This window comes from Chelon labrosus, assembly GCF_963514085.1.
Source record: "Chelon labrosus genome assembly, chromosome: 5".
NCBI classification, from domain to species: domain Eukaryota; kingdom Metazoa; phylum Chordata; class Actinopteri; order Mugiliformes; family Mugilidae; genus Chelon; species Chelon labrosus.
Window position 1 is genome coordinate 1,311,099 of NC_140341.1, and position 72,089 is coordinate 1,383,187.

Genomic DNA, 72,089 nt, shown 5'->3' on the forward strand with positions numbered 1-72,089 from the left:
CAGGTTGATGAGGACAGGACCTCAGATTAGTTCACTATCTGTGGAGACAGCAGGACAGTCCAGTGTATGGTTAGTTCACTGTCTGTGGAGACAGCAGGACAGTCCAGTGTGTGGTTAGTTCACTGTCTGTGGAGACAGCAGGACAGTCCAGAGTGTGGTTAGTTCAGTTGAATTTAAACCACAGACTCTGAACTGTCCTAATGTTTCACAGACAAAAACAGACTCAAACTAATCCCAGACTGTCCTGCTTTTATTACGTACAGTGAACTAACTATTGATGGTGGAACTTCTGCACATATTATAGATATTGAACTGACCTCTGACATTGGACTCTCCTACTCTTATCACTGAGAATGAACTAACCACAGACTGGTAACATCAAACAGCTGCTGATATTTCAAGCTCTCCAAGCAGACAGTTGGCCAGGATGTGTGTATTTGCTGGAAATATTTAGAGGTCCCTGAAGTATCCATTAAATAATAACTCCTGAACTTGTGGATCTATGATAGAGAGATGTTGATGAGGTCAGCTGCAGTTCCTCTAGAGGCCACCAGACGGTGCTGTTTATCATCCAATCTGGGAATCTCTTCATCTCCTCTTTCCACAAATAAAGTCAGTTTGAACAAGATGATCAGTTCCACTCTCCTAATATCAGCCTATCTGACATCTGCATGACTTTAATAGGATGTTAACATGAGAAGCTGTTAACTGAATACTTTAAAGAGACAACAATGAAAATGTGTCTCAGTAAAAACTAAAGTGAAACTAGGATGACAGGAATGTGAAGAGAAACTGGGTCATGCAGCAAGACAACGAGCCCAAGAACACAAGTGGTTCTACAAAAGAACGGTTAAAGAAGAACAAGATGAATGTTTAGGAACGGCCAAGTCAAAGTCCTGACCTTAATCCAATAGAAATGTTGTGGAAGGACCTGAAGCAAGCAGTTGATGTGAGGAAACCCACCAACATCTCAGAACTGAAGTGGTTCTGTTCTGAGGAATGGGCTAAAATTCCTCCAAGCTGCTGTAGACCACTGATCAGCAGTTACCAGAAACATTTAGTTACAAGGAGGTCACAGCAGATACTGGAAACAAGGAGGACATGATATGTAATATTGGCTCATTTTAACTGTGACTGGGTTCTCTTTGTCTACTTTCAGGACTTGTGTGAAGTTTTAAATCATTTTTATGCAGAATTGTAGAAAGTTCTGAGGGGTGCACATTAATCCTGTGACTTCAGTGAGGAACTCTTTTATGAAGTCACCATCTGAGAAAGATTTCCATGTGGGCCAATGAGTTAAGGACCTCAGAACTGACTGTTCCTGTTCATTTCCCTGTGTTTTGTTAGCATGGATAAAAGCAGTTGTAGAGCTTCAGACCAGCTGCCGTTTGCTGAACTTCCTCCTCTGGTTGGGCTCCAGTGTAGCTCTGACGTTTGGTTTCATGGTGTCGTCGTATATTCTACTCTTTCATCACATCAATCAGACACACTTCCCCTCGTTCTCTGGGAACAAACGCGTCTGAAATCTAGTTGTACTATTTTTAAAAGTCTTCTTTGATCAATCTTGTTTTGTGGAGAAGAAGCTGCAGCGTTCAAGACTCTAGCGCCACCTACTTTTAAACTAATTAGTGCAATACAGTCAAGTGCAGGTTCCATGTGTGGGCCATGTTCCATTCTATGTTTAGAATTAGCTGGGGGCTGATTAAAAATGTTTGGACCCCCCTGGTTTAAATAATCCTCTTCTTCAGATGGCCAGAGAAAGGCTCCACATTAAAAAGCTGATATCAAACATGTTTTAGATCCTCAGTTTTTTGTTCTGTTCAAAGATTAAATCCTCATCAATATTCTGCGTGGTGACTGTACAGTCAATGAATTCTTCTTGTAAAAATCAGGTTAGATCAAGTTGACCTTCATCAACCTCTGCTCCAGTTGTTTGTGGCCACGTGGGAAAGTCCACAGAGCAAAATGTGAGAAGATCCGACTGTGGGACAAACTTGTGAATAAACCTGAACAGTGGCTCAGATCTTTAACCGTGTGTGGACGGTCGTGGATCAGTCAAGTAAAATCCTTATTCTGCACAAAGAGAGATGGGCTGTTCATGTCTGCTGTAAACCTAAATGAAAAGAATAAAGTGTGATGAAAGCAGCTGCAGAGTGAGGTCTGTTTGAACAGGAAGATTCAGGTACATCAGGCTGTTTCCATGAAAGCAAAGTTTATTAGGATTCATGGAAGACATGAGGTGAAAAAGGAGGGAAGCTGGTAGATGAACTCAGAAAGAGAACGACTGCATATCCAGATATATACACAGAGAATGAACTGGGAAACACAGGTGGAACTAATGAGGGTGGAGAAAAGAGTCACAAGGCAGGAAAAGAAAGGGAGCAACACTTTGAAAGGTTAACAGGAAGTAGAGCCAAAGGAAAGCCAAAGTGGAGTCTTAAAGCCAGCGTCATGCCTGGCCTTTCTGGATCTTTGTTCTTTTTAAATTCTCTGTCATCAACACTGAATGAGCTGGACTGATTGTCATGGTTCTGGATTGAGTTTCCTCTTTTATTTTGTTAACTTCTTCCTTGGTTTCCTGGTTAGTGTTCCTCCCTGTGTTTTCCCCTTTTTTGGTTCTTTCATTGGTTTCTCCTTGTGGCTCCGCCCTGATTAGTCTCACCTGTGTCTGGTCACCCCTCTGCCCACTTGTGTGTATATATAGCCCTGCCTTTCCCTTTGTTCTCTGTCCACCCTCCTGTCTTCATGTCTCCTAGTGGTTTTGTCTGGTCACGTTTGGATTACCTGCCATCTCTGCAGCGCCTTCTGTTTTCTCTTGTTTTCATTAAATCCATTTTGTGCCAACTCCTGCCTCAGCCCGCTCTGTCCTGCACTTGGGTCCTACCCCACTACCTGCAAACCTTTGACACTGATAAATGCTCAACAATCATCAGAGCACTCTGCTCAGTAAGAGGCACGTTTACTTCAGATATCTCCACCGTGTTTGTTCTTCTGTATTTTAGATCATTTCTAGGAATCAATCTGACATCTTAGAGGAGAACATGCAAATATCAGCTTTATTTCTGCCTTAGATGTTGATGCTTTATGGAGCGCTGTTTCCACATTTGTGTGTAGATGACACTAAAAGGTCAAAGGTGTGTTAACAGGTCCAGTTTGGTGCTGGTTTTACTTTTTCTTCATGTGGCCAATGAGGCGCTACACTATATTAGGCAGGTGGTCATAATGTTATGGCAGATCGATGGGTGTATGTACATTTCTATGCATTGAAAAGATGAGGTAAGGTAAAATGTGTAAAGATGATGTAGAGTATCTAAGTATAGATGTAGACTAGTATCAAAGCTAGAATGGTGATGAGATATATTGTGTGTACGTGTAGATCTATGGTTTGGATGTTGTCTTATTATCAGGTCATTATGATAACTGGCTAAACAGTTTGTGGACTGGTTGATTGAAGCAGCTTCTTCTGTTGACCTACTGTAATATGAATGAGCAGAGAGGAGGGAATCTTCTGGTCAGTCTCTGGCCTGAACGTAGAACATGAAGCTACATGCACGTGTGCCTGCACATCAGCGAGCGCTGCAGTGTCCAGACCTGTCCATCAGGAGGAGCTCTGGCTCCAGCGCTCCACACCGGACCTCTCTGAGCCCTAACACAGTAAGGGCTGCTTCTGGTGCTTAGTGGGAGGATTTCATCCAGCTCACATTCCTTCTTTTGGGAGACACACATGGGCAGAATGTCCCTGAATATGAGACATTTGTCCTCCTGACTGATTCCATTCATGCACATTAAAACTCCTCCTCCTCCTCCTCTCTCATGCATCCCTTCAGCCTCCTCCTGCCTCCTTCTCTGCCACCTCCTTTTTGTGCAGGATTGTACTGTGTGTCCCATCAGCTGGTCTCCCTGGTCCCTTCCCCTCAGAGTCTCCTCCTCTTTCCTCTCTCCTGCTGCAGCTCAGTTAAAGTGACTGAGGGAGCAGAGGGGCTGTTGGTGGTGCTGGTAGAATTGTAGCAGTAGTCTGAGGTTAATGTCACACAGTGCAGGGAGCTTGATGACAGCGGCTGGACTAATTAACAGCAGGACATGTTCCCAGAGTGGATGAGGAAACAGCAGCATCTGGTGGCCTTTAGAGGAACTGCAGCTGACCTCATCAACATCTCTATCAGAGTCCATTCAGAGAATCAGTGGGAAGCTTCCAGGAAATAGACGGATCCACTGAGTAGCAGGACACTCCAGTCTCTGTGGTTAGTTCACTGTCTCTATAAACAGTGGGACGTTCCATTGTTGGTGGTTAGTTCACTGTCTCTTGTCAGTGAAGGACATAATCTGCTCTGTTCGAGAGATTTTTAAATTGAGTTTATTCATGTATTGTTTATTAGAATAAGAATAATCAGAAAAAGAAAAACCTTTATTTGTCCCACAGTGGGGGAATTGCAGTTTCCAACAGCATACAGAAAGGAATCAAAAATAACAAGAGTTAAAAGAGTAGCATATAAAAGACAAATAGTGAAACAGAATAGGATAAAACAAATTGCACAGATTAAACTGTAAATATTACACAGACTGGTTTAAGTGGGTTTGAAGTTTTTACACCTTGTGGTATAATACTAATATTTCACATATATTAGGAGTGCTCGTTGTGGAGCCTAACAGCAGCAGGAAGGAAAGTGAAGCAGTCTGTCACTGAAGCTGCTCCTCAGTCCTGTCAGGTCTCCATCAGGGGGTGGGACTCATTGTCCAGCATGGAGGACAGTTTAGCCAGGACTCTCCTGTCTCCCACCTCAGGTAGAGCCTGCTCTGTCCCTTCCTGTGGAGTGGCTCAGTGTGGTGAGTCCAGTCCAGTTTGGTGTTGAGGTGAACACCCAGGTACTTATAAGAGTCCACTTGCTCAGTGTCCATTCCCTGGATGTTCACTGGTGAGGGGAGGGCAGAACGACGTCTGTGAATATCCACCACCATCTCCTTGGTTTTCCCCGCGTTGATCAGGGTTCAAGGTTCTTTATTTGGCCATTTGTGCATAAACCAACAGTCCAGGCACATTGGAAGTCTTGTGCAGGGCTCTCACAGAGTCAACAGTTTAGTTAAAAAAGGAAGTATAAATATAGAAATCACTATACAACAAAAAATAGAAATACAAAATATGCAACTGTAATATTACAATATAAGAAGTATGAAAGTGAGAGGGCAATGTTGGTGACAGAGTAATAAATAATAATAGATAGATAAACTGGTTAGACTGGTTCTAGGAATGTGAGGTGGAGATGAGGGGGAGAGCAAGAGAGAGGGAGAGAGAGAGAGTATTGGGAATATTGCACCAATGGACTATTGCACATTTATCAGGGAACTACAGAACAGATTTCACATTGTACAGAGATAATAATATGAAGTCAGCTATTGCACATGTAATTAAAGTGAGGTAGTGTTCAGTAGTTATTGTTTTGCCATCAGTCTGACTGTGGCAGGGAAGAAGCTGTTGGAGAAGTGAGTTCTATGTGTGATGATACTGTAGCTCTGCTGTGTCTCAGGTTGTACGTTCAGTGTTTGTGTCTGAGCAGAGAGTGAGCTGGGTGGAGTGAGTCTCTGATGATTCCCTCTGCTCGTTTCCTGCAGCGCTGCACGTACATAGGAAACGAGCAGAGGGAATCATCAGAGACTCACTCCACCCAGCTCACTCTCTGCTCTGCACGTACAGTGTAGTGGTTTCACTGACACCAGTCCACAAAGTTCCCTGTCAGTCCTCTGTACTCTGCGTCGTCATCGTCTCTGATGAGGCCAACAATCACAGAGTCATCAGAGAACTTCAGCAGTACACAGCTGTCTGTGTTGTGTCTGAAGTCTGCTGTGTAGAGGGTGAAAAGAAAGGGGGCCAGGACAGTCCCCTGGGGGACACCCATGCTGCTGGTGAGCAGGTCAGACACACAGTTCCTGTTCCTCACAAACTGTGGTCGGTCTGTGAGGTAGTCCAGGATCCATGTGGACAGCTGGTGGTCCACACCCACCCTCTCCAGTTTGTCCCTCAGAATCAGCGGCTGGATGGTGTTGAACGCACTGGAGAAATCAAAAAAGGTGATTCTCTCAGTGCTGCCGGGCTCTTCCAGGTGAGAGAGAGCTCGGTGCAGCAGGAAGATAACGGCGTCCTCCACTCCAACGTTAGGACGGTAGGCAAACTGTAGTGGGTCCATGGAGGGGCCCACCTCAGAGCTGAAGAAATAAAATGACTGACATGATTTTAATGTGAAGATAAAATGACAACACATGAACCAGTGTTAACATTCTTCTTCTTCTTCTTCATGTGGACTGTAGAGGGAAGAAGAGTCAGAACTCAACACTTTGATTCAACCATTCACACAAACTTGTGATTGATCACTTGGACTTCTGCTGCTTTTATTAAACTGCGTAGTGTGTGTTTCACTTCCTGTTCTCAGTCAGAGTCTCTGAACAGACTGGTCCAGTGTTTCCTTCCAGGTTTCATGAGGCCCTGGTGTTGTTTGTTCTCATAAGGGGTTTTTATGATTTCTGTATGACAGGACCTTTAAAGGGGTGGACGACAGGGGGATCTGTTGGTTATTCAGGGGTTATATGAGGTCCTGAACCTGTTATGTGACACTGTGAAAAACAGGAAGAAACACACTTTTTCTATCTGATCATAAATGGGGTAGTTTAACGTTTTGCTGCAGCTGCTTACAAGATAGGATGCACCACACTCTAATGTTTCACCTTGTAGAAACCAGTTAGAGTCTGTCTGGCTACACATGGAAAACTACTGACACACTAAAGACCGAGCTCCTCCTATTGTCCTCGGGTGGAGCCGAGTTAGAATAAAACTTCTGTGTGTGCTCTGTTCCAGGTTTCCTCTACCAGACCGGCCCTAAGGAGGTTGGTGAGATCTGTACCAGTTCTCTGTGTGAGGACTAAGGATCAAACCATTATGTGAAAGCAGAGAGGGGGACAGACGCTGTGTCTGACAGAGTGAGACAGAAGACAGAAGTAGTTATGAGTGTTATTGTTTTCAGTAACGAATAATCTAACTACTTACTATTTCCTCCGTTACAACACCGTTACCGTTACCGGCAGTTAAATGTGCTGCGTTAGTTGCGCTGTCAGCCACAAGAGCTGGAAAGGTGTTTTTTTTGTTTTTGTTTTTTCTGGGTGGGGGCGGTAGCTGCATAAGTGATGATGATTGGCTAAGGTAGGGCAGTGTTCAGTTGGGCAGGTGTTGTTTACACAGAGACGCACATAGCAGCATCACACAGTGATCAGAGACAGACTGCAGTGATGGAGAGGTCAGAGCATTCAGAGGTAAAGATGAAGTATAGGCAGTACTTTAACCTCACTGAGGGAAAAGACAAGAACGTACACGTGAAGTACATTAGCTCAGAAAAAAATCTAATTCTTAGACGTATTTAAAACAACGTTTTTTTTTTTTTTTTAAAGTAAGGCAGTAGTTACTTTCTCTTAGCCTGGGTGTTCCCATACTGCTTTGCGTGCGATTTCATTAGGCGCGTTCGACTTCATGCAGATCTGTGCAGATCTGACTTGACGTGATGCATGCTGGGTAGAACAAGTTCATTTTAACCAATCATATTCGAGGTCTATGAGCATGACAACCCAGCATGCATCACGTCAAGTCAGATCTGCACCTATACAGTCAATGATCTGCACAGATCTGCATGAAGTCGAACGCGCCTATTCTCGCTGCAAAAGCAGTCTGGAAACCATCGCCCATATTTTCTCCTGAGATAGGGAACCAATCACAGAAAGGGGGGGGGGGGGGCAGCAAGATGATGACGACGTCTATGCGCGACACCGAAGCTTATAGTGTGTTAATCCAACATGGCAGCGGACCTAACGTTACCGTTCGATGCAGCCTTAGACAGTGTTTTAAGTAGCTTAGAACGCAAGTTTATTTTAAAAAAGAGCAACGTTTGGCGTTGAAAGACTTCATTGCCAAGAAGGATGTGTTTGCTCTGCTACCAACAGGCTTTGGCAAAAGCCTTATTTACCAGCTAGCCCCGTTGGTGGCTAAGGCTATGGGGCTTAGCGAGATAGACTGTGTTTTTTTGGATACAATAGGTCTGCAGGGTGACCGTATATGCCTTCTACCCTCATATTGACTTTGCACAAACGGCAATAATCATTAAACGCCATCGTCTTCTCATGGACAGTAAAGCTTCTTTTTTATTTTTTTTATTTTTTTATTTTAACCTTTTATTTAGTCTTTTCTTATTATTACAATACGTCTGAAAAAATAAAGAATGACATCCTCAAATTGTACAATATAAATCTTGTAGTACTATACCTCAGAGTCACACCTCCAGCAGACCAACTATAAAGGTGAAAAGACATACCATTCACATGACAAGGGAGAACAAACTAGAAAGACATAGCACACAAAAAAAAAAAAAAACAGAAATAAACTAAAACAAAATAAATAACATAAAACAAACCAAATAACAGGGACTCAGCTCAACTGAAGTATTAATATCAGTTTATGCAGTTTTTTAGCCTGGGCATTCTCTACCTTTATAAGACAGCTTTGGAGCAGCAAGAGTTCATTTTTAAGTGCAGACCATGTGGGGGAGGACTTAGCAAATCGACATTTATGTATATAATATTTTGTTGCTATAATTAGATTATTAACCAAATATTCATCCTTTTTATTTTTGAGGATTACACCCATCTGGATGTTTAGATATGAAAAGAAATCTATGTTTATAGATCTGGAGGACAACAGGTCGTGAAGAGATTTCCATAAATTCTGAACCAATTGACATTCATAAAACAGGTGTTCTGTTGTTTCAGCATTAAAATTACAGAAATGGCAATTGTCTACCTCAAAATTGAATCTTTTCTTTACAAATTCGTTAGAGGGATATATATTATTTATTGTTTTAAAATGTACTTCCTTAAGTTTAGGGGGAATTGGATATTTTAAGAATTTTGTTCTAATTGAAAATATTTCAGATTTGTTATAACCAAGAAAGAAGGGAGTGCTTCTTCTTCTACCCGGGCACAAAATATTAACAAGAGTTTGCTTAAGGAATCTATTATTACATTTTGTATCTACCAGGTCCACATAATCAATTTTAATTTTGTGTAATCTTGGTGATGCGATGTTCAAAAAATTATTCTGTATTGCTTGAATAAGGGCCTTTGGAATGTTCTGTGTTACTTTGTTGTAATCTACAATTGAGCAGTTAATATTATATTTAGAGTTAAATTCCTCCAATTCAAGAATATTACCATTTTCATCCAATATATGAACAACTGACCATATTTGTTTTTCCCACCAGTCTTTCAGAAACATAGATGTCCTTCTACACAATATAACTCTGTTGTTCCATAATGGAACATTGTGGGGACTGAAGTTATGTTTGAATATCAGTTTCCACTGTAACAGAACCTGCTGATGAAAGGATGAGAGTTTTATAGGCAATTTAGATATTTCAAAGTCGCATGCTAATAAGAATTCAATACCTCCCACTTTATCAAAGATATATGTTGGTAAGGAGAACCATAACTCTTCGCCGTTCCTCAAAAACGATTGGAGCCATTTAATTTTCAATATCCCATTCATAATTTCAAAGTCGATTGCCTTTATGCCACCTTCCTCATAATTTTTCAACAGATCTCCTTTTCTAATGTAGTGATGTTTATTTTTCCAAATAAAATTAAAATTGATTCTATTAATTTCTTTGATTAGCTTTGGAGAAATAGCAAGAGAGTAGGATGGATAGATTAGTCTAGAAATAGATTCAATCTTGGTTAACATCGTTCTTCCAAATAATGTTAAATCTCTTTGTAGCCAAATGTTTAATGTTTTTCCGCATTTATCAATATTGTCTTGGATATTCTTTTTTTCACTAATATCTGATGATTTGGTAATCCAAATACCTAGATATCTAACATCATTTCTGATTGGTATATTATATAGTGAGGATTCAGAGCAGTTATGAATGCTCATCAGTTCACATTTACTCAGATTCAGATATAGGCCTGATGCTTGTGAAAACCGCTCTATTACTTTTATAGCCACTGGTATTTGGTCCTTATTTTGTAAAAAGAGTGTTGTATCGTCAGCAAGCTGACTTATGAGTAACTTGTGGTTGTTTATATCTAAACCTTTAATATTCGAATTTTTTACCGCAATTGCTAGTAATTCAGTCACTGCAATGAATAAAAGAGGAGAAATGCTACAGCCCTGTCTTATTCCTCGTTCAACCTTAAATCTAGGACATGTACCTTCTGAGAGGGAAACACAGCTATTAATATCTGTATGTAACATAGTGATCATATCAAGAAACCTATTCCCAAAGCCAAAGTGTCTCAGAGTGTTAACAATAAATAAGTGTTCCACTGAATCAAATGCTTTATGGAAATCCAAAAATAAAATAAAACCATCTTCCTTAATTAAATAATTATAGTCAATAAGATCCAGAACCAGGCGGATGTTATTATGGATGGATCTTCCTTTAAGAAAACCAGATTGTGTTGAGCTGATTAATTTAGATATACCCGTCTTAAGTCTTGCTGCCAAAACTGTTGTTAGAATCTTGTAGTCTGTATTCAACAGTGTAATAGGTCTTAAGTTGCTTAATATTTTCTTATCTTTTCCAGGTTTTGGAATCAATTTTATTATTCCTTGTTTCATAGTTTCCATTAGTTCTTTTTGATTAATACATTCAATTATAGCCTGAAACAATAGGAGTTTTAAATCTTCCCAAAAGTATTTATAGAAGTTAGTTGTTATACCGTCTGGTCCTGGCGAACGATCGGATGCCATTTTTTTTATAGCACAGTCAAATTCTCCAATTCTTAGCTCCTCATCACAAACTTCTTTAAAGTTTTCATCAATAACAGGAATCAAGTTATTAATTTTATCAAAAAAAGATGAGGCATCTTGTTCTGAGTAGGAAGATCTATAAAGGTTCCTATAAAAATTGAAAACTTCTTTTTCAATGCGTTTGGGTTCCGTACATTCCTCTCCATCAACTGTTAGACTACAAATCGAATTATATTCTTGTCTGCGTTTTTCTAATTTGCAGAAGTATGCAGTATTCTTTTCTCCTTCTTCAATCCACCGGGCTCTGGATCTAATAAATGCACCTTTAGCTTTATCTATATACATTCCATCCAATTTGGATTGCAAATGATTTATTTTTTCTTTGTCCTCTTCACTCCAATCTGATTTACTATAAAGTGTCATGAGTTCTTTAACCACTGTTGCTTCTTGAGCTCTCTTTTCTTTATTCACTTTTTTACCAAATGTTATTGAATACTTTCTAATACTAAATTTTAGAAATTCCCATTTTAGTATAGACGTGTCTAGTGTATTGTCATTTTTAATATCAAAAATAACTTTTTTAATGGAATGACAAAACTCTGAGTTTTTTAGCAACTGGGAGTTGAATTTCCAATAATCTTTTGGTTTGTTATTTCTATTACTGTTTCTAAGTTTCAGGTTAATAATGCAATGATCACTTAAAGGACAGTTAGCAATTTCTGTTTCTGTGACATTATCTGAAATTGAGTTTGATATCAGCCAATAATCAATTCGCGATTTGTTTTGACCGTTAGGTTTATGCCAGGTAAACCGTTTCACCCCACTATGTAAAATTCTCCAGATGTCTATCAATTTGTTATTATTAGCAAAAGCTTCTAAAATTGGGTTTCTATGTTCACTCAATAACCTGGAAGGCCATCTATCCATCCACTCATCAGGAGTTAAATTGAAATCACCTCCAACAATAATATGATCTGTAGGGAAGTTTGCATTTAGTTCTATGATAACTTCGGATATCTGATGTAACAGATTTCTATTTTTGTGATTGTTGTTATAACCATATACGTTAATCAGAATAATAAGAATAGTGTCAATTTCCAAAACACAGGCTACCCAGTGTCCCTCCTTATCTGCTTTTTCACTCAGAATCTTACCAGGGCATCTGTTGAAACATATGGCAACTCCAGCCGACCGATTTGTCCCATGACTGAAGAGAATTTTATCTCCCCATTGTTGTGACCAAAACTTAACATCAGATATATCAGAGTGAGTCTCTTGAAGAAAGGTGCAGTGTGCTTGTTGCCCTTTGCAAAACAAAAAGACAGCTTTTCGCTTAACTGAGTCTTTAAGTCCCCTTGTATTAAAGGAAATAAAAGAAGTGTCAGTCTTTAACTGAAATACAGAACACATGAACAAATAAACTTTTTCTGAAAAAAGTTTAGGGAGGTGGAATAAAAACCTTGAGGTAGAAGTCCCATCACCCGAACTGATCCACTATATATTCATTTCGAGCTCTAGTTTCAGCCCATAACTTAAGTCTCCTCCATAATACGCTTGCCTTCGATGAATCCAAACGGGCCCCTGAAGCCTGCAGCCTTGCCTTCCTTTCTAGCCTGGTCGATTTTTGGCCAGAGAGCCTGTCTGGAACGCCAGTCCTCTTGAGTCAGATCTTCAGCAAAGCGAATCCCCTCTTCTTTGCAGATTGGAGAAGTTTTGGTTCGCTTCCAGATGTCATCTCTCACTACTCGTCTCACAAATAAGATGATTATTTGCCGTGGCCGGTTATCCATCATTCTCCCCACTCTGTGGACAACGTCGACATCTTCATTCATCTTTACCGCCAGGTCCGGTGCAGTCCTGCTGAGAAGCTCCACCACCTCCGCTCTTATGTTTTCATTGGCTATTTCTTTTTTCCCTTTGATGCGCAGGCACCACCGTCTTTTGTATCTGTCATTGTTCAATACACGACCCCTCATGTCTTCATTTTCCTTGGTCAGTGTCTCCACTTTCTTTTCCAGGTGTTTTATTTTCGTTTTACACTCTTTTAGCTCTTCTGCGTTGAACTGCACCGATTTAGCAATAGAAGCTAGCATGGAGCTATGCTGTTGCAACTGCGTGCTAAATTCTTCCATACGGTCGTCTACACGTTGACCGAGAGCGTTAATAGCATTCAGTATGGTCTCGGTGTTTGTTTCTTCTTGAGACATACCTTTCGTTTTCTTCTCCAGGTGTGTTTTTTCGGGAGTTTCCGTTGGGGTTGTCAGCCCTCGTTTGTTCTTGCTAACGTTAGCCATAGCTGCATAGTCGTGTTCACTCGTCTTCCCACAGCTTTCAAATGGGAGACTTTTCTGCGCCGGGGGCTTCCCGCTGTTGTATTTCTTCATTTTCGTACTGAGTACTGGACAAAAGGCACTTAATAGTGGTTTGGTTTTCTTTTAATTGACTATAACATCGGGACTTCTCGAGGAGCTCAGTGAGATGCGACTGCACGGACCGCCATCTTGTCCGGAAGTCCACAGTAAAGCTTCTTCTTCTTCCTCGTCGAATTTCTGTCGCTCTACATACGTCATCTGGTATAAATGATACGATTGGCTATGAATCGCGCGCAAGGCAGCATGGGAATTACCAGGCGCATTTGATAGACATTCGTAGCGCCCAATAAACGGCTCTAGGCATTTGTAAAACCACGCCTCAAATACGAGAAAATAAACACGTAGTTTCCAGACCAGCATCTCATTGAGATGTGCAGTCGCGTCAGCCAGGCTAGCTTTCTCTGGTAATTATTTCCTTTTATAGTGGAGTAATTCAGTTACTAACTCAGTTACTTTTGGGGAGATGTAACTAATAACTATAACTAATTACTTTTTTTAAAAGTAACGTGCTGAAATTTAAAGACTCTGTTAATAATATATATCCACTACTTCTGACAGAGGAGAATGTCTTCACTGCAGAATGAAAATATATTAAGAGCAGGTTCCTCCACAAACCTGCACAAGGACATTTATACCGTTTGTTTACTGAGCTTGGTTCCGTTTTTGCTTGTGAGGATTTGATTGCAGTGTTTTGTTCATTCCTTTGCACAATTAAAGTTTTATTGAAATATTAAACAAAAGTAAGAATGCTTTTGTAACAGAATAACTGCATAAAATGAGACAATTATTAGGATTCTAATGAAAACAGTTAATGAAAAAAGGGCTTATCAACACATAAACTATATGTATTAACTGTGTTGGGCTCAAATATCAGACTATAAACGATACTTAGGAAAGAGCTGAACTACCCATCACTACTGGAACCTGGAACTATTTTTAAAATGACATCATTGTGTTCATTGCCAGTGTTATGTCAATGCAGCTGTGTGTCTGTTTATCAGAGGATCCAATAATTCTGGATGTTTTGTTGAGCTAGGTTGAGATAGCATCCCCAGAAGAGGAGAGTGTTAGTGAGAGAGAGCAGAGAGGAGGACATAGATTACTTTGGCCGTCCTGATCCTTCTATGTTACAGATCTTTTTAGATCAACACCCACAACAAAATGCTAAAAATCCAGTAGAACAAAGTATTGACCAGTAAACAGATGAATGCTGCTTTAAGATTCAGTACTGTGATGGAGTGGTGAAGTATACAGTTATGTAGTGTTAATAAATGACAGGAAGAATTGAATGTGTCCACTCTCACTGATTAACGTTAACTCATTACATGGTTTAAGGTACGTGGTTTTAAAGAGTTACACAGTTGGTTTACACATTCAAGAGACCAACAAGACTGAAAAGGTGTGTGTTATCAAATGTGGTGGGACGGTCTGGTCCAAAATACCAGGGATGATATTTTGTCCCAGTCCACTCCTGAATAAAAGTCAAATATTTCAACATTATTCATGTATTGTTTATTAGTCTGAAAAAATAAAATGATTGACATGATTTTAATGTGAAGATAAAGTGACAACACATGAACCAAAGAGAAACTGGTCCTGTTCAAGTCAACAGAGATAAAGACATCAGGCTGTGAGCAACACACACATGATTTCCTGTAAATTGAGAGGGGAGGAGCAGTGAAAGTGAAAGTGTTCAGTCAGTTTGTTCAGACTCCATTTGAGACGACAGAGCAGAGGGAGGAAAACTGAAGCTGAAGCAGAGTGAGTGTTAACATTCTTCTTCTTCTTCTTCTTCTTCTTCATGTGGACTGTAGAGGGAAGAAGAGTCAGAACTCAACACTTTGATTCAACCATTTACACAAACTTGTGATTGATCACTTAGAGTTCTGCTGCTTTTATTAAACTGCGTAGTGTGTGTTTCACTTCCTGTTCTCAGTCAGAGTCTCTGAACAGACTGGTCCAGTGTTTCCTACTGTCTAAATAAAAGCCTCTAATTAAGATGCTGTCCCAACTATTAAAACTATTTCTACAGTAGATGAAATGTCTGCACATAAAATCAGACGTGTTGCGTCTTTAAATGATGGTAATAACGTGGATATTGGCTTTAGTGACAAACAGCAGCAGCCTGTGCAGCACGTTACATCTGGAGTCGTTTCCTCCAGGTTTTGACCAACTCTCTTTAAATAATTGTAAATCTCCATGGTCTAAAAAATCAAGAGCACAAACATCAGCTTTTAAAAAGTGGAGGTAACTTTTATTTTTATTAGTGAACAACACAAATAGCTTCACATGCTATGTGAATGTTTCTGAGCCGTTTTCTCCGTCAGCTTAGATTCAATTGGTTATGAGACCATGGTGGAGTAAATTAGACCCTGACGGGCCACCATAGTATTAACATTGTATGGGAAACCCTGTGTCTGTTCTAGGCCCATCATCCACTTCCATTGTTGTAATATTTAGATGCATTAGGTCAGAGGTCACAGGTGAATACCTTCCATCAAAGGAATACATTAGACTCAGATTTAATTTAGATTGATTTGAATTATCTTCATGCTTTTAGACATTTCTTAAATGTGAGGTCTTACATTTCATCAGGGTGGTTTATAAAAGGTTTTAAAAGTCAGCAGGTGAAATCAGGTTTCTCTGAGTCCTCCTTGTATTCTGGTAACCAGGTTTCTGGTTGAATGAAGAAATCAGCTGACTGGAGAAGACTGACTGTAACTGAAGTTGATGTAAACTCACTGAGTGTTACTGGTTTACCTCTCAGACTGACTGAAGTCCAGAAGATGGAGGAAGAGGAGGACAGAGCAGAGTCTCCAGTATCCAGCTGTCTGTCTCTGAAGAGTGACTACTCCAAAGATAAACCGCCATTCTTCAGTGAAGAACCTGGACCCTCAGACACAAGGTAAGAGACTGTTTCTACTGTAAACTGACCTGATGGAAGATGATGATTTTAGGATGAAGCAGAAATGTTCTGCTGAAAGATTTATAGTCATGATGCAGATGTTTTAGTGCAGGTAGGTAAGATCCTAGTCTGGGTTTTAGAACCAAGAAGTACTGATGGTATTTCTGTAGTAAAACACCTGAGAACCTCCATTTCAGAATGTCCACTCATCAATATTCAGATATATTTGTCCTCATGTTGAAGTCTGTGAAGATTTTCAATCTGCAAATGATTTTAGTGATGAAGAAATGTGTTGACAGAGAGAGGAAGAGGACTCCTGTTTCTGTGGAGGAGCAGCTGTCCTGCTGCGCTTTGTGTCAGGACGTCCTGAAGGATCCAGTCTCTAGCAGCTGTGGACACTGGTTCTGCAGACAGTGCATCACCTCATACTGGGACCAGTCTGCTTCATCAGGAGACTCCTCCTGTCCCCAGTGTGGACCAAGATCCAGAAGAAGACCTGGACTGCAGACAGCCAGTCAGAGCAGCACTGTACAAAGTAAGACTGTACATCTGTCTGCTGATGGACTCTTTTCTGGAAACCTGTTGATTTAATCCAGACACATTGTCGTGTTCTACAGCATGGGGATTTAAGATCATTCTAAATATCATTGTAAATGAACTCCCAGTGAAATGTCACTGCATTGTTTCTGCTCCAGAGTAATAACAGCAGGACAGAGAGGAGTGAATGCTGTGTATTACAGACAGTCACACTGACTAACAGCCAGACAGCAGCCTGAGACACAACAAGAGACACAGACTCTGAACAACAGCCCACATTAGCTTTCCTGCTAACGTCTCCTTCTTCTCTAACCTACACACATCTTGTCCTGCAGATCCACTTGTTGAACAAGAACCAAACAAACATCCACTGAGGAAAACTGCTCTGCTAACATCAGTTTGTAGCAGTAGATAGTGAAGCAGCTGATGAGTAGCAGCACTTTGAACAGCTTCAAAACTTCACATATATTGATAGAATATTTAATTAGTTTAGATTCCTCTAGTTTCATTTATTCTCTTGTTTTCCTGCACTTCACATATCAGCTTTATTTTACTCTTCACTGATTTCTTTCCTCATAACTGAGCTTTGTTAATTACTGCTGAAGCAAATGAAACTCCTGCTGAGACCAGCCAGTGGGAGGCTTTTATTGTGAAAGAGCCAGAGGAAATGCAGTGTATTTGTCATCTGCTTATCAGTGTTTGGTTGGTGGTGCTATTAAAACCAAGAGATGAACATATTGTTCATCATTTTATTGGTAGCTCAGTCTTAAATATTACAACAAGGAAGGAACAACAACAGTGAGCTGTTAGATGAAGAGCTGCAGACAAGCTGCTGAAGCTCAACCTGCTGCCTCTCCTGTCAATCAAACACTAGCACAAGAATAAAGAGCATATCTAATGTTTCCTCCAAAAATGTTTCATTGTGAGAAGAAAAAACTCTTTACAACACATTTAAAAGTCAGTTTTCTGTTCTTTGTGACTTCAAACAGGGATGAGTGTTTTCTTTCTGTCTCACATTTGTTCTTCTTTCCAGCAGATGTTGGTCTGCAGGAGGTTTTAGATGAACATAAGATCAGTCTGAGGAGGAGATGTGAACGTGTGACTGAAGGAAGTGATGTAACAGGAAGTGGAACCCTCCTCAACAGGATCTACACTGAGCTCTACATCACAGAGGGACAGAGTGAAGAGGTTAATACCCAACATGAGGTGAAGCAGCTTGAGACAGCTTCCAAGATGAAGGTCCTCCATGACACTCCAATCAAGTGCCACCACATCTTTAAAGCCTTACCTGACCAACAGAGACACATCAGAGTGGTTCTGACCAGCGGCGTCGCTGGTGTTGGAAAAACCTTCTCAGTGCAGAAGTTCACTCTGGACTGGGCCGAGGGTTTGGAAAACCAAGATGTCAGTGTGGTGATTGTGCTTTCGTTCAGGGAGCTGAACTTGATCAAAGATGAGCAGTACAGTCTTCTCAGGCTGCTCCATGTTTTCCATCCAACATTACAGAAGGTCACAGCAGAGGAGCTGGCTGTCTGTAAACTTTTGTTCATCTTTGACGGCCTGGATGAAAGCAGACTTTCATTGGACTTCAACAACAGTGAGGTTATGTCTGATGTCACACAGAAGGCATCAGTCAACGTGCTGCTGACAAACCTCATCAAGGGGAAACTGCTTCCCTCGGCTCTGGTCTGGATCACTTCCCGACCTGCAGCAGCCAATCAGATCCCTCCTACATGTGTTGACAGGGTAACAGAATTACGAGGCTTCACTGATGCCCAGAAGGAGGAGTACTTCAGGAGGAGGTTCAGTGATGAAGAGCTGTTCAGCAGAATCATCTCCCACATCAAGACATCCAGGAGCCTCCACATCCTGTGTGGAGTCCCAGTCTTCTGCTGGATCACTGCTACAGTTCTGGAGCACATGTTGACTACAGAGCAGAGAGGAGAGCTGCCCAAGACCCTGACTGACATGTACTCACACTTTGTGATGGTTCAGACAAAGAGGATGTGGAACAAGTACCTTAAGGTATATGGGACGAGTCCACAGGAGCTGATGGCGGCCGACATGGAAGTTCTTCTGAAGCTGGGGAGGCTGGCGTTTGAACATCTGGAGAAAGGAAACATCATGTTCTACCAAGAAGACATGGAGCTCTGTGGTCTTGATGTGACAGAGGCCTCAGTATACTCAGGAGTTTGTACAGAGATCTTCAAAAGAGAGAGTGTGATCTTCCAGAAATCAGTCTACTGCTTTGTTCATCTGAGCGTTCAGGAGTTTCTGGCTGCAGTCTACATGTTCGACTGTTACACCAACAATAAGACAGAGGTGCTGAAGGACTTCCTGAGGCAAGACTGGTGGTTTACCAACTCTGTGGATGACTTCCTGTATGGAGCCATGAAGAAATCCCTGCTCAGCAAAAATGGTCACCTGGACCTGTTTGTTCGCTTCCTTCATGGCCTCTCTCTGGAGTCCAACCGGGAACTCTTAGCAGGTCTCCTGGATCTGACAGTGAACAGGCCAAAAATCATCCAGAGAACCATCAACAACCTGAAGAAGATGAACACTGATAAAATCTCTCCTGACAGAAACATCAACATCTTCCACTGTCTGATGGAGATGAACGACCTCTCAGTTCATCAGGAGATCCAAGAGTTCCTGAAGTCAAAGAACCGATCAGAGAAGAAACTCTCTGAGATCCACTGCTCAGCTCTGGCCTACATGCTGCAGATGTCAGAGGAGGTTCTGAATGAGTTGGACCTGGATCAGTACAACACATCAGAGGAGGGACGACGGAAACTGATCCCAGCTGTGAGGAACTGCAGAAAGGCTCGGTGAGTCCTGATGTGATCATTAACAGAATCAATCAGTGGAGATTAGTAGTTTAGTTCTTCACATATACACAGGATTACATTATTGTCATTATTCTTAGTTTTACCTCAAACATTATACATCAGTTGAGTTGATTTCTGAAGCTGTTTAAAATGCTGCGAGTATAAAAATGTAGATTCTTTTAGTTGGTTGTGATGTTTGTTATTATCTATTATGTATTTGTAATAATTGTTAGATTCTATATTCTTTTTAACCATTTCTTTATCTTCCTTTGTGTGATGGAGGCTTCATGTAACCCTGATAAAACTAATGAAGGAGGTTGTGCTGGAGGTTTTTGAGACACACAACATTTTACAGTTTGTTTTATTCAGAATCAATAATCGATAAAATCAATAAAAATTGATTATTAAAAGAGGCAACGAATTTCATTATTGATTCGTTGTGTCGCACGATTATTACGCCACGGAGATGTTTGAGTATTAAAAAAAAGAAAAGGTAGAGGAAAGACCATCGGAGAGACCCTAACGTTGTTCTGAAACATGGCGGAGGCGGAGAAATCAGTACAACCAAGTCATCCAAGGTGTGGGAGTATTTCACACTAAATAAACAGGGTCTCTGCAGAGTCATAAGAAGTCTTAAAAAGTCTTATATTTGATAATGCCAATTTAAGGCCTTAAAAAGTCTTAAATACGAGCGCATTGTAGGTTTTAAATTACATTTAAATCGTTACGTCCGTTTACCACTTTCGCATTTCATTCAATGCGTCGGTGGCATTAACAGTTAGTTCCGTGTGTTCTGTGTAGTTCTTTATTAAATATTAATATTATAACTATTAGCAATACGCCGAAATTAAACTACAAATGAGACCTGAAGTGGAGCCCAGTGTTCAGCCCGGTTTGTACCGGGTATGGTACGGTCATAGCCTGGTCGTTACCATCCTACGTTTCCGCCCGAAATTTGATTTCGGTCTCACACGTTAGTCTGGCCCAATGTAATAGGAATCTGTCTCCGTAATGGGCGGATGCTTATTTTGAGGTTTAAAATCATTGGAGTTCCCTTAACCAATCAGCAACGTTTGGTAATGACGTATATTGTGCGCCGGAGTTCAGGCTCTTACGCTTACCACTTCCGCTTCCAGTTAAATAAATCAAACTTTTCCCAAAGCCAGTTGGAAGGAGAGTTACGACGTCCGTGCCATTTATAAAATTGACAAGACAAGCCTCTTGTTCTGGTTTTAATTCCGTGATGCTCTCGAGAGTTGAGACAACTTCGCGGATGGCTTCTAGCGTCTCTTCCTCCGTCGCCATTGTTGCTATGCTGTTAAACTACAAGCTTCGCTGGACTACAAGCAACTCGGCAGGCGAGTTCCGCATCATCACTCAACTGTTCGCTGATTGGCGCGGTTACACGCGAACCGCGGAAGTGCAATTTGGCCAGACTCCGTGCCAGACCGAAACAAATTTTCGGGCGGAAACGTAGGATGGTAACGACCAGGCTAACACGGTCATACAACGCAGGCGAAACAGGGAGATTTTTGTTCGTCACGTAATTGACGAACAAAATTAACGTTTGTTAGCGTTATGTATTTTGGCCTCCTTTTGGATTCAATACTGCTTCTGTCACATGAACCTCGTTGTCAACTTGGGAAATGGACAAACCCATCGTGACGTCACCTATTGGATTCTGAATTCAAAAATGAAGCCAGTAGTGGGAGGAGCCTTCGGTTTTGCTTTACTCCGCCCACACCCGGATACTCCAAATATGGGCATGGGCATCGTGTTGGGGCGGACCTAAGGCAGTCTGGACGCTGAAACCAGAGCCATAGAGAGAGAGAGTTGCGACACTCTTTGATGTCGCCGCTATGGCTGTCACGTGGTTCATGTAAACCCAATTAGTTCCTATACATACGCTGGCTGTCATGTTCTTCTATGGGACAGACAGCAGCGATTGCATTATTGAACGGTAAATATAAAATAAAACACACACCCAAGTACTTTTTCAGCTGTTATTACATTATTGCATTTTTGTTAATGTCAGTTTTGCATTTGGAGAGGCAGGGTGACAACGAAAAACTTATATTACTTAGATAACTTTTAGGCTACATGGAGAGAAAAGATTAGTGTTCATGTTCGCATGGGTAGTAGCACTGGCTTCAGAGGCTCTAACTTAACTTTTCCATATCATTCATCTGATGGTAGACGTCTCACGATATTCATTTGAGCACAACTGGGCTGTATTAGGCTACTGATTCCTGTGATTTTGCTGATAAATTCCGATTCAGCTATTAGCCTACCTTCGTGATAACGCAAAGAGGTCTGCCATGGCGGTCCGTTCAGAATTCGCCTAGAAGCTAGCTCACTTCTTCTGATGAGTGGCCACCCCCAGGACCACAACGTGAAACATGATCATGTTAAGACTAAGAATGTATATTTTAAGATTAAGCCATGCACATATTATCAAAACTACAACAGAATAAAAATGAATTTATGCTTTTATGTTTGGGTCTATAGGTAAGTGCAGAGCGAAGATTTTTCTCTATGGCTCTTGGTTAGTGTACAGAGTAGGCTAAGGGTAAGGGTAGCTGTAAATCAATCCAAGTAACTTAAGCAATTAACTAACAAAACACTTGTAACTGTTACAGCTATTGAGACATCAATGTAAGGACGGCTGATACAAATGAAGGTAAAAAAAGTATTTTTTATTAAACAATAAAAGACAATAACAATGTGTGCTTGTGTGAGTGTATGTGAACAAGAAAAACAAAAACCAAGGGCAGGTGATCCATGAAACCACAACCATGAAGAACCAAATGGGGGGGAGAATGCACTAGTACAACAGAACAAAAAGGTGGGATAACATGGGGCAATGAACACAAAACAAGTGAAGTGCTGCCCTGAGGTACATGGTAGTGGAGGAGCACAGACCAGAGTCCTACCATACCACTTCATGGTTTTTGGATAAGGTGAACAGGACTGGTGATGGCCATAACAATCTTAGAGTTCCAGCATTGTTCTCACAGGCCGCTTCACTCAGGACTGCCTGGAAAACACATTTTGACAACACAAAGTAGAGCTGGGGAGAGTGTCAATGAATAAAACAAGTTAATCATGTGTGGAACAAGAACAAGTGTTAGAAACAGTGTTAAGAACAGTGGATGAACAATTGATAAGTGTGTGTAAACAAGAACAACAGGAAGAACAGAGTAAAAGGGATGACCAAATGTGACACAAAAGTGTACTATTTGTTTTAAGACTACTGAATAATACCTTGAATAATACTTTTGAAGAACAATCATTAAACTAGTGTGGATATTACAATACAAAGTTTCCTCACAGTAAATGAGTATCTGAGATGGGGAACCTCAGCGTTCACCACTCAAACTCACCAGTCCTAAAATTCCTGTCATTCCTAATTAAATAACCCTCACTCAAATCACGAGTCACGACAATGCCTTGACATACCCTGATCACGAGCTCATGGCATGGGATAGCAATCTATCAGCATCTCATCAAGCATCAGCAAGTAGCGCTGGGCAAATTGTACACTAGCCAAGTGAACATGGAACAGGAACAGTACAACAAATTAAGTACAGCCAACACATCACATAATGAAAAGTTAGTATATCCCAAAATTCAATTAAATAAAAGTTGCTATAAAGGTGGTAGCGATTCATTACCGAACTACCTTCACAGCAGGGGAAGTCGCGCTGGCTAATTAGCTAGCAGGCAATGATAGAAAATTAGTTCAATCCAATCCAATCCACTTTATTTGAATAGCACATTTTTAAAACAACGAGGTTACCAAAGTGCTGCACAACAGATACACAACAGTAAAATAAAGAAAGTAAAAGTTAATACAATAAATTAAAACATATGAAAACAATAAGAAAACCATAAGATCTAAATAAAACACTGAAAAACACAAAATTACAATAAAAAGACAGACAGAGGCCACACAATTCTCATGCTATATTAAAAGCCAGGGAATAAAAATGAGTTTTTAGGTGAGATTTAAAAGTATCCAGGGTGGGGGCCATTTTGACATGGGTGGGTAGCTCATTCCATAACTTAGGAGCTACCACTGAAAAAGCACGGTCCCCCCTGGCCTTTTGTCTACTTTTTGGCACAACAAGACGCAGTTTATCAGCAGATCTCAATGCTCTCGGTGGGGTATAGACATGTATAAGGTCGGCGATATACTGAGGTGCCAAACCATTTAGTGACTTAAAAACAAGTAATAAAATTTTAAAATTTATTCTAAAATGGACAGGGAGCCAGTGGAGGGATGCAAGAATGGGGGTAATGTGGTCATGCTTACGAGTTCCTGTTAAGAGACGAGCAGCCGCGTTTTGGACTAACTGCAGGCGAGCGAGAGAGGCCTGGTTAATGCCAGTGTAAAGTGCATTACAGTAGTCCAAACGGGTCGAGATAAAAGCATGAATCAAGCACTCAAAATCATTAAAAGATACAACAGATTTAATTTTAGATAAAAGCCTCAGATGATAGAAGCTGGTTTTAACTATTGAGTTTATCTGTTTATCAAGTTTAAAATCACTGTCCATTTTTACACCAAGGTTAGTGACTATGGGTTTTACATATGGCTGCAGGGAGCCCAGGTCTATAGAGGAGACACCACAGGCGCGACTGGGACCAAACACCATAACCTCAGTTTTTTCTTCATTTAAGTTTAAAAAGTTACAAGCCATCCATGCCTTAACGTCTTTAAGGCATTCAAGTAAGGGTATCAGGGAGCTCTTATCATTTCTCTTAAGCGGCAGGTAGATTTGGGAGTCGTCCGCATAAAAATGGTAGGAGATGCCATGTTTTTTAAAAATTAAACCAAGGGGGAGCATGTATAAGGAGAAGAGGATGGGCCCAAGAATAGAGCCTTGGGGGACTCCGCAAGACAAGGGGGCAGACGACGATGCAGAGTCACCGAGCCTTACTGAAAAGCATCTCTCGGACAGATATGACCGGAACCATTCCAAGGCAGCATCCCTGATACCCACACAGTGCTCAAGACGGGAAATGAGAATAGTGTGGTCAACTGTGTCAAAAGCCGCAGTAAGGTCTAAAAGCATAAGAATGGCAGAGTCACCGGAGTCAGTAATTAATAAAAGATCATTAAAAACCTTTAAAAGTGCAGACTCAGTGCTGTGTAAAGCTTTAAAACCAGACTGAAAGATGTCAAGAATGCCATGTACTGCAGCTGTACAAGTACCGTTTTCTCTAAGATTTTAGATATGAATGGAAGCTTTGAGATGGGTCTATAATTAGAGAGAACTGACGTGTCTAGATTTGGTTTCTTTAGCAGGGGTTCCACAGCTGCTTCTTTAAAATATGCTGGGACAACACCTGAAGCAAGACTGCTATTTATGATTTTTTGGACATTAAGTCCAATAGTCTCCCAGACCTCTTTAAAGAGGCGAGGAGGAAGAATGTCTGTGGGACAGGAGGAGGGTTTAAGTTGAGTGACAATTTTTGTGAGGGTTGAAAGGGACACCGGCTCGAACTGGTTTAAAACAGTTGAGCAAGTGACGGGTGTGGAAGGATCAAAAGTGGGGGGTGAGATATGAGTTCTGATAGTTGCAACTTTATCAATAAAATAGCAGAGAAAATCTTCACAGGCTTGGGGAGAAGCTTCCAGACCGGTGGATTGGGGGGCATTTAAAATTGAATCAATAGTTTTAAAAAGAACACGTGGTTTATTAAGATTTTGGGATATTATGTCAGAGAAATAGAACGTTTTTTCTGCTTTGACAGTTTTCTGATATTTTCTCCAGCTTTCTTCAAGAATATCATAGGACACTTGAAGCTTATCTTTTTTCCACCTGCGCTCAGCTCTCCTGCACTCGCGCCTTGCGGCACGGGTGGCATCATTCAGCCATGGCTCAGATTTGGGTCTGGGGCGCATAATTTTTTGAGGAGCGACAATGTCAAGAGTGCTAGCACAGGTGGAAAGAAAGGTTGATGTAAGTTGCTCAGTGTCAAGGAGGGCAGAGGGTCTTGTGTCAAGCCAATTTTCAGCGAGAAACGCAGACGAAAACTGAGCAGCGGTGGAGGGTTTTAGCATGCGGCAGCGGCGCACAGGAGCACACGGTTTTAAACTATGACAAGATAAATTAAAATCAAATAAAACTGGCATGTGGTCCGAGAACACTGCGTCACATACCTGAACATTTGAGATAGGCAAATTATGTGATAAAACAAGGTCTAACGTGTGTCCATGTACTTGTGTGGGTCCAGAAACATATTGTACAAAGTTAAAAGCATCAGCCAAGTCTAAAAAGTCTTTAGCCAATGGCTTAGAAGGGCAGCATACATGCACGTTAAAATCACCAACACATAAAATCCTGTCATAGTTGGTCATCACACCAGCAAAAAATTCAGAGAGGTCCTTTATGAAGTCTCTGTTATATTTAGGTGGCCGGTAAAAAACCGCACATAGTAATGGGTCCGGCCGACCCAGTTCAAACAGGCTCAGTTCAAAGGAGGAAAACGACATAAGCGGTAAAGGCTTGTAATAAAGGCAATTTTTAAGAACAGTCGCTATTCCTCCTCCACGACCAGATGTCCTCGGTGAATTAATAAAAGTACAATCGGGAGGCAGAAGCTCCGTGAAGGCGGCTGACTCACCCACGTTTATCCAGGTCTCAGTCAGAAAAAGTACATCCAAAGAGTGTGAGGTTGAAACAACCAAGATAAAATATAAATAATTACGCTGTGCATATACAAATGAAGACCAGTATAAGCATCGCAAAGGGCCTCTGATACAATATAGACAGTTGATAATTCAAAAGAGGTCGATATTTCAGCAACTTACCTCTGGAACAACTCAATGCGCAGCAATGTAAGTGAATGAGGTCCAACGCCCAAATAACAGTGTTTGGAACTAATCCGATTTTCAAATCCCGGAAGTAGGCGGTTAAAAGCGCCGCCATTTTTTACAACGGAGGTCTATGGGAGTGTCGCAACTCTCTCTCTATGGCACTGGCTGAAACCCGCCCACTCAACTCTCCGCTACCGTGTTAGCTCAGGCTACCGAGCTAGGCTAACCGCTATCCGAGGTGCTAGCAGCCGGCTAACACAGTAAACTCCCCCTTTTTCCTCACCCGTCCTCCCAGCACCCCAGCTCACCTTGCTCGAGGTAAGTTCACCCGAAGCTATAAAACACTCGAAATAATGAGTTATGTCTTAATTTTAGTTATACTATACAAATAAATAAATAAAGGTAGTAACTTGGTTAAATTACAGCTGTAGATTGTGTCGAGTGTTGCAGAACTTTGTCAAGTTGTCATAAAACATTTACTCAACACACATCTACAGCTTCTACCAACGAACCTGAATCAAATGACTTCAGATTTAAACTTTTAAGTTATATTTTTATTATTTAATTCATATTTTACACAACTTTAGTGGATTGGATGTTCAATAGATATATTTACTATCGTTAATAAACAACGTTACGTGTGCTGGTTGCTATGGTAAGTGACATGATCTGAAAAAGACAGGCACATTTTTATTTATTACAAGATGATTCTCTTTCAGTAACTAGTTAATATACGTACTGGTATTGTTTTTTAACCCTTCAAATGTGACATAATAGTTTCGTTAACTTATACTTTTTTCCCTTCCACACAGTGTGGATAATTGGTGACGGCATGGGGTCTATAGAGCTGTGACCACCATGGAAACAACCTCAGTCTGCAGGATGTCCTCATCTGTTGGCTTGTCTGGGTGGACTGCAGTGGAAAGGCCTTCTTCCCTTTTTTTCTCTTTTTTTTTTCTAAAGCAAATATTTTTAAATATTACATTAAAATCCTGTTTGTATTTGCACTCCTTTTGTCTTTCATGCTTCCTGTAGATCTTTCACAAATGTCAAATGTTAATCTGAAAGTTAAAAAGTAACAGGCAATGGTATTCAACACATGAGACAGAATACAGAATAAAAAAACAACTGTGCTAAAATGACCACAACATTAACACTGAAAACTGATGAATGTCAGCAAGTCCAACATTTGCTGTTAGTTTAAATTATATTTAGTCTTTTCTAGTTGAATAACAAACATATTACTGTTATACAAATATGTACAGAATATAAGTTAGGTCCAAAAAAGAAGACATTAATACCTATGGAGGTCTTATTGGAAAGTGGTGAATCCTCTTTTGAATGTAGTCAAATATTAAAAAAGTGGGAAAAAGATTACAGTGAATTATACGCTTATAGTAGTTCCACTTTATTTGATGGTAATTTCTTAGAAGAAACCTGTAAAGTAAAATTTGAGATGGAAACTGGGATGAATACTACATACTATCAAAATGAGATATTGAATAGTGATATTACATTGGATGAGGTACTTCAAGTGCTAGATAAAGCCAAAGAAAATAAAGCTGTGGGCATTGAAGACCTCCCTAACGAGGTACTTAAGAAACCTAACTTGTGTAATGTCCTACATTGTTTGTGTCACATATGTTTTCAAAATGGTATTATCCCATCCGAGTGGAAAAAATCAATTATCAAACCCATCCCGAAATCTATAAAAGATGACCCTAGAGTCCCGTTGAATTATAGAGGGATTAGTCTGATCAGTACAGTATATAAAATTTACTCAGGAGTTCTTAACAACAGACTTAATACGTTTTTGGAGGTTTATGGAGGGTTGGTAGATGAACAGAATGGCTTTAGGAAAAACAGGGCCTGTATTGATCATATTTATGTGTTATCTTCTGTGGTAAGAGCTCGTCTGGAAAAGGGTAAAAGTACTTTTACCTGCTTTGTTGACTTCAAAAAGGCGTTTGATTGTGTCAACCGAGACCTTTTGCTGTTTAAATTACTATCATTTGGTATCAATGGAAAATTCTATAATGCTATAAAAGCCCTTTACAAAGACCCCATTGCTTGTGTGCAAATAAATAATTTAAGAACGGAGTGGTTCTCAACGCCTTTTGGGGTGAAGCAGGGAGACTTACTCTCCCCTTCCTTATTTGCTTTTTATATAAATGATTTAGCTCAAGAAATTAAGCAGGGTAATCTTGGGGTGCCAATTGAGGACATGAATCTAAGTATTCTGCTTTATGCAGATGATATTGTTTTGATAGCTGAAAATGAAGTGAATTTACAAAATATGTTGAATATTATGAGTTCATGGTGTAGTAAAAGGCGTCTTACTATTAACAGCGAAAAAACGCAAGTTGTTCATTTTAGGGAAAAAAGTGAATTACAGAGTATCTATACATTCCAGTTTGGCCCTGTGCCCCTAAAGTATACTCGTTGTTATAAATATCTTGGCTTTGTTTTTGATGAAAATATGAAATTTACAGAGGGAAGGAAAATACTAGCAGAGTCTGCTGGAAGAGCATTAGGTTCTGTGTTAAGTAAATTGAAACTATGTACAGATCTTGGGTTTTCTACATTTACACAACTGTATAAATCTTTGGTTGACTCCGTTTTGTTTTATTCTGCAGGAGTTTGGGGCTTTGATGAAGTTTTTGACTGTAACTCTGTTCAAAATCGTGCTTTAAGGTGTTTTTTTGGTGTGCATAAATACGCAGCAAAGGTAGCTGTTAATGGGGATGCAGGATGGGATCCATGTATTGTAAAACAAAGGTGTGAAATGGTGCGATTGTGGAACCGTCTTGTCAGTCTGCCAGAGGAAAGGGTAACTAGGAAAATTTTTAATTGGGACAGAGCAAGGCATTACCCCTGGTCTAGAGAAATAAAATTGAAATTGAATAGAGAGATTTCAATAATATTGTCTGCGTCTGACTTACATATAAAGTTTCAAAATAATTTACAATGTAATATAAATATTGTCAGACAAAGATTGGTAAGTAAATATGAAGAGCAATGGAAACAGGATATATGGAAGAAGCCAAAACTTAGAAATTATGTTCAGTTTAAGAATGATTATGTTACAGAACCTTATATTTCCTTTAATCTAAAGAGAAGGCAGAGGTCCCTCTGTGCTCAATTGAGAACTAGTACTTTACCTCTGGCAGTGGAAGTGGGTCGATTTAAAGGTACACCTGAACATTTACGTTTATGTGAATTCTGTGACCTCCAAGTGGTTGAAGATGAATTTCATTTTGTTTTTTACTGTCCCTTATACTGCGACCTAAGGATCTCACTTTTTGAATCAATTCAGTTAAAAAACCCTTATATATTTTGGCAATATGAAGGAGAGATTTTGTGCTGGCTGTTTGAAAATGATGTTTTTGCTTTGGCCAAATTTATAGAAAAGGCCTGGTATTTAAGACAAAGTATTCTGTATCCAGTTTAACAAGCTTTTTTATTTTTGTATTTATTTTTAGTGGTGTTATGTTGGGTATCTCTGTGTACGTGGCTATCTGGAGACTATTGTGTAAATTATTGCTTCAGTGTCTAATAAGCCCATGTGGGCTGGGCACCATGGTGTTTGACACTTAAATAAACTTAATCAATCAAAAAAAAAAATATATATATACAAGCAGTGGTTTAACAAGTTAGGATCAAATGCATTCAGTGAAACATCAATATTATAGACAACACATTTCCAAGTTGTTTAGTGTTCTTTAATACGTTAACAGATGTAACAGTAATTACAAATACTTATGGCTTGTAAAATAAGTAACGTTTTCAACCTCTTTATTATTATTGTTGTTAGTGTTGTCTCTTGCCCAGGTTTATCTCTCCCAAAGTGTCCTACAGAAGAAAAAGGTAACTGGTTAATAACAGTGGCAGAAAGAAATACCATGGTCTGTCTGGTGCAGGTCAGGAACACTAAACAAACATATAAGAAGCTAAAAAGCACGAGGACATGAGGATAAAAAATGCTAGGTGAATGTTTCTGAGCCGTTTCTCCGTCAGGTTAAATTCAGTTGGTTATGAGACCATGGTGGAGTAAATTAGACCCTGACGGGCCACCATAGTATTAACATTGTATGGGAAACCCTGTGTCTGTTCTAGGCCCATCATCCACTTCCACTGTTGTAATATTTAGATGCATTAGGTCAGAGGTCACAGGTAAATACCTTCCATCAAAGGAATACATTAGACTCAGATTTCATTTAGATTGATTTGAATTATCTTCATGCTTTTAGACATTTCTTAAATGTGAGGTCTTACATTTCATCACGATGGTTTATAAAAGGTTTTAAAAGTCAGCAGGTGAAATCAGGTTTCTCTGAGTCCTCCTTGTATTCTGGTAACCAGGTTTCTGGTTGAATGAAGAAATCAGCTGACTGGAGAAGACTGACTGTAACTGAAGTTGATGTAAACTCACTGAGTGTTACTGGTTTACCTCTCAGACTGACTGAAGTCCAGAAGATGAAGAAAAGAGAGTCTACAGTATCCAGCTGTCTATCTGTGAAGAGTGACTCGTCCAAACAGCAACCTCTAAACTTCAGAGGAGAACCTGGACCCTCAGACACAAAGTAAGAGACTGTTTCTACTGTAAACTGACCTGATGGAAGATGATGATTTTAGGATGAAGCAGAAATGTTCTGCTGAAAGATTTATAGTCATGATGCAGATGTTTTAGTGCAGGTAGGTAAGATCCTAGTCTGGGTTTTAGAACCAGGAAGTACTGATGGTATTTCTGTAGTAAAACACCTGAGAACCTCCATTTCAGAATGTCCACTCATCAATATTCAGATATATTTGTCCTAATGTTGAAGTCTGTGAAGATTTTCAATCTGCAAATGATTTTAATGATGAAGAAATGTGTTGACAGAGAGAGGAAGAGGAGTCCTGTTTCTGTGGAGGAGCAGCTGTCCTGCTGTGGTTTGTGTCAGGACGTCCTGAAGGATCCAGTCTCTAGCAGCTGTGGACACTGGTTCTGCAGACAGTGCATCACCTCATACTGGGACCAGTCTGCTTCATCAGGAGACTCCTCCTGTCCCCAGTGTGGACCAAGATCCAGAAGAAGACCTGGACTGCAGACAGCCAGTCAGAGCAGCACTGTACAAAGTAAGACTGTACATCTTTCTGCTGATGGACTCTTTTCTGGAAACCTGTTGATTTAATCCAGACACATTGTTGTGTTCTACAGCATGGGGATTTAAGATCATTCTAAATATCATTGTAAATTAACTCCCAGTGAAATGTCACTGCATTGTTTCTGCTCCAGAGTAATAACAGCAGGACAGAGAGGAGTGAATGCTGTGTATTACAGACAGTCACACTGACTAACAGCCAGACAGCAGCCTGAGACACAACAAGAGACACAGACTCTGAACAACAGCCCACATTAGCTTTCCTGCCAACGTCTCCTTCTTCTCTAACCTACACACATCTTGTCCTGCAGATCCACTTGTTGAACAAGAACCAAACAAACATCCACTGAGGAAAACTGCTCTGCTAACATCAGTTTGTAGCAGTAGATAGTGAAGCAGCTGATGAGTAGCAGCACTTTGAACAGCTTCAAAACTTCACATATATTGATAGAATATTTAATTAGTTTAGATTCCTCTAGTTTCATTAATTCTCTTTTGTTTTCCTGCACTTCACATATCAGCTTTATTTTACTCTTCACTGATTTCTTTCCTCATAACTGAGCTTTGTTAATTACTGCTGAAGCAAATGAAACTCCTGCTGAGACCAGCCAGTGGGAGGCTTTTATTGTGAAAGAGCCAGAGGAAATGCAGTGTATTTGTCATCTGCTTATCAGTGTTTGGTTGGTGGTGCTATTAAAACCAAGAGATGAACATATTGTTCATCATTTTATTGGTAGCTCAGTCTTAAATATTACAACAAGGAAGGAACAACAACAGTGAGCTGTTAGATGAAGAGCTGCAGACAAGCTGCTGAAGCTCAACCTGCTGCCTCTGCTGTCAATCAAACACTAGCACAAGAAAAAAGAGCATTTCTAATGTTTCCTCCAAAAATGTTTCATTGTGAGAAGAAAAAACTCTTTACAACACATTTAAAAGTCAGTTTTCTGTTCTTTGTGACTTCAAACAGGGATGAGTGTTTTCTTTCTGTCTCACGTTTGTTCTTCTTTCCAGCAGATGTTGGTCTGCAGGAGGTTTTAGATGAACATAAGATCAGTCTGAGGAGGAGATGTGAACGTGTGACTGAAGGAAGTGATGTAACAGGAAGTGGAACCCTCCTCAACAGGATCTACACTGAGCTCTACATCACAGAGGGACAGAGTGAAGAGGTTAATACCCAACATGAGGTGAAGCAGCTTGAGACAGCTTCCAAGATGAAGGCCCTCCATGACACTCCAATCAAGTGCCACGACATCTTTAAACCCTTACCTGACCAACAGAGACACATCAGAGTGGTTCTGACCAACGGCGTCGCTGGTGTTGGAAAAACCTTCTCAGTGCAGAAGTTCACTCTGGACTGGGCAGAGGGTTTGGAAAACCAAGATATCAGTTTGGTGATTGTGCTTTCGTTCAGGGAGCTGAACTTGATCAAAGATGAGCAGTACAGTCTTCTCAGGCTGCTCCATGTTTTCCATCCAACATTACAGAAGGTCACAGCAGAGGAGCTGGCTGTCTGTAAACTTTTGTTCATCTTTGACGGCCTGGATGAAAGCAGACTTTCATTGGACTTCAACAACAGTGAGGTTGTGTCTGATGTCACACAGAAGGCATCAGTCAACGTGCTGCTGACAAACCTCATCAAGGGGAAACTGCTTCCCTCGGCTCTGGTCTGGATCACTTCCCGACCTGCAGCAGCCAATCGGATCCCTCCTACATGTGTTGACAGGGTAACAGAAGTACGAGGCTTCACTGACGCCCAGAAGGAGGAGTACTTCAGGAGGCGGTTCAGTGATGAAGACCTGTCCAGCAGAATCATCTCCCACATCAAGACATCCAGGAGCCTCCACATCCTGTGTGGAGTCCCAGTCTTCTGCTGGATCACTGCTACAGTTCTGGAGCACATGTTGACTACAGAGCAGAGAGGAGAGCTGCCCAAGACCCTGACTGACATGTACTCACACTTTGTGATGGTTCAGACAAAGAGGAAGAAGAACAAGTACCATGAGGGACATGAGACGAGTCCACAGGAGCTGATGGAGGCTGACAGGGAAGTTCTTCTGAAGCTGGGGAGGCTGGCGTTCGAACATCTGGAGAAAGGAAACATAATGTTCTACCAAGAAGACCTGGAGCTCTGTGGTCTTGATGTGACAGAGGCATCAGTGTACTCAGGAGTTTGTACAGAGATCTTCAAAAGAGAGAGTGTGATCTTCCAGAAATCAGTCTACTGCTTTGTTCATCTGAGCGTTCAGGAGTTTCTGGCTGCAGTCTACATGATCCACTGTTACACCAACAATAAGACAGTGGTGCTGGAGGACTTTCTGAGGCAAGACTGGTGGTTTACCAACTCTGTGGATGACTTCCTGTATGGAGCCATGAAGAAATCCCTGCTCAGCAAAAATGGTCACCTGGACCTGTATGTTCGCTTCCTTCATGGCCTCTCTCTGGTGTCCAACCAGAGACTCTTAGGAGGTCTGCTGGGTCAGACGAAGAACAGTCCAAAAATCATCCAGAGAGCCATCAACAACCTGAAGAAGATGAACACTGATAAAATCTTTCCTGACAGAAGCATCAATATCTTCCACTGTCTGATAGAGATGAACGACCTCTCAGTTCATCAGGAGATCCAAGAGTTCCTGAAGTCAGAGAACAGATCAAAGTTTATCTCTGAGATCCACTGCTCAGCTCTGGCCTACATGCTGCAGATGTCAGAGGAGGTTCTGGATGAGTTGGACCTGAAAAAGTACAACACATCAGAGGAGGGACGACGGAGACTGATCCCTGCTGTGAGGAACTGCAGAAAGGCTCGGTGAGTCCTGATGTGATCATTAACAGAATCAATCAGTGGAGATTAGTAGTTTAGTTCTTCACATATACACAGGATTACATTATTGTCATTATTCTTAGTTTTACCTCAAACATTATACATCAGTTGAGTTGATTTCTGAAGCTGTTTAAAATGCTGTGAGTATAAAAATGTAGATTCTTTTAGTTAGTTGTGATGTTTGTTATTATCTATTATGTATTTGTAATAATTGTTAGATTCTATATTCATTTTAACCATTTCTTTATCTTCCTTTGTGTGATGGAGGCTTCATGTAACCCTGATAAAACTAATGAAGGAGGTTGTGCTGGAGGTTTTTGAGACACACAACATTTTATAGTTTGTTTTATTCAGTAAGTTTAGTGGTTTAAAACCAGATCTGTATCATTTTCTAAAGATTACTGAAGTCATTGTGACCATGGAGGATGCTGGGGGATGCCTCAGTGCTTTTATTGAAATGACATGGAACAAAATGACCACACTCAAATTACAAGTGTCACTTTATTAGAGGTATATTTTTACATTATTTGTCCCAAGATGTTTTCTACATGACATTCTATGTAGGATGAACCAGTTTAGGTCTGTTTGTAATCTGTCTTCATTTTCTTTTAGATCTCCTTCAGGCTGTAAGCTCATCATACAATAACACAAATATTAGCATTCAGCTGTAATGCATCACCTCTTAAAGAGAAACTTCATATTCACTCAAGCATCAATCAGATATCCTGGGTTCAGTTAACACACTGTGTTTGTATAAAAAGTGGATTGTCAAGTGTTTAGTTTCATTTCTGCAGCATTTGGCAGCAGTCATCAGAGTTTTCCTGCGTCAGGACGTGAACAATCGTAGCTGACAGTAGTCTGCAGCTATGAGAGAGACTGAAGAGAGTCATTGTGTCATGTCAAACACAGTAAGATGAGATGAGCTGAACCACAGATGTTCATCAGATGATCACCTCACCCTCATACTCATTCAGTCTGGATCTAGAATGTAAATGATCTGATTTTCTAACAAATTTCATATGTTTTCTAATCACAGACTTATTGAATGCGGACTCTCAGAGACTCACTGTGAAGTTGTGGCCTCAGCTCTGAAGTCCAACCCTTCCTATCTGACAGACCTGGACCTGAGTTATAATGACCTGAAGGATTCAGGAGTGAAGCATCTGTCTGCTGGACTGGAGAGTCCAAACTGTAGACTGGAGACTCTGAGGTCAGTTCACTGACTGGAGCTGTCGTAGGTTTTCTTTATTTATTCAATTCATTGACTGATGCGTCAAATGTTCTTTAGTTGCTAAATGTTCAGTATTTCCATGAGCACAAATCTGAAGAAGTTCCTTCTTTTTCTCAAATGTTGTGTTTTTCCAAATGGCTGAACAATAGTTTTTCCTTGTGGCTCCAAATAGAAGTGAAAGACATGAGCACTGTTCATTTAAAGCTGACAGAAGTGGAGTCATGATGGGGAGATGATGTGAGCCTCCACAGGTTCATGTTGTGCTCCATCAGTCAGTGAAGATGAAGTCAATACTGATGAGGCTGTGGAGTGTGTGAGGATGTGAATGAGGCTGTTGAAGATCTGATGATAGCAGATAAAAACAGGCTGCAGAGAGTCTGAGTGAGAGACAGGTCAGAGAAAGAAGAGAAAGACATGAATGGAAAACTTAGGAACTGTGATGATGTTGATGGAATCAGAAGCTGACATGGTTGCTACAGAGACAAGCCACACAGCTGCTGTGGTGAGGTGTGTGTTAAAGCAGAGTCCTAAACAGCAGCCTAACACAGGCCCAAACATCCCAACAAAGCAGGATTCAGGCTCAGTGTGAGGATTTCAAACAGAAGTTGGAGAAGAGACAAGACTCTGTTGGAATGACTGCAGAAAGAAGGCAGGTTAGACCAGTCATAGTGTTTGATTTAGAGCCACAACAGAGTTTGTGTTCCTGAACAAATCACACTCTGTTTCAGAATCATCAACTATTTTATCTCTCAGAGGTTAAACGTGGAGTGTATGAAGAGATCTCTGATCAGTAAAGTTTGAAGTGCAGCACAAACTCCCAGATCTTCTGCTTCTGCTGCTCATTTGAACCTGACAAAAGGTTGAGCTCATTTCCAGAGTCGAGGGTCTCTGACTACAAAGGCTCAGTCTCCTCTGGTTTTTAGCCTCCACCCAGGAATTAGTACCAGAGCTCTACTGGAGGAGGGTTAACATGTCAGAGGTACAATCAGGGACCAACATCATACCAGACTGAAAGTCATCATTGAAACTTTAACATCTGTTCTAAAATACACAGAGAAGCGGTGAAGGGATGCTACAACTGGTGTTACATGTTAGTGGATTTAGTCAGTAAGTGATGATGTCTGTAGAAGACATGATGAAGATCCACAATAACAGAAGGACAAAGTCAGTCAAACATGTCTTAGTAGATTTAATCTACATCTTTTATTCTTTATTCAGATTGTGTTGGTGCAGGTTGTCAGAGATCAGCTGTGATTCTCTGGTCTCAGCTCTGAAGTCCAACCCCTCCCATCTGAAACACCTTGAGCTGAGTTATAACAATCTGAAGGATTCAGGAGTGAAGCAGCTGTGTGGTTTTCTGGAGAGTCCAGACTGTAGATTGGAGACTCTGAGGTAAGTTCACTGTCTGCTACTGTTGTAGATCTGATATGTTTAATCGCCAACTGAATCTAATTCATGTTCATCCAGAAATTTCCTCCATAAATCTGTAAATGTCCTTTAGTTCAAAACGTGTTTGTATCAGAAACTGTAGAAAATGTCCACTGTTAGTTGTTAAAGTCAATGAAGCTTAAAGGCTGTTAGGAAACATGTTGAGCTGCACATTTAAAACCTGAACACATCTGATTGAATTATTCATGATTTAATCTACATCTTTTATTCTTTATTCAGATTGAAGACCTGCTGGTTGTCAGAGATCAGCTGTGATTCTCTGGTCTCAGCTCTGATGTCCAACCCCTCCCATCTGAAACATCTGGACCTGAGTATCAACCACCTGAAGGATTCAGGAGTGAAGCAGCTGTGTGGTTTTCTGGAGAGTCCAGACTGTAGACTGGAGACTCTGAGGTCAGTTCACTGTCTGTTACTGTTGCAGATCTGATATGTTTAATCGCCAACTGAATCTAATTTATTTTCTTATAAAACGTTATTGTTCTTCAAACTGAAGACAAACACAAACACATTTCAGTAACTGTATAATGTTGATAGCTGCATTCCTGGTCAACACACACAGATGAGATCATGTGTTCAGATGCAGGTGTTTGAGGTGTGTTTAGTGTCTGAGCTTCCTGCTGTTTCATCATCATTCAGTCACATTTCATTTGGAGTGAAACCTGCCGTGATCCATGTATCAGTCCATTCTCTCTGAACCACAGCTGCTGGAAGGAGATCACACACCTCACACTTTTACATATTACTGTCTATAGAAGATATGATGAAGATCCACAATAACAGAAGGACAAAGTCAGTCAAACATGTCTGAGTAGATTTAATCTACATCTTTTATTCTTTATTCAGATTGACCAAATGCAGTTTGTCAGAGATCAGCTGTGATTCTCTGGTCTCAGCTCTGAAGTCCAACCCCTCCCATCTGAAATATCTGGAACTGAGTGGAAATGGTCTGAAAGATTCAGGAGTGAAGCAGCTGTGTGGTTTTCTGGAGAGTCCAAAGTGTAGACTGGAGACTCTGAGGTCAGTTCACTGTCTGTTACTGTTGTAGATGTGATACGTTTAATCACCAACTGAATCTAATTCATGTTCATCCAGAACTTTCCTCCATAAATCTGTAAATGTCCTTTAGTTCAAGACGAGTGTTTGTATCAGAAACTGTAGAAAATGTCCACTGTTAGTTGTTAAAGTCAATGAAGCTTAAAGGCTGTTAGGACACAGTAATGTTGAGCTGCACATTTAAAACCTGAACACAACTGATTGAATTATTCATGGTTTAATCTACATATTTTATTCTTTGTTCAGATTATGGAGCTGCAGTTTGTCAGAGATCAGCTGTGATTCTCTGGCCTCAGCTCTGAAGTCCAACCCCTCCCATCTGAAACATCTGGACCTGAGAATAGACAGTCTGGAGTGTTCAGATGTGAAGCAGCTTCTTGATCTTGTGAATAGTCCAGACTATAAACTGGCGACTCTGGAGTGAGTAAAGGGTTCCAGTCAGTCCATGCTGCTTTCATCAGTATTGTCCTTAACACAGTTAGTATCAAAGATCCAGTGTTTCCTGTAAACCTGCAGCTTCTCAGTGAAGCTGTGAGAGGAGAATAGAGACAGGTTTCAGGAGTGGACAGAAAGACAGAGGGAGAGACAACAGTCAGCCAATCAGATGAGCCAGAAGCTTGTTGTGATCATGTGTTTGAGTTGATGTGAAGACGACAGTTGTTGTTGTGTTGATGTGTCCAGGAAATAAAGCTGGATTCCAGCTGACAGCCTTCCAAGATGTATAGAGACAGTGGTGGTCATTCATCAAATCTGATCAACAACTGATCACAGCTCTGAGATCAGTCTGACTGAAGCCTTCACATCACAGAACCAGCATTACATTTAGTAACCATGTGCTCTTTCTACAGAGCAGAACCTCTGCTGAGGTCCAGTCATCACATTTGTATATATTTGCTCCACTGCTGCTCTGAACAGGACTGAAGTCCCTGCTGCTCTTTATACTGGATGAGCTGCATCACTGACTGACAGCTGATGAAGGGAGACTCTGGAAACACTCATTTATCTCCTCTCTTCTTTCTTCTTATCTCTACAGATTGTGGCCACGATCTTTGTGAAGAGGACTGTGTGTGAGCTGAGAGAGGGTGAGCTGTGTCCTGATGATCCAGAGAGGTTGAAGCAGCAGCAGCAGCAGCAGCAGCAGCTTGTGTGTAGAGAGACTCTGACTGCAGATAAATGCTGCAGAATAAACCACATGTTCAGCAGAAACATGAGCTAAAACACACACATTCTACTCATAGTGATGCAGCCAGTCTTCAGTTTCACTCACTCAGCATATAGATGTGTTTCTGTTTCTGCTCTTTGCTTTATGGACTCCACTGAGTCAACATTGGAATCTAAAGCTTTTTGGACTTTTCTCTGATATTTCCTGACACTGTTGGAGCTTCTGTTCAGTTCCCAGTGGATTTGTGTATATGCTGGATGCTGGAATAGAATCATGAGAACATCTGAGCTAACTCTGGATCTCATCCTGTTTTAAAAAGTGAAGGCTGATAGTTTTTATGTGTGTATTCTTGTACATTTATATCAATAACAATTAACAATTGTCTCAAGACTCTGGCATAGATTCTCAACCGGTTGTCCGTGGACCCCTAGTGGTCCGTGGTGTAATTGCAAGGCGTCCGTGAAATTAAAATATCTTTTAAAAAAAGATCCCATGACATTTCTACAAAAAGTATTATTTTATTCAAATGTGACTGAGACCTTTATCTACCTAAACTACAGAGGGTAACATGACTTTTTCTTCTCTAATTCCATCTGTTTCACAAGTGTACCATGCAAACATTTCATCAACCTGGGGGTTGACGGTTAGCCTGGTCGTTACCATCATAGACATATATACATAGACGCCTCATTGAGCGGGTTGGCCCGCTGCTGCGATACGTCAGGGTCGCCGCCATATTGGTAGAGGCGGATCTGCCCCGCGAACCAATACGAGTCAATGGAGTGAACTTTATTAAGCGTCTGCTACTACGTGCTATAAGTTAATTCCTCTCATTTACACATTCACACACGGACGTATATATTCAGAAAACCGTTAGGAACCTAAAACAACGTCTGTAATGGTCTCTGATGATTATAAACGTGAACTATTCTTTATATGTTCAGTGTACAGATCGGCATCAAACAACTCGATGTATTTTATAATGTTTTCACGAGTGTTTAGCTGTTACTGTGATGATACATGACAGTCAAAATACTGAATCTGTGTCTTGTAGTGGACACTATGGACACAATTCACCTCGTTCCGTGTTTTAGGGACGCTGTCTCTTTAAGAACACGCTGCTGGTTTGTTGTTGTTATGGGCAACGCTTTGTTGGTTTGGAATTAATATAGTTAGGATGAATAAACGACACGCCGTTGCGTTGTCAACGTGAGACTCTTTCTCCACCTCATTTATCACATCCTACATTGGTGACCCCGACGTGATTCTACTGGACGCATTCCAGTGACATAAAGACCAACTATGTCAACGAACGCTGTTACGTTAAAACTTCCAGAGTTCTGGGAGTCGTCGGCTTCAGCCTGGTTCGCTCAGACCGAGGCGCAGTTTGCTCTGCGGGACATCACCGCGGACACAACTAAATACTACTACGTCGTGTCAGCCCTCAGCAGCTCAACAGCGACAAGAGTGGTTAGCCTCCTGAAAACCCCCCCCGCAGTGGATAAGTATACAGCACTCAAGGCTCACCTGTTAAAGACATTTGAACTCTCTGATGCTGAGAGAGCCAACCGGCTGTTTTCTCTGCGAGGCTTGGGTGACAGCAAACCCTCTGAGCTTATGGACAGGATGTTGGGTCTGCTTGGAGAACACACACCGGATTTCCTCTTCGTCCAGCTTTTTTTGCGACAACTCCCTTCTCAAGTCCGTGCTGCGTTGGCCAACACCACCATCACTGACTGCCGTGCGCTGGCTGAGGAGGCTGACAGGTTTTTCTTGGCTGGTCAAAACTATGACATGACTGCTGCTGCGCTCAATGCTGCCTACGCCGCCACGACTGCACCGGCACACGCTTCGCACGCCGCCGCCCCACTCCCTGGTGATGCAGCGCTCGCTGCAGTGACGGCGGTTTCTCACCGGGAGCGTTCTGACAGCGGCCTGTGTTTTTACCACGCTAAATTTGCCTCCAAAGCCGAACACCTATCCCACCTGCGGCTCCTCACCTGCTATCATCAATCCAGCTAAATGCCAGTTTGGATTGACCACCATAGACTTCCTGGGACATCGAGTCACCAAGGACGGGGCCATGCCACTCCCGTCTAAGGTTGAGGCTGTCTTGGATTTCCCACGGCCGGTCACAGTAAGGTCCCTGCAGGAGTTCCTGGGAATGGTGAACTTCTACCACCGATTCATTCCCACAGCTGCTGCTCTCATGCGCCCCCTGCACGGGGCCTTGAAGGGGAAAGCGGCTAAACACATAGTGGATTGGTCCTCGGAGAGAGAAGCGGCATTCACAGACGCTAAGTCTGCTTTGGCCAAAGCGACGATGCTGGCACACCCATCACCTGACTCGCCAATTGCCATCACCGCAGACGCTTCGGACTTTGCGGTTGGCGCTGTGCACGAGCAGTGGGTGGACGGTGCCTGGCAACCGCTTGCTTTCTTTAGCCGCCAGCTACGCCCCAGTGAATGTAAATACAGCACCTTTGACCGTGAGTTGCTGGCACTTTACCTTGCCATTCGACACTTCCGTTCGCTGCTGGAGGGCCGACAGTTCACAGCTTTCGTCGATCACAAGCCTCTAACGTTTGCCATGGCTAAGGTGTCTGAGCCATGGTCTGCCCGCCAACAGCGACATCTCTCTTACATCTCTGAGTTTACCACGGACATACAGCACGTCGCAGGGAAAGCCAACCTCGTCGCGGACTGCGGAGCTCTGGAACGCCGTTGCGAACAACTTGGGTGTAAAGCTCCACCGCACCACCGCATATCACCCCCAGGCTAATGGACTGTGTGAGCGCTTTCATCGTGCTATGAAGGCCTCCCTTCGGGCCAGCCTCAAGGACAGTGGCTGGGTGGACAGGCTCCCTTGGGTGATGCTGGGCCTTAGGACTGCCCCTAAGGAGGACCTCCAGTCCTCATCAGCAGAGCTGGTGTACGGCCAGCCACTGCGGGTTCCAGGGGATTTCATTGCCGACACCACAGTTCCCTGGTCCGCTGCCCATCAGCGAACTGTGCTCCATGATACGGCTAGACTTTTTGCGCCTGTACCCACTTCGCGCCACGGCCTCCCGCAATCCTACACTCCCTCCCGTCTGCAGTCAGCGGACTACGTTTTCATCCGTCAGGACGCACACCGGGGACCGCTGCAGCCTCCCTACGACGGGCCGTTCCGCGTTTTGGAGACGGGGGAAAAACATTTTGCGGTGGACATGGGTGGTAAGGCGGAGCACATTTCTGTGGACCGCCTCAAGCCGGCCCATCTGGATTTGGACAGGCCGGTGAGGCTCGCCCAGCCTCCACTACGGGGGCGCCCTCCGGCTCGGCCCAAGTCCCGACCCCACCTCCCTCCCTCCAATCACAAGGCCTCCGGAACACCACGCCTGGGTGCCTCAACCCACATTCCGGTGCGAAGGAGCCGTAGCGGGCGGATCATTCGCCCACCTACTCATTGACCTTTGTTGTTTCTCTGTTCTGGTGAATTCTGGGGGGACGTATGTAGTGGACACTATGGACACAATTCACCTCGTTCCGTGTTTTAGGGACGCTGTCTCTTTAAGAACACGCTGCTGGTTTGTTGTTGTTATGGGCAACGCTTTGTTGGTTTGGAATTAATATAGTTAGGATGAATAAACGACACGCCGTTGCGTTGTCAACGTGAGACTCTTTCTCCACCTCATTTATCACATCCTACAGTCTATAATAACCACCTGACATGGAAATTAGATATCTGTATTAATAAACATCACCAGCATTTACATGGTAGGCCTACTGATTTTGATTAATCGTTTTTATATTTTAACGACTAATATTGACAATCATTGGGACAAGAAAATTAACAAAATTAACAAAGTCTGCAAATCATAATAAAGTAAAATGAAATAATAATAATGGCATAAAATACTTTATTTATTTATTTTTTAGAAGGAAACAGATTAAAGAACATATATACATACTTATATTTATACAGCAGTATGTGCAAGAAAACAGATTAAAAACATATACACATACTTATATTTATACACCTGTGTGTGCAAGGAAACAGATTAAAAAACACATACTTATATCAATACAGCTTTATTCATTCATTTGTTCATCTTCTATACCCGATTATTCCTGCTAAGGGTCGCGGGGGTCTGCTGGAGCCTATCCCAACAGTCATCGGGCGAAAGGCAGGGGTACACCCTGGACAGGTCGCCAGTCCATCGCAGGGCTAACACAGAGACAGACAACCATTCAATTCTAGCACAGCATCCGAGTATTACACACAACATAAATAGAGTAAAAATTACAACAGTGCAAATATAAGTATAAGGACAATTATTGCACATTGTCCTTGGGTGGTGTGTGTGCATGTGCATATTATGATTCTGATTCTGATTCAGTGATTCCTTCACATTCATACAGGACTAAAACATTTTCAGTCAGTGTGGCATTGATTTATCTAATCCTTACAGCCTAGTGATACACCCACCCTTTGGAGATGAGCTGGGAAACAGAACACAGAAGGAACAGCTCCATCTCTGCTAGCTAAGCAACTTTTTTTTTTTTTTTTTTAAATATTTTTTTTGTGGGCTTTTCTTGCCTTTATGATAGACAGCTGAAGGTGGATAGGAAAGGGGGGCAGAGAGAGAGGGGATGACACGCAGCAAAGAGCCACAGGTCGGACTCGAACCCTGGGCTGCTGCATCGAGGACTCAGCCTCGGCACATGGGTCGCCAGCTCTACCCACTGAGCTATCCCAGCGACCCGGCTAAGCAACTTTGAACACTCCGAGTAGTTAATTCGGGGCAATTTAGTTAAATACGACTGACTTCTTGGTTGTTTGAAGGCTGGTTTTAACGCGGGACTTCATAGTATTATGCGCGGGACTTGTAGTATCAACAAAAGTATGCATATTCTGATCTCAAAATGATGTTGTAGTGATCAAATACAGTCAAAAGTAATTGTTCTGTCTTACTTGTGAAAAGTAATCCAGTGGAATCGGGTTTCGCTTGTCATTCGATTGAAACATTTCCAAGCAGCACACGAATGAGGCATCTTCCGACCGGTGATAGCTCCAGTTTGCCACTTCCAATATGGCGGCGACGTTGACGTACGGTACAGCGCTCTATGAGGCGTCTATGTATATATGTCTATGGTTACCATGCTACGTTTGATTTCGGTAGTCTGGCCCAATGTAATAGGAATCTGTCTCCGTAATGGGCGGATGCTTATTTTGAGGTTTAAAATCATTGGAGTTCCCTTAACCAATCAGCAACGTTTGGTAATGACGTATATTGTGCGCCGTAGTGATGGGAATTCCGGCTCTTTTTAGAGCCAGTTCTTTTGGCTCGGCTCACTAAAAAGAGCCGGCTCTTTCGGCTCCCAAGTGCCTCCTCAGATTTTCTGTTGCTTAAAGTATATTTATCACCAAAAATAATGCAAAACTATGTGTAAAATGAATTACTAATGTAAAAAACATACACTATATCAAATATTTATCATTTATATGGCTTTATTTAGCAACTGAACACACTCAAACTTGAATAGAGAATAAAATTTTTTAACAGAGAATAAAAAATATATATAAATAATAAAAAAATAAATAAACTATAAAGTATGCTATAAAAAACAAAGACCCATCCAGGGCTCAAGACTCCTTTTTTCACCAGTTTAAAAAACAAAACAAACAAAACAGAAAATTCACTGGTTCCACATGTGCAAGAAGATGGACTATTTACATTGAAGCAACCTGAACAAACTCACAGAATGACACAACAAAATCTTTAGCGAAGATTGGCATTGAGAAAAACCAAGTGCCTTAGCTTTGAGGGGCTGATCCTGTTTCTTCTCTCTGTTATTATCTGCCCTGTTTTGGAGAAGATTCTCTCTGAGGGTACAGATGTTGCTACAATACACAGTCTCCGTGCCATCACATGTGTAAGACGTGGGTAGACTAGACCCTTGGTCTCCCACCAGCTCAGTGGGTCTGCACTTCTCTGGAAAAGGGGCTCCTCGAGATATGATCTCACTTCCAGTATTGCATCTGCTGAGGGATTCCTTCTTGTAGTGTCTCCACTTGCTCGTTCTTCAAAGAACCTCCAAACAGCAGATGCTTGTGGCTCCTCTTCTTCACGCTCTGCGGCCTCTTCTCCCTCTTGGCCCCCTTGCAGTGGAGTTGACTGGCTGGATCTTGCTGCTGCTGCAGTTATTCTCTGAAGAGCTTCATCCACCGCTCTATTGTCATTAAAAGCCAGCTTTTTGAATCTTGGGTCAAGAATGGTGGTTTCTGACAGGACGGCGTTATATTCCATTCTGTGGAACTTTCTGTCCATGGATGCACAGAGAGTATCCACTAACTCTTTTACTTTCCCTGTGGTTACTCTGGTCTGGTGCTCAGCTGTCACTCTCTGCAGACCCTTGCACAGGATTAACATTTTAGAGGCTGTAACATAGCTGAAAAAGAATAAATAAGAAGTGTTAAAATTATCCTTTCATTTATTTATCAGTATATGTTATTATTTCCAGTCATGTCTAATCTGCTTTTCATTCTAATGTAACAACTAATAAAAATGATGATGATAATATAATAATGTGATAATATTTATACACTGTACCTGTCTGCACTGATCTCCACAGTGACCTGCTCAAATGGCTCCAGAACAGTGCATGCTTCCTGCAGTACGTCCCATTCCTCTTGGCTCAGATGATCGACAGGTGCATTAATGACAGCCAGGGTTGAGATCACTGCATCCTTGGATTCCAGAATCCGTTTTAGCATGTAAAAGGTGGAGTTCCATTGAGTAACACACTCTTGTTTGAGCTTCAGCTCAGGCATGTCCATCTGCCGTTGAGTAGACTTGAGTTTCTCTGTGGCTGTTGTACTCCTGTGAAAGAATTCCACTATTGCCTTCACTTTGTCCACAGTTGGCTTCATCACTTTCAGAGCATCTCTTATGAACAGGTTGATAGTGTGTGCAAGGCATGGGTGGTGGGTCCATTTCAGGATTTTAATTGCTTTGGTTATATTAGCTGCATTGTCACTAACACAGCAAACCACTTTGTTTTCCACGCCCCACTCTTTTGCCACTTTGAGCAGCTCCTCTGCTAAGTTCTCAGAAGTGTGTCTGGCGCTGAACTCAAAACAATCCAGCAGACATGACACCATTTTGTAATTTTCAACAAAGTGACATGTGACTGACATGTATGATGTGGTGGTTCGGGATGTCCAGCAGTCAGTTGTTAAACAAACAGCTGTGGATTTTTTGACCCTTTCTTGGAGTGAAGCACGTTCTCTATCATATAGGCCTGGGATGATTTTTTGGGAAAGTGTTTTTCTGCTTGGAACTGCATACATTGGATTGAGAGCATGGGTGTAGCTTCTGAATCCTTTGTCATCCACGATTGAGAATGGCTGAAAATCACGTGCAACCATTTTTGCGAGTTCTTCATCAATTATTTTCTGTCTGGCTGGGGTCACAGCTTTTTGCAAAAACTGGCTCATAGAGCTCTGGGTAGGTCTAGGTGGTTGTGGTGGTGTGCTCACTGTGCTGCATGATGCTGTAGACATTACAGCAGCAGCAACAGTTGCAGTAGACACACTGGCACCTTCATTTTCCCTTGCTTGTCTGGTTTCCTCAAATTGCACTGTTGGGTGAAGAGTTCTCATGTGCCTGTGCAGGTTATTTGTGGAGCCTGCTCTATATGATATTTTTACCTTGCACAAGTTACACTCTGCATTTGAGCTGCTTATAACATTGAAATGGGTCCAAATTTTACTACGTTTCCTGCTGCTGTCGCTCATTTTCTCACCGTTTCTTCGTCTTTCTCTCTCTCTCTCTCTCTCTCTCTCTCGCTCGCTCTTTCGTCCTCTCTCTCTCTCTCTCTCTCTCTCTCTCTCTCTCTCTCTCTCGTTCGCTCTTTCCTCCTCTCTCTCGCTCTCTTGTCTTCCTCCGTGTGTGTGCTCACCGCTGTGTGTGTCTGACCCTCCCTTTCCCCCGCCCCTACTGCTCTTTGTGTGGACACTGCAGTTGTCGCCACACATCTTGACCAATCACCGTGTGGCTTTCACCAAAACAAGCGGAGGAAAAAAAAAAAAAGAAAGAAAAAAACTAAATCGGCTCCCAATGAAGAGCCGGCTCCCGTCGTTCACTTCAAAGAGCCGGCTCTTAGAGCCGTCTCGTTCGCGACCGACACATCACTAGTGCGCCGGAGTTCAGGCTCTTACGCTTACCACTTCCGCTTCCAGTTAAATAAATCAAACTTTTCCCAAAGCCAGTTGGAAGGAGAGCTACAACGGGCTTGCCATTTATAAAATTGACAAGACAAGCCTCTTGTTCTGGTTTTAATTACGTGATGCTCTCGAGAGTTGAGACAACTTCGGGGATGGCTTAGCGTCTCTTCCTCTGTCTCCATTGATAGATAGATAGGTTTTATTTGTCACATGCACAGTTATACATAGTACAATGCACAGTGAAATGTACTGTTGTACCTGCAGCCAGTAGTAAGAAAATATATAAGTACTACAGTAAACAGTAGTTACTACAGTAAACAGTAGTTGCACACAAGGTAAGCAATATAAGTGTAATGTACACCGATAGAGAAATAGAATATTAAAAAAAAATAAAATAAAATAAAAAAAATGAGAATAAAAATAAAAATATCGACTGAATAAAAATATGGACTGGTAAACTTGGGAGGTGGGGGGGTAGTTGTATATGTACATAATTTACAGTATTAAATATTAAATATTAAGCAGCTACATGAATAAAGTGCAGTGGTATTTAAGTTCAGTTAAGGCTCAGAGTTGAGCAGGCGGATGGCATGGGGATAAAAACTCTTCTTCAGCCTCTCAGTCTTTGTCCTCAGGCAACGGAAACGCCGGCCTGATGGCAGTAGAGAGAAGAGAGAGTGTCCGGGGTGACTGGGCTGTTTCAGGATCTTTGTGGCCCTTAACCTGCAACGTCTGGTGTAAATGTCCTGCAGGTTGGGGAGGGGGGTTCTGATGGTCCGCTCCGCTGAACAGACAACCCTCTTGAGGGCCAGGAAGTCCTGCCTGGTACAATTTCCCATCCAGGTGGTGATGCTCCCACACAAGATGCTCTCGATGGTGCAGGTGTAAAAGTTTCTGAGCACCTTGAGAGGGAGCTTAAAGTCTCTGAGACGTCTGAGGAGGTAGAGACGCTGTCTGGCCTTCTTCACGATGGTGTTCAGATGGTGAGTCCATGACAGGTCCTGTGAGATGGTCACTCCCAGGTATCTGAAAGTGTCCACTCTTTCCACCTCAGAGCCACAGATAGTGAGTGGATGGAAGTCCCTCTGCTGTTTCCTGCTGAAGTCCACAATCAGTTCCTTTGTTTTGCTGACGTTCAGCAGGAGGTGGTTCTCCCGACACCAGTCCTCCAGGTGGGACACCTCCCTCCTGTAGGCTGTCTCGTCGTCGTGGGAGATTAGTCCTACAACAGCGGTGTCGTCAGCAAACTTGATGATGATGTTGGAGTCTGAAGTGGCCTCGCAGTCGTGTGTGTACAGCGAGTACAGCAGAGGGCTGAGCACACAGCCCTGGGGGGATCCAGTGTTGAGAGTCAGGGGGGCTGAAGTGTGGTGACCCACTCGGACCACCTGTGGTCTGCCGGTCAGGAAGCTGTAGATCCACCTGCACAAGGAGGAGTCCAGTCCCAGGTCATGCAGCTTAGCAGCCAGTCTGGAGGGGACTATGGTATTGAATGCTGAGCTGTAGTCAACAAACAGCACTCTCACATAGTTTCCCTTACCAGTGTCCACGTGGGAGAGGGTCTTGTGGAGGAGGAGGTTTATGGCGTCATCTGTAGATCTGTCCGGCCGGTATGCAAACTGTAGTGGATCCAGGGTGGTGGGCAGTGTGGAGGTGATGAATGTCTTGATCAGTTTCTCAAAACATTTCATCACCACAGATGTGAGGGCTATGGGCCTGAAGTCATTGGAGCTGCTGGGGTGTGGTTTCTTTGGGACAGGGACTATTATGGACTTCTTGAAGCAGGTTGGGATCACACACTGTCTGAGTGAGAGGTTGAACATCACTGTGAACAGAGGTGCCAGCTGATCAGCGCAGGTTTTGAGGACACGCCCACTAATCCCGTCTGGTCCAGCCGCTTTCCTGGTGTTCACACTTTTAAACACCCTCCTCACGTCGCGCTCCGTCACAGTGAATGTGTCCTCCCCTCCGGCTGGGAACGCAGCAGGCAGTCGGTTTCCCGACTCAAAGCGCGCAAAAAAGTTGTTCAGTTCGTCAGCCAGAGAGGCGTCGCCACTCACCGGGGGGGCGGGTGCTGCTTTGCAGTCCGTGATTGTACGTAGTCCCTGCCACAGTCCCCTGGAATCAGACTGTCCCATCAGTTTCTCCAGTCTTTGACCGTAGCGGTGTTTTGCCTCTTTCACCGCTCTGCGAGCACTGTAAGAGGCCGACTTGTATTCCTCCATGTTCCCAGAGGCGAGTCCGGAGTTGTAGGCAGCGGTGCGGGAACGCAGAGCGTCGCGGACAGATCGATCCATCCACGGCTTCTGGTTGGGAAAAGTCCTGATGGTTCTCCTCGGCGTGGTGTCATCCACAACTTTCCCGATAAATCCCACAACCGCTTCCGTAAACTCCTCGATGTCTCCACCCGCACTGCTGTGAAACATGTCCCAGTCGGCTGAATCCAGTGCACCCTGCAGAGCGGCCTCCGATTGATCTGTCCACCGCGTCACTTCTCTCACAGCAGGGGGTTCCTGCTTCAGCCTTTGTTTGTATTTGGGCATGAGAAAGACAGCGGCGTGATCCGATTTTCCAAAGGGGGAGAGAGGTTTCGCTTTGTAGCCTTCTTTGAATGGGGAGTAGCAGTGGTCTAGAGTCCGTACTCCTCTGGTGGGGCAGTCGATGTGTTGAATGAACTCCGGTATCACCTTTTTCAAGTTAGCACTGTTAAAGTCCCCGGTTACAATAAGGGCCGCTTCACGATGGTTAGTCTGAAGGGTGGAAATCGCCTCATGTAGCTCGGACAGTGCAGCGTCCGTGGCCGCCTGGGGTGGGATATAGACGGCGCTGATGATGACCGAAGTAAACTCACGGGGCAGGTAGTGGGGACGGCATTTAATGGTTAGGAGCTCCAGATTAGGCGAGCATGAGCGTTTGAGAGGGACAACGTTCCTACTGTCACACCAGTTGTTATTAACCATAAGGCATACTCCACCTCCCTTTGATTTCCCAGACTCACTCGTTCTGTCCATGCGGTGAACTGTAAGGAACTCCGCAGGTTGAATGGCGAAGTCCGGTACGAGAGGAGTCAGCCATGTCTCTGTGAGGCAGATGATGTTGCAGTCCCGTATGTCCCTCTGGAACTGTATCCTCGCCCTGAGTTTGTCCAGCTTGTTCTCCAGTGACTGGACATTGGCTAGTAAGATACTAGGCAGTGGCGTGTGGTGTGCTCTTCTCCTCAGCCTTTCTCTTACGCCAGCTCTTTTCCCCCGAGGCCGTCTGCGTGACCTGGGGCTCCCGCGTCCTCCTTTGTTTGTGTCGGCTCCCTGGCGCAGGATGTCCTGGGGCCACACCGGGTCGGAAGAAAATGGTTGTATAAAAAAGTTTGAGTAATGTAATCCAATATTTATGAGTGCCTGTTTGTCATAAGTGATATGACACAGGGTAGGTGAGCTAAATAAGTTAAAAATAAAAGCAAAAAGCACTATATACAAAGAAAGTGTCGGAGCAGGTACGACGGCCGCTGACCTCACCGGCGCCATCTTGGATGCAAAAAAAAAAAAAAAAATTGTTGCTATTCTGTTCAACTACAAGCAACTCGGCATGCGAGTTCCGCGTCATCACTCAACCCTGCAAACATTTCATCAACCTGGGGGTTGACGGTAGTAGTGTTGCGTCGGTCGCGAATGATTCGTTCGTTTGAACGAATCTTTTGAGTGAACGTACTGAATGGAATCACTTCATGAACTGATTCGTTCCTTTCTCAGTTCAGTTGAGCTCTGCAGCGAGCGTGCCGGCCGGGAGTGGAACTGCCGGGGGGCAGTTCCACTCTAACAATCAGACATTTGGTCACAAACACAGGCTGGAAAAATGCACGCACATAATGTTCGGTCTTCGGTATGTATTATTGCACCAGACGGAGCACCATATTTGCATTAGACCTACAGGGGAATACATAATATAAAACAGTGTATATAATACCCTTACATTAATACACGTCTATAAGCTCTGACTGCCAGGCATCTGAAGTTTTTAAAAGTAACAGAATTTCTGCTGTAGCTGTGATGTGTGTGTGTGTGTGTGTTTTTAAATATATATAAACTCCTGCTGCTGTAGTGTTGTGTCACTCGCTACAAACAGAGACGTGAGTCTGTCAGGCGATTCACGTTCGTCCTGACATTCATGATTGGCGAACGTACTGCATGATTAGCGAATCAGTACGTTCGCGATTCTAGTGATCCTAGAATCTTACAGCGAATCACGAGGCCTGTGTCACTCACTCGCGTACTGCTGAACACACAGAACTGCCACTCAGGGCAGGGGACTTGGTTCACGTTTAGTAACTTTACTGCTGTAATTAGCGCTGGCTTGTTGACATCCGTGTAGCACCGTGTAGTATAAACTGTATAGAATAAAACGAGGCCAGAAGCTAACATGCTAATGTTAAACATGCTGTTATTTGACTGACACTTTCAGTGTGTATGTTAGCATGTGCGTTAACATACTGGTGTTTAGCCACAGTGGTGTTGTCATTTGTATTTTATTAAGTTTTCTGTTGGCTGTACTACGTGCCACCGTGGAACAATAGACTAACCGATTCAGTCCGTTGTTTGCTAATTAGTACAACGTTACTACGTCTTTGTGTCAGAATCTCCATTCATATATTTTAGTATTTAGTGCTCTAATGCTTGTGATTTGAACTTTTATTGGTCAACCGTATGGACTGATGTCGCAGATCGCCGGGCTGCCGACCACAGATACGCTGAGCGGTTGCCTTGGCAACCACCAGACGTGGATGCGTGTGACATCAATCAGGGCTCCTGCTAAGGAAGGAACGATTCGGTGAACGGATCTTTTGAACGAATAATTTTAATGAACTGATTCTAGTGATTCAGTACAGTTAAAAGAACTGCCGTGCCCATCACTAGACGGTTGGTCTAAGGGGCGACCTCTACCGTGAAACGAGTTTAAAATAGGTCTAGGTTGCACCTCGACCACAAACAAACTAGATGAAAAAAATAAATGTATACAACCAATCGGGTGAGAGCCCTTCTAGCCAATCAGAGGCGAAAAGGGCAGGACCTTCTACTTCAAACCTGGCAGCGGAACACGACTGCAGAGAAGCAAGCACGGCACGTACCGAACAGTGTTTTCGGTAAGTTCATTGACATAAAACATTAGAGACGGTTTATATGTGTTCATATCATAGACTGTAGGTTCATATGCAACTTTCTGTGTTTTAAAAAGTGGCATTGACCGACCGTGCGTTATGTGTTAACTGTCGAGTGGATTTCAAGCTAGCTGCTCACTCGGCTAACATGAAACAGGGCTCTGCAGTGTGCTTTCTGTCTAATATTCTGATATTTTTGGACTATTGGAGTTTAGAAATCCAGACATAAATCAGTGAAGCACTTATACAGACCAGCTGACATGGAGGTGTCCAGAAAATGCATTTTTTCCCCAAGATAATTTGAAAATGTTAATTTATCTTCATAAAAAACAAAACAAAACAAACAAAAAAAACAATGGTAGCCTAATCTATTGATTAGCTGTTAAATTGTTAACAGTCAGTGGATTGTGAACATAAAAATTTGACTCCCAATGCAATGCCTAATTGTCTGCTTTGTTAATCAACAATGCTTTTAATATTTAAAATCATGTAATGTTTTTATTTTATCATTATCTGGGACTTTTTGGCCTATGTAAATATAACCAAAAAGCAATTTATGTCTGTTTCATGACTTAACATTCATGTGATGTATGTAGTATATGTACGTAGGTGAATTAGATGGTAAAACGGTGTACAATTTCCCAAGATGTGTTTAAGAATTGTTAAGTAATATACTTCAAATGTTTTTCCAGCTTCACATGACAGAGTGAGGATCTCCACTCCAGGTGAAGGAGCCATTGATAGAGGTATATTAACCTTTACTGTATTGGCACATTACAATTATAGTCTGCACTGTCTCACTTACAATATCCAATGTTTGTAAATTTTTCCATTCATATGTACTCATGGATGATTTTTTTTCTCTGCTTTAAATAACAGAATTCTCGCAAGAATGTATTCTAAAATGAATATGAACCTGTTTTCTTTGCATTATACAACGTCTGAAAACACCAGAATTGTTTTGTCATTTTGACCTGTTGCCAATATTTTTATTTCCAATTTGGGAGAAATTGTGTCAGTAGGTTATAGAATGAAACAAAAGTGTTCATTTTACTCAAACACATAGCTATGAATAGTAAAACCAGAGGAACTCATCATTTTGAAGTGGTCTCTTAAAGTAGAACTCCGGCGCAAAATGAACCTGGGGTTAATAACACATGTGTACCGAGTTTGACCGTTCTCTGGTATTTGTTTTCATGCATTTGTTTTGTTAGTCAAATGTGACCAGTTTTCTTGCAAACCGCTAATTAGCGTATAACGCTACCCTGCAAACATTTCGACGTCTAATAAACGTTGAAACGACGTCTAAACGTACACGTCGCCAGGAGGTCTAAAAGTAATGCTGAAATGCAAATTGAAACGACGTCGCGTTGCAACCTCGATGTCTTTTTAACTGTCGTAAACAACGTCTCCACAACGTCACGTTGTAACACAGATGCAACGCGACGTCGTTTCAATTTGCATTTCAGCATTACTTTTAGACCTCCTGGCGACGTGTACGTTTAGACGTCGTTTCAACGTTTATTAGACCTCGAAATGTTTGCAGGGTAGCTAACTATGCCACTGTATGTTATATTAGGCCACTTCTTCATGTCATCCTCCCACCCCTCTATATTATTATTCAGCGGGACTGTAATGTCGTCTTGTTTGAGCTGGTGTTCCCACATGGTTTACGTGTCGAAGTAGTCGGAGAAAGTAGATTCGCGCGGACAGCTAGCATGTAAAAACACCGCTTCCGGTTCGTACCGGAAGTCTCGCCCATAATTCATGCAAGGGCTCATGGGAGCTAGGAATAAGGTGGAATCCACTTTAACTGCACTTTATAAGAGAATGTGTTCATTGTTAATAAAGCATTTCAAGCTTTAAGTATGACTAATGTCTTTCTTGATCATCCCTTTACTAAAAACACCAGCACTAAATATAACACACCACTACTCCTGTCCTACAGGAGTCAGGTCTGTGGTGGTCATGGCCCCGAGGAGCTGTGGTGGACGTCCCTTATTTTTATTTTTGAAAGGTGGCAACCCTAGTGATACTGTGTGTAACAATTTGAGAGAGGAATAAAAAACACACATGGACTATTGACAAGGACAGTTACTGATTTTTTTTTTTGTACAGGCTGGTTTTTTGTTTAGCTGATCTACAGACTGGATTGAGTTGCACAAGGAACCTTCTGGTTCCATCTCAACATTCTCCTTCATCATTCCTCCGTGGATCATCGTCATCATCTTCACCATCGTCAGTTTCATCTCTAACTCATACCACTGTTTCTTCATCTGTCGACCAGGATGGACAGTCGTTCTCATAAAGGGTGGTAGGAAACTTGAGTGCACTCAAACAGAAACTTTCACAAATCTGGGTTGAGGAACCAAAGACTGATTTATACTCACCTTGTTGAGTCTACACAGAGTGTATATTTTGTTTTTATTGAGATCTCATTTTTATTTTTAATGATGTTTTTATATTTTGTTGGGTCCCAATTTTCATTTGTGTAATTGAGTATACTATCCTTGTACATCATTTAATTAGTTACATTCATTCATTGTAAAAATGGTTGGAAAATTCAGTTAACCAATTCAAAATAAATAATACAGTGAATTCAAACTATTCCGCTGTTGGTGTGAATTATTACGGGAAGGATTTAAAGTGTTCATGTACTTTACTGCACTATTTTACACCAGTCTCCTCTTAGAGCCTAGATATTAGATATACCTGCAGGTTTGGTGAAACACACACCAGGCGAGTTCCATCTGCAAAGATGAGGTAAGGTAAAATGTGTAAAGATGATGTAGAGTATCTAAGTCTAGATGTAGACTAGTATCAAAGCTAGAATGGTGATGAGACATATTGTGTGTATGTGTAGATCTATGGTTTGGATGTTGTCTTATTATCAGGTCATTATGATAACTGGCTAAACAGTTTGTGGACTGGTTGATTGAAGCAGCTTCTTCTGTTGACCTACTGTAATATGAATGAGCAGAGAGGAGGGAATCTTCTGGTCAGTCTCTGGCCTGAACGTAGAACATGAAGCTACATGCACGTGTGCCTGCACATCAGCGAGCGCTGCAGTGTCCAGACCTGTCCATCAGGAGGAGCTCTGGCTCCAGCGCTCCACACCGGACCTCTCTGAGCCCTGACACAGTAAGGCCTGCTTCTGGTGCTTAGTGGGAGGATTTCATCCAGCTCACATTCCTTCTTTTGGGAGACACACATGGGCAGAATGTCCCTGAATATGAGACATTTGTCCTCCTGACTGATTCCATTCATGCACATTAAAACTCCTCCTCCTCCTCCTCTCTCATGCATCCCTTCAGCCTCCTCCTGCCTCCTTCTCTGCCACCTCCTTTTAGTGCAGGATTGTACTGTGTGTCCCATCAGCTGGTCTCCCTCGTCCCTTCCCCTCAGAGTCTCCTCCTCTTTCCTCTCTCCTGCTGCAGCTCAGTTAAAGTGACTGAGGGAGCAGAGGGGCTGTTGGTGGTGCTGGTAGAATTGTAGCAGTAGTCTGAGGTTAATGTCACACAGTGCAGGGAGCTTGATGACAGCGGCTGGACTAATTAACAGCAGGACATGTTCCCAGAGTGGATGAGGAAACAGCAGCATCTGGTGGCCTTTAGAGGGACTGCAGCTGACCTAATCAACATCTCTATCAGAGTCCATTCAGAGAATCAGTGGGAAGCTTCCAGGAAATAGACGGATCCACTGAGTAGCAGGACACTCCAGTCTCTGTGGTTAGTTCACTGTCTCTAAAAACAGTAGGACGTTCCATTGTTCACTGTCTCTTGTCAGTGAAGGACATAATCAGCTCTGTTTGAGAATTTTTTATGTTGAGAGTTTATTCATGTATTGTTTATTAGAATAAGAATAATCAGAAAAAGAAAAGCCTTTATTTGTCCCACAGTGGGGGAATTGCAGTTTCCAACAGCATACAGAAAGGACAGAATCAAAAATAACGAGTAAAAAGAGTAGCATATAAAAGATAAATAGTGAAATAGAATAGGATAAAACAAATTGCACAGATTGAACTGTAAATATTACACAGACTGGTTTAAGTGGGTTTGAAGTTTTTACACCTTGTGGTGTAATACTAATATTTCACATATATTAGGAGTGCTCGTTGTGGAGCCTAACAGAAGCAGGAAGGAAAGACCTTCTGTATCTTCACACATGGAGGGTGAAGCAGTCTGTCACTGAAGCTGCTCCTCAGTCCTGTCAGGTCTCCATGCAGGGGGTGGGACTCATTGTCCAGCATGGAGGACAGTTTAGCCAGGACTGTCCTGTCACCCACCTCAGGTAGAGCCTGCTCTGTCCCTTCCTGTGGAGTGGCTCAGTGTGGTGAGTCCAGTCCAGTTTGGTGTTGAGGTGAACACCCAGGTACTTATAAGAGTCCACTTGCTCAGTGGCCATTCCCTGGATGTTCACTGGTGAGGGGAGGGCAGAACGACATCTGTGAAAATCCACCACCATCTCCTTGGTCTTCCCCGCGTTGATCAAGGTTCAAGTTCTTTATTTGGCCATTTGTGCATAAACCAACAGTCCAGGCACATTGGAAATCTGGTGCAGGGCTCTCACAGAGTCAACAGTTTAGTTAAAAATAAGAAGTATAAATATAGAAATCACTATACAACAAAAGATATAAATACAAAATATGCAACTGTAATATTGCAATATAAGAAGTATGAAAGTGAGAGGGCAATGTTGGTGACAGAGTAATAAATAATAGTAGATAGATAAACTGGTTAGACTGGTTCTAGGAATGTGAGGTGGGGGTGAGGGGGAGAGCAAGAGAGAGGGAGAGAGAGAGAGTATTGGGAATATTGCACCAATGGACTATTGCACATTTATCAGGGAACTACAGAACAAATTGCACATTGCACATGTAATTAAAGTGAGGTAGTGTTCCGTGGTTATTGTTTTGCCATCAGTCTGACTGTGGCAGGGAAGAAGCTGTTGGAGAAGTGAGTTCTATGTGTGATGATACTGTCTGCTCTGCTGTGTCTCAGGTTGTACGTTCAGTGTTTGTGTCTGAGCAGAGAGTGAGCTGGGTGGAGTGAGTCTCTGATGATTCCCTCTGCTCGTTTCCTGCAGCGCTGCACGTACATAGGAAACGAGCAGAGGGAATCATCAGAGACTCACTCCACCCAGCTCACTCTCTGCTCTGCACGTACAGTGTAGTGGTTTCACTGACACCAGTCCACAAAGTTCCCCGTCAGTCCTCTGTACTCTGCGTCATCATCGTCATGCTACTGGTGAGCAGGTCAGACACACAGTTCCTGTTTCTCACAAACTGTGGTCGGTCTGTGAGGTAGTCCAGGATCCATGTGGACAGCTGGTGGTCCACACCCATCCTCTCCAGTTTGTCCCTCAGAATCAGCGGCTGGATGGTGTTGAACGCTCTGGAGAAATCAAAAAAGGTGATTCTCACAGTGCTGCCGGGCTCTTCCAGGTCAGAGAGAGCTCGGTGTAGCAGGAAGATAACGGCGTCCTCCACTCCAACATTAGGACGGTAGGCAAACTGTAGTGGGTCCATGGAGGGGCCCACCTCAGAGCTGGAGAAATAAAATGATTGACATGATTTTAATGTGAAGATAAAATGACAACACATGAACCAGTGTTAACATTCTTCTTCTTCTTCTTCTTCTTCTTCATGTGGACTGTAGAGGGAAGAAGAGTCAGAACTCAACACTTTGATTCAACCATTCACACAAACTTGTGATTGATCACTTGGAGTTCTGCTGCTTTTATTAAACTGCGTAGTGTGTGTTTCACTTCCTGTTCTCAGTCAGAGTCTCTGAACAGACTGGTCCAGTGTTTCCTTCCAGGTTTCCTGAGGCCCTGGTGTTGTTTGTTCTCATAAGGGGTTTTTATGATTTCTGTATGACAGGACCTTTAAAGGGGTGGACGACAGGGGGATCTGTTGGTTATTCAGGGGTTATATGAGGTCCTGAACCTGTTATGTGACACTGTGAAAAAAAAAAAACAGGAACAGGAAACAGAAAAAAAGCAGCTGCTTACAAGATAGGATGCACCACACTCTAATGTGTCACCTTGTAGAAACCAGTTAGAGTCTGTCTGGCTACACATGGAAAACTACTGATACACTAAAGACCGAGCTCCTCCTGTTGTCCTCGGGTGGAGCCGAGTTAGAATAAAACTTCTGTGTGTGCTCTGTTCCGGCCTTCCTCTACCAGACCGGCCCTAAGGAGGTTGGTGAGATCTGTACCAGTTCTCTGTGTGAGGACTAAGGATTAAACCATTATGTGAAAGCAGAGAGGGGGACAGACGCTGTGTCTGACAGAGTGAGACAGAAGACAGAAGTAGTTATGAGTGTTATTGTTTTCAGCATAGTTCGAATTACGGGCGGTACTGGGGGGTACTGTATCCCCCATTGAAGACCCAGTACCCCCCAAAGAGACAGAAATATCACTTTTGGGGGTCAAGTAATTTTTTCTGATGTTGTGAAAATAATAATAATAAAAATAACAATAGCCTACAAGTTAACTCCCATTTTCACTGTAGGGATATTTTAATGTTGCTATTTCGGAACCCCCGTTTTGGACCATACCATTTTTCACCTCTGTGGCGCAGATGCCGCAACTTTCTCAAGTGCAGGAGGTAGGTATCATAAAACGCGATAAAAACGCCGGGTAAATTCCTGCAGTTGGTTGATTTCACTGCTGAGCCTGATGTGCATGGGTAAATGTAAGTTGCCAGCAGAAGTTTGGCTTGTTGAAAACGCGTGATTTTACATTTATTAAAGTGTTTTGTTCTTTCATAGCTCATGTCACGTCTTGGCTAGTAAAGTGCACTCCGACGTTAGAAGAACGTTAATTACCAACGTTAGTTAGCAAGCTAAGTCTCTATTTCAAGCAAGCTTAGCTTATAGCTGTATGGTGAGGTAGGCAGGTAAAAACTCTATAGGTTTCCATTCTCATTTCATTATGAATCAATTGTGCCCTGAGAAATGAATTTGACACATGTCCTGTGTTGTTTGTTATTAGAAGTACTGATGTAGCTAAGCCTACATAAAATTACAATCTCAGCCAGAGCCAAGAGCAGCTGAATACCATGCTAGTATTTGAATTTGTTTTTAATTGGTTAGTATAGTTTTCTATTTTTTCTATTTCTATTATTTAATATCTTTTTTTTTACGTGTTGATTTACTGACACTAACTACCACCATAGAAAATATAATAGAAATGTAATAGATATAATAGAAAATTGGTTTCAGTTTATCCCAGCATATGAGAAAGTTCTGCCTTACCTCCAGGTCTAATGATAGCCTATCTAAAAATGAACCAAATCAAGATTTCATGAAATAGGCAGTATTATACTCGTTAGAATAGTATTTCAGTGTATTCAACTATTCTAACTTTTGGAAGTTGTTCAAACAGATCTCTTTGGATCTATAATAGCAATAATGAGATACTGATGATCAATTTGTCGCATGTTTAGACCTTGGATGTGTTTTTGCGATCATGGTGGGGGTTGATACAGTAGTAGACCATGATGGTCATAGAAGTGAAGGAGCAGTACCCCCCAAATATGGTGGGGTAATTCGCACAGTGGTTTTCAGTAACGAATAATCTAACTACTTACTATTTCCTCCGTTACAACACCGTTACCGTTACCGGCAGTTAAATGTGCTGCGTTAGTTGCGCTGTCAGCCAGAGACAAGAGCTGGAAGGTGGTTTTTTTTTTTTTTCTGGGTGGGGGCGGTAGCTGCATAAGTGATGATGATTGGCTAAGGTAGGATTTGATGGTAAGCCAATCAGCGGCAGGGCAGTGTTCCGTTGGGCAGGTGTTGTTTACACACAAACGCACATAGCAGCATCACACAGTGATCAGAGACAGACTGCAGTGATGGAGAGATCAGAGCATTCAGAGGTAAAGATGAAGTATAGGCAGTACTTTAACCTCACTGAGGGAAAAGACAAGAACGTACACGTGAAGTACATTAGCTCAGAAAAAAATCTAATTCTTAGACGTATTTAAAACGACGTATTTTTTTAAAGTAAGGCAGTAGTTACTTTCTCTGGTAATTATTTCCTTTTATAGTGGAGTAATTCAGTTACTAACTCAGTTACTTTTGGGGAGACGTAACTAATAACTATAACTAATTACTTTTTTAAAAGTAACGTGCCCAACACTGGTTATTAGTGGCACCTGCTGAAATTTAAAGACTCTGTTAATAATATATATCCACTACTTCTGACAGAGGAGAATGTCTTCACTGCAGAATGAAAATATATTAAGAGCAGGTTCCTCCACAAACCTGCACAAGGACATTTATACCGTTTGTTTACTGAGGTTGGTTCGTTTTGGCTTGTGAGGATTTGATTGCAGTGTTTTGTTCATTCCTCTGCACAATTAAAGTTTTATTGAAATATTAAACAAAAGTAAGAATGCTTTTGTAACAGAATAACTGCATAAAATGAGACAATTATTAGGCTTCTAATGAAAACATTGAATGAAAAAAATGTGGCTTGTTTATGTGGCTTATCAACACATAAACTATATGTATTTACTGTGTTGGGCTCAAATATCAGACTATAAACGATACTAAGGAAAGAGCTGAACTACCCATCACTACTGGAACCTGGAACTATTTTTAAAATGACATCATTGTGTTCATTGCCAGTGTTATGTCAATGCAGCTGTGTGTCTGTTCATCAGAGAATCCAATAATTCTGGATGTTTTGTTGAGCTAGGTTGAGATAGCATCCCCAGAAGAGGAGAGTGTTAGTGAGAGAGAGCAGAGAGAGGAGGACATAGATTACTTTGGCCGTCCTGATCCTTCTATGTTACAGATCTTTTTAGATCAACACCCACAACAAAATGCTAAAAATCCAGTAGAACAAAGTATTGACCAGTAGAAACAGATGAATGCTGCTTTAAGATTCATTACTGTGATGGAGTGGTGGAGTATACATTTATGTAGTGTTAAAGCTTAAATATTAGAACAGCATATTATTCATCATAAATAGAAGAAAACAAGAACAAGCCCAGATTTCTTTTCAGCTCTTTAGCCAGGCTGACAAAGAGCCACAGCTCTGTTGAGCCATCTATTCCTTTAGCCCTCAGTAGTAATGACTTCATGAGCTTCTTTACGAATGAAACTGTAGACATTAGAGAAAACATTCAAGGCATCCTTCCTCCAGCTGTCAAAGATTTAAGTACAGTGGCATTAGAAACTTCTGTAAGACCTTTTCCATTAATTAACACCTCCATATTGAACCAGATAAATTTATCTTTATTAACAGGATATGTGCCTCAGTCTTTTAAGATTGCTGTAATTAAGCCCTTACTCAAGAAAGCCACTCTAGATCCAGATGTTTTAGCCAACTATAGACCAATCTCCAACCTTCCTTTTATTTCCAAAATTCTAGAAAAAGTTGTTGCCAATCAGTTGTGTGACCACTTAAACAAGAATGGTCTGTTTGAAGAGTTTCAGTCAGGTTTCAGAGTTCATCATAGTACAGAAACAGCTCTGGTTAAAGTTACCAATGATCTCCTCATGGCTTCAGACAGTGGACTTGTCTCTATACTTGTTCTGCTAGATCTTAGTGCTGCATTTGACACTATTGATCATAATATTTTACTACAGAGACTTGAAAGTGAGGTCAAGATTAAAGGAACTGCATTAGACTGGTTTGAATCCTATCTATCTGACAGATTCCAGTTTGTTCATGTCAACAATGATTCTTCTACTTATACAAAAGTAAGTTGCGGAGTTCCTCAGGGTTCTGTGCTAGGACCAATACTCTTCACGTTATACATGTTGCCATTAGGCAAGATTATTAGAAAATATGGCATAAACTTCCATTGCTATGCAGACAACATATCTATCCATGAAACCAGATGAAACTAATCAGCTGGTTAAACTCTGTGAAATAAATGACCCGCGAGAGGCTGGATGATGCCGAAGAAAAGTAGCAGACCCTGGTCAGGTTCCCAGCAGCAAACAAAGAGTGATATCTGTCTTGTGTATTTGGGGTCAGGGTAGCAGCAAAAATTAGTCATTGTAAATATGTGTTATTAGGGGGAAATTTATCATTGGTAAGACAGCCATTTGATAATATTTTAGCTTACCTCTGAGTGGATTAGTCCAGTGATTAGGACCAGGGACACAGTATTTAAGGTGCAGTTACAATCTGTCTGTGTTGCAGGTCTGATCTCACAAGACAGATGTCACTTTATGTTTGTTGCTGCTATGTTGATGTTGGTTGAATAAATAGAACAAAAACTGGGAAGCCTGACCGGAGTCTGCTACTTTTCTTTGGCATCATCCAGCCGCTCACAGGTCATCTATTTCACAAACTCCAAGCCTTAAAGACATAAAGGCTTGGATGACCTGTAATTTCCTACTCTTAAACTCAGACAAAACAGAAGTCATTGTATTTGGTCCTAAGCATCTCAGAGATTCATTATCTAATCACATGGTTTCTTTGGATGGCATTACCTTGGCCTCCAGTACTACTGTAAAAAACCTTGGTGTTATATTTGATGAGGATATGTCCTTTAAATGTCACATAAAGCAAGTGACCAGGACTGCCTTCTTTCACCTGCGTAATATCGTCAAAATTAGGAACATCCTGTCTCAGAGTGATGCTGAAAAACTAGTTCATGCATTTGTGTCGTCCAGACTGGATTACTGTAATTCATTACTGTCTGGCTCCAAATAGCTCTTTAAAAAGCCTCCAGTTGATTCAAAATGCCGCAGCAAGAGCATTCACAGGAATTAGCAAGAGAGATCATATTACTCCAGTTGTAGCTTCTCTGCCCTTAAAGGCCTAGCTCCATCGTATCTTAAAGACCTCATTGTACCAGATCATCCCAACAGACCACTTCGGTCTTAAAGTGCAGGCCTACTTGTGGTTCCTAGAATTTCAAAAAGTAGAATGGGAGGTAGAGCTTTCAGCTATCAGGCTCCTCTCCTGTGGAACCAGCTCCCAGTTTGGGTTCAGGAGGCAGATACTCTCTCTACTTTTAAGGTCAGGACTAAGACTTTCCTTTTTGATCAAGCTTATAGTTAGAGCTGGACTGAACCATCCCTTGCACCAAACACATGTCCTCCTTCTTTCTTTTCTCTGGCACAGAGCTCTTGTCCTCTAATTTCCTATCCACTACTAGTCATTAGTGGTGAGCAGATCGATCCAAATATCGATAATATCGATACCAACTTTCGTATCGAGATTGATCGATACCAATGTAATGAGATCGATACTTAAGTTTCAGTTTCTCTTATTTCATGAGGCGACCTGATTGTGTCTAAATTTCGCTGCTGTCTCAGAGCAGAGCAGGGTCATTTTGCTCCTCCTCCCCCCTCGTGTTTGTTGTACCATCACACATGACTCCGCGGCGAAAATGAATCGATAGCAAGTTGTACTATTTGTAAAAAGGCTGTAAGATACAGGCCACATTTACACATAGCTGGGTATTTAGAGAAACGAATATATATATATATACACTATATTACCAAAAGTATTCGCTCACCTGCCTTTACTCATTCTATGAACTGAAGTGCCATCCCATTCCTAACTCATAGAATTCAATATGATGTCGGTCCACCTTTTGCAGCTATTACATCTTCAACTCTTCTGGGAAGACTGTCCACAAGGTTGAGGAGAGTGTTTATAGGAATTTTTGACCATTCTTCCAAAAGCGCATTGGTGAGGTCACACACTGATGTTGGTCGAGAAGGCCTGGCTCTCAGTCTCCGCTCTAATTCATCCCAAAGGTGTTCTATCGGGTTCAGGTCAGGACTCTGTGCAGGCCAGTCAAGTTCATCCACACCAGACTCTGTCATCCACGTCTTTATGGACCTTGCTTTGTGCACTGGTGCACAGTCATGTTGGAAGAGGAAGGGGCCCGCTCCAAACTGTTCCCACAAGGTTGGGAGCATGGAATTGTCCAAAATGTTTTGGTATCCTGAAGCATTCAATGTTCCTTTCACTGGAACTAAGGGGCCAAGCCCAGCTCCTGAAAAACAACCCCATACCATAATTCCTCCTCCACCAAATTTCACAGTTGGCACAATGCAATCTGAAATGTACCGTTCTCCTGGCAACCTCCAAACCCAGACTCGTCCATCAGATTGCCAGATGGAAAAGCGTGATTCATCACTCCAGAGAACGCGTCTCCACTGCTCTAGAGGCCAGTGGCGGCGTGCTTTACACCATTGCATCCGACGCCTTGCATTGCACTTGGTGATGTGTGGCTTGGCTGCAGCTGCTCGGCCATGGAAACCCATTCCATGAAGCTCTCTGCGTACTGTACTTGGGCTAATCTGAAGGTCACATGAAGTTTGTAGCTCTGTAGCAATTGACTGTGCAGAAAGTCGGCGACCTCTTTGCACTATGCGCTTCAGCATCCGCTGACCCCTCTCCGTCACTTTACGTGGCCTACCACTTCGTGGCTGAGTTGCTGTTTTTCCCAAACGCTTCCATTTTGTTATAATAGAGCTGACAGTTGACTGTGGAATATTTAGGAGCGAGGAAATTTCACGACTGGATTTGTTGCACAAGTGGCATCCTATGACAGTTCCACGCTGGAATTCACTGAGCTCCTGAGAGCGGCCCATTCTTTCACAAATGTCTTGTTTCACAGTCTGCATGCCTGAGTGCTTGAATTTATACACCTGGGGCCAGGCCAAGTGATTAGAACACCTGATTCTGATCATTTGAATGGGTGAGCGAATACTTTTGGTAATATAGTGTATATTGTGTGTATGTGTAGATCTACGGTTTGGATGTTGTCTTATTATCAGGTCATTATGATAACTGGCTAAACAGTTTGTGGACTGGTTGATTGAAGCAGCTTCTTCTGTTGACCTACTGTAATATGAATGAGCAGAGAGGAGGGATTCTTCTGGTCAGTCTCTGGCCTGAACGTAGAACATGAAGCTACATGCACGTGTGCCTGCACATCAGCGAGCGCTGCAGTGTCCAGACCTGTCCATCAGGAGGAGCTCTGGCTCCAGCGCTCCACACCGGACCTCTCTGAGCCCTGACACAGTAAGGGCTGCTTCTGGTGCTTAGTGGGAGGATTTCATCCAGCTCACATTCCTTCTTTTGGGAGACACACATGGGCAGAATGTCCCTGAATATGAGACATTTGTCCTCCTGACTGATTCCATTCATGCACATTAAAACTCCTCCTCCTCCTCCTCTCTCATGCATCCCTTCAGCCTCCTCCTGCCTCCTTCTCTGCCACCTCCTTTTAGTGCAGGATTGTACTGTGTGTCCCATCAGCTGGTCTCCCTCGTCCCTTCCCCTCAGAGTCTCCTCCTCTTTCCTCTCTCCTGCTGCAGCTCAGTTAAAGTGACTGAGGGAGCAGAGGGGCTGTTGGTGGTGCTGGTAGAATTGTAGCAGTAGTCTGAGGTTAATGTCACACAGTGCAGGGAGCTTGATGACAGCGGCTGGACTAATACTCAGGTAGAGAGCCAGAATAAAATGTAGTTTAGGTTTTATTAGCTGTAGTGTCAACATGCTAGCATGCTGATACGTAGCAGGTAACCTTTTCCATGTGATGTGTGCGGTGAATGCAGCTTCAGTCCCTCAGTGTCTACACATAGACTGTTAAAGAAATGGACGCCATGGCAGCTCCTGGAAAGTGAAGCCAAGTCATGAACACGTCATAGAGCTCCTCCTAACTCAAAGATGGCCCCGGCCGTACCCCTGGAATATTAGCATCAGTTTCACCGACAGTCTATGGTTGACACATGATGCATTCACGTACCACACTGCTGTGTAGGACATCTGCTTTTATGCATTTATCCATCTCTGGTGAATTTAGAGACATTTTAATTCAACCTTGTGTGTGTTCTCTAGCTGAGAGGTCAAGGAATGAGACAAAGGAATGAATAAAATGCATCGTCTGGGGAGCATGAGTGTACAGAACCCATAGTTGTTGAGATATTTCAGTTGGTGTTGCACCAACAGACACAGAGATCTGTACAGTATGTTGTTCCAGATTTAACAAGTAGCCTAGCTTTGTTAGCTTTTTAAATCACCTCCATTCAAGCTGTCACAGTTATTGGATGTGCACGTTCTCCATGCTCCATGCTCCCTCCCTGCTGGTTATGAGGTAAAGGATGTTTGACTCGTTGTGTTCTTCCCTCAGGTGAAGCTGCTCTAATTAAAAGGAAGTCAAATAACTAGAGGCGAGAACTTCAGCTCCGTCGTTCTCCGTCGTTGTTTGTGCTGATGGCTTCTGTTCAGTTTCTTTTATTTATTTATTTGTTTATTTGATGGTTCTGGTAATCCTGGTTTGCAGCTTTATTTCTGTTGGCTTTAGATTAGATGTGTCAGGTTAGAGAGGAGACACCAGATCCTATACAGCCCTCTGTGGCTTCTCTTCTGATGGTCGGCCCATCATTTGAATCTGTCATTTATTTTATGCTGGGTGACATAAAAACATAGGCTGTGCTGCACCAGTGTGACTTTATTGATCACGTTACACCCTGTTGGCAAACAGACTTATTTCAGGTGTTGCAACAGCACAAAGCAACTAAAAAAAATAAATCTGCATGTTTATTTTTGTGCTAAAATCATTGTCAGTGAACTCTGACTTTTATTCCATCTGTGACTGAGATATTAAAGCTTTTTATCCTTGTTCATGTCCAGCCCAGAGAAATAAGAGAGTTGCAGTGACTGATTATGCTAACTAGCTAGCGTGCTAGTGTTTCTGTGCTAGTTCAGTGTAGCCGCCGCTATCTGGATCTGGGCTGTAATGGAGTTGCAGTCTTCTCTGCTTGTTAACCAGTCGACACCATGTACACACTGCACAGAGAGCGACTTCACCCCCTGCAGCAGATTCCTGCCCCGGGGCCCCCTAACAAATTCATTCTGCCCTGATCCATACAGACACATATCCAAAGACAAACAGTCCCTGTCTTTATTTCTGCTTCCTGCAGTCCTGCAGCAGATTGCTTTGCACCGTGGCTACAACCACCCTAACAGTCAGCATTAATAATTTTGTGCTTGCTCTGCTCCCAGCAAGAAGGAGACAGAAAAGGGGGTCCAGCTAAGAGAGGAAGGGTTTCTGTTCTGGAGTAGGGGGTCACTGCAGAAACAACGGCTGCAGGTTCAGTTTAAAATCTGAAATCTTAACCAGATGTTGATGCTTTATGGAGCGCTGTTTCCACATTTGTGTGTAGATGACACTAAAAGGTCAAAGGTGTGTTAACAGGTCCAGTTTGGTGCTGGTTTTACTTTTTCTTCATGTGGCCAATGAGGCGCTCATACATATTGATGAGGAGCGTTGCATCAGTGACGTCCAACAGCAACACAAGGCAGCATGTTGTGCATGAATGAATGATGAAGGCATGAACACACATTAGAGGAAACTACAGCTTAAAGGAAATGATGTGGATGGAAGCCATGGTTGTGGTTTGGAAGAATCCAACTGAGTTTTCTGTAACTTGGTGATGAGTTTGAGTTGTGGTCTCCTGTCTGGTTTGGGTTCTCTTGTATGTTCTGGGAAGGTTTCCTTTGTGTTTTGCTTCTTCCTGGTTTTGGCAGTGGCGGGCCGTGCATTATCCACCTAGGCCTTTAATGACCTCCAACCTTCTTCAAAACACCTCAATATGATCGTTATGACGCAACAGGACGTTGCCTAGAAAAATTAATGAATGAATGAATCTCTCAGTCATTATACCATAAACAAATTGTGTGACTACTGTTGAAGCCAAACTCTTTGACTGGCACAGCAGGTCTTTGTCAGAGCTGAGACTCCAGAACAATTTTTTGCCATGAAATATTTGTAGGTTGGGATGTTGGTCTGACTTCCAGACTAAGAAACCACTGACAAAGAAAATGAAGTGTTGGTGGTGGATAACATGCTTCCACTGAGGCTTCACTCATCAATTACACATCTTTTCAGAAACAGGTACAGTAGCTGTACTTGTTTGAAGCGTTCTCAGAGTTTCCTCCACTGATGCACAGTGGATATAAAAAGTCTACACACCACTGTTAAATGCCAGGTTTTAGTGGCAGGCAGGGTGAATAAATAAATAAATATTTTAGGGGGAGGGATGTAAAAAATAAAAAAATAAATGTGGACACCCTTAAACTGATCCTTTGTTGAAACACCTTTTGGTTTTATTACAGCAATCAGTCTATCAACATGGAACATCTTGACTCTTCTTAGCAAAACATCCAGATCTATCAGATTGTGAGAGCATCTACTGACTCTTCACATCACAGACTTTAATCTTCTCCTGGTGAAGCCATTCTTTTGCTGACTTGGATGTATGTTTTGGGTTGTTGTCATGGTGACAGATGAAGTTCCTCTTTATCTTCAGCTCTCTGGCAGAAGCCTGAAGGTTAACATTGACTGGTATTTGGAGCTGTTCATAATTCCCTCCACCTCAACTAAGGCCCCAGTTCCAGCTGAAGAAAAACCGCCCAAAGCCTGATGCTGCCACCACCGTTGTTGCAGCGATCTCCCTGGAGGTGTGGCTGCGTGCGTGCGTGCGTGCGTGCGTGCTGCTGCATCTGCGCAGTGACCGGCTCGCTGCTGCGTGCGCATAGCAGTGGGCGTGCTGCTCTGCGCCGCACCTGAGCAGGTGAACGGAAGTGGACTAATCGGCAGCACATGTAAATGCCGCACCATTCGGCACGGTGAAACGCGACTAAGAACAGCAGAACTAAAGCTAAAGAAGCACCTCGAAGTTGAATCAGCGCATGGAGAAAGGACTAAATCAAAAGAGCTACCGGTAAGCTCACTTACACTGTGTTTAAGTATAGAAAATGGTAAATAAAGTGTTTGGATAATGTTAGTTAAAATATAGCGAAATTTTGCTTCATTAAATGCAAAGTAAAAATATGTATAAAAAAATAAGGTTATTTCCGTTAAAAACAGTTATTATAATCTGCAGTAACATCGGTTTAAAATGCCTAATTTCATTTAAGTTAAAAATGAGTATTTAGTTAAAACTGACAGAAATACATGTCACATCTAAAATCTGTTAAAATAATTGAAGTTAAAACATAAGGTGAAAATGGGTTAATTTAAAAGGAAATGGTTATGTTTCTGTTTATTCAATTCTTAATTTACACTGTGCTTACCTGGATCATTATCTTAAGGGATATAATGGTGGATTTGTGTTTTAAAATATACTTCCTTTTAACCTAATTAAATGCACTGACCTGAAATGTGTCTAAGGCCCTGTCCACACGTAAACGCAAATACGCCAAAACGGAGGTTTTTTTAATTTGGCCGAGCGTCCACACGTATCCTGTAAACGCATAGCCCTAAAACGCACTTTTCTGAAAACGGGTCCCAGGGTGGAGAAATTCGAAAACGCAGCTCCTGCGTTTTCTTGTGGACGGGGAAAACGGGAAAACGATGACGTCATCGCCACACTCCCGAGCAGCCTTCCACATCCCGCGAGACGTCTCGTAACAACATCAACAACAATGGCGGACTACATGCTAGTTTTCATGCTGGAGACGATATTGAGCCTATTAGGGTTACTAGGGCAAAATATCATGCTCCTGTGCCACCACGCTGAGCAAAAAAGGCGATTTGTAAACAGCGCTCAAGCTTTGTGCGCATGCTCCGCATCTTCCTCTCCATTTTTGGTGATTTTCTGAAACCGAAACAGCGCCACTTATAGGCCTGGAATAGGAAGTAGCGTTTTCGGTCGAGCAGAAACGGACCTGTGTGGACGCGGATATTTCTTGAAACGATGACGTCGAAAACGGAGAGGAAAAAGATCGTTTTCGTACGTGTGGACAGGGCCTAAATGTATTTACCTTGGTTGGTTGTTTTGGTTTGTTTTATTCTTGTGTTTGAGAGTTTTTCACCTTCACTGTTCATTGGTTCAATAAACTGGAGACTGAGTGAAATCCTGAGTCTGGTCAAGTCCTTCCTTTTTTGAGTTTGGGAATGCATTACGCTGTAGACAAACTTGACAACCATGCTTCACCGTGGGCATGGTGTTCATTAGGTGATGTCCAGTGCTACTTTATGGAGTTATGGCCAAAAAGTTTAACCTTGGTTTCATCAGACCGTAACACATTTACCTTCATGCTTTCCTGACACTTCAAATGTGTTTTGGCTAAATTTTAATTTTACAAATTTAACTTTGTAAGAAAAGACTTCCGTCTTGCCGCCCTACCCAGTAGCTCAGACATACAGTCATGGACGAAAGTATTGGCACCCCTGGAACTTTTCCAGAAAATGCACCATTTCTCCCAGAAAAAGTGTTGAAATTACAAATGTTTTGGTATACACGTTTATTTCCTTTAAGTGCATTGGGACAACACAAAAAAGCAGAAGAAAAAAGCCAAATTTGACATAATTTTACACAAAACTCAAAAATTGACTGGACAAAATCATTGGCACCCTCAACTTAATATTTGGTTGCACACCCTTTGGACAAAAATAACTGAAACCAATCGCTTCCTATAACCATCAACAAGTTTCTTACACCTCTCAACTGGAATTTTGGACCACTCTTCTTTTGCAAACTGTTCCAGGTCTCTCAGATTTGAAGGGTGCCTTCTCGCAACAGCAATTTTTAGATCTTTCCATAGGTGTTCTATGGGATTTAGATCCGGACTCATTGCTGGCCACTTCAGAATTCTCCAGCGCTTTGTCTCCAACCATTTCTGGGTGCTTTGTGAGGTGTGTTTTGGATCATTGTCCTGCTGGAACACCCATGACCTCTGATGCAGACCCAGCTTTCTGACACTAGGCCCTACATTACGGGCCAGAATGTTTTGATAGTCTCCAGATTTCATGATTCCTTGCACACAATCAATGCACCCAGTCCCAGAGGCAGCAAAACAACCCCAAAACATCTTTGAACTCCCACCGTATTTGACTGTAGGTACCGTGTTCTTTTCTTTGTAGGCCTCATTCGGTTTTCTGTAAACAGTAGAATGACGTGCTTTGCTAAAAAGCTCTACCTTAGTCTCATCTGTCCACAAAACATTGTCCCAGAAGGATTGAGGCTTACTCAGGTATGTTCTTGCAAACTGCAGTCTTGCTTTTTTATGCCTCTGTGTCAGAAGTGGGGTTCTCCTCGGTCTCCTGCCATAGCGCTCCATCTCATTCAGACGACGACGTATTGTTCGAGCTGACACCGTTGCACCCTGAGTCTGCAAGACAGCCTGAATTTGTGTGGAAGTTGACTGAGGTTGTTTATCCACCATTCGAACAATCAAGCGTTGCATTCTTGCATCAATTTTTCTCTTTCGTCCACGTCCAGGGAGATTTGCCACAGTTCCATGGGTTAAAAACTTCTTGATTATATTGTGCACAGTTGACAAAGGAACTTTAAGATCTCTGGAGATTGACTTGTAACCTTGAGATTGTTGATATTTTTCCACAATTTTGCTTCTTAAGTCCTCAGACAATTCTCGGCTCTTCTTTCTCTTCTCCATGCTTGGTGTGGCATACACAGGCAAACAACACAAAGGTTGAGTCAACTTTTATACATTCCAACTGGCTTCAGTTTTGATTTCTATATTGCCAGCACCTGTTACTTGCCACAGGTGAGTTTAAATGAGGATCACATGCTTGAAATGAAATTATTTACCCACAGTTTTAATAGGGTGCCAATGATTTTGTCCAGTAAATTTTTGAGTTTTGTGTAAAATTATGTCAAATTTG

At 42.2% G+C, this 72,089-nt stretch overlaps 2 protein-coding genes across 5 annotated transcripts; one reads left to right on the forward strand and one right to left on the reverse strand.

Annotated features, from left to right (window-relative positions):
* Positions 1-4,421: 4,421 nt before the first annotated feature.
* On the reverse strand, positions 4,422-13,396 carry LOC311488475 (uncharacterized protein). The gene is made up of 2 exons (XM_084545204.1): positions 12,240-13,396; positions 4,422-6,198 (listed from the first exon to the last, which is right to left on the reverse strand). Exon 2 carries the CDS (start codon positions 6,177-6,179, stop codon positions 5,700-5,702), a length of 480 nt encoding a protein of 159 aa, XP_084401330.1. The 5' UTR covers positions 6,180-6,198; positions 12,240-13,396; the 3' UTR covers positions 4,422-5,699.
* Positions 13,397-14,658: 1,262 nt separating this feature from the next.
* On the forward strand, positions 14,659-41,035 carry LOC311488460 (uncharacterized protein). 4 transcript variants are annotated; one of them, XM_084545185.1, is made up of 13 exons: positions 14,659-14,913; positions 15,920-16,057; positions 16,357-16,592; positions 17,628-19,422; positions 30,706-30,831; positions 31,131-31,366; positions 32,404-34,195; positions 35,247-35,420; positions 36,660-36,833; positions 37,110-37,283; positions 37,734-37,907; positions 38,190-38,363; positions 38,977-41,035. In XM_084545185.1, the coding sequence occupies exons 2-13, from the start codon at positions 15,939-15,941 to the stop codon at positions 38,996-38,998; spliced, it is 5,196 nt and encodes a 1,731-aa protein (XP_084401311.1). In that variant the 5' UTR covers positions 14,659-14,913; positions 15,920-15,938; the 3' UTR covers positions 38,999-41,035. The 4 variants fall into 4 exon arrangements, with proteins under 4 accessions (XP_084401311.1, XP_084401308.1, XP_084401310.1 ...); XM_084545182.1 differs by lacking the exon at positions 14,659-14,913 and having other exon boundaries at positions 15,346-16,057; XM_084545184.1 differs by lacking the exon at positions 14,659-14,913 and having other exon boundaries at positions 15,346-16,057; positions 32,407-34,195.
* The last annotated feature ends 31,054 nt before the right edge of the window (positions 41,036-72,089 follow it).

Excerpts from the sequence above, each read along its gene's own strand:
- LOC311488460 (XM_084545182.1), top strand. The coding sequence starts at position 15,837 with ATGAAGAAATCAGCTGACTGGAGAAGACTGACTGTAACTGAAGTTGAT. Across the intron at positions 34,196-35,246 it reads AGGAACTGCAGAAAGGCTCG|ACTTATTGAATGCGGACTCT; the intron begins GTGAGTCCTGAT and ends TTCTAATCACAG. Across the intron at positions 38,364-38,976 it reads TATAAACTGGCGACTCTGGA|ATTGTGGCCACGATCTTTGT; the intron begins GTGAGTAAAGGG and ends TTATCTCTACAG.
- LOC311488475 (XM_084545204.1), bottom strand. The coding sequence starts at position 6,179 with ATGGACCCACTACAGTTTGCCTACCGTCCTAACGTTGGAGTGGAGGAC.